Here is a 72,089-nt window from a genome sequence, read left to right as displayed (position 1 = left end):
AGCAGAAGGTGAGGGCAATACCGGTGGCCATTTTCATGCACGCTGGCCTGTGATAGATGGATTCGATCCCAGTTCCACATCGAGGGAACCCATCCCGCACTGCAAAAGGCCAGCCCTCGTTCGCCGCGTGGCGATAGCCCTGTCTCGGACACGGAGTCACTCCACCACCGTCCCGTGGCTCGGTGCGCTCTCGAGGAGTGCGTGGAGCGGCCACCAGAGGCGCTGCTGCACGGCCCTTGGTCGATAGGCCGGCGGTGGGCGCTGCTCTTCCGCGGACCGCTTGAATTATACATGCGCCGGGCTGCACTCTGCTGAATAAGCCCGCCCCGGTCGTAAAGATTCCGCAGCAGTCCCTCTGCAGACACGCCAACTACTTTATAAGCATACATCACGCGCACGCCTCATTCTGAACTCTTTATTAAACATTAGGCGCTCATTCGGTGCCCGCGACTTGTTTGCACGCGTCACTCCAGCTGTTGCCTCCCAGAACGGCTTCCACCCGCTTTCTGCTCCTCTCGGTGGCATCTTGTCATGACAAATGGCATTCTAATTCTGTTACTACGGACGTAAACGTTATCCATCTTTCTAAGGCCAGCAGATATTTACATGGAAATATCGTTACTCAGCCACATCTATAAAAGATAACGGCAATTTACATATAACAGATCTCGTATGAATAGATGTTCTTGTACCATTAAAACCTCTTTTTCTTGTAGCAATATATAGAGACATCTGACAGGATGAAAGTCGCCTCAAGCTTTCAATTCCAAGTCAAGTCCGATAGGGTCTACCATTATTAATATCCAAAACTGATGAGGTATGCGATAATAGAGACCGGAACATTTCAGTAAATATGCGTTTGCAAACTAGCCGTTTGTAAGATAACCGTAAGTGTGTGGTTACGAAGCACCACTGACGTCTATTCAACTAATATTGTAAATGCGGAAATGTGTTACCTTCCCACGGCTGATTCACTGATCTAATCTTGATGAAAATTAGTACAAAGATAACTTGAGGCGTGAGGAAAGACATAGGCTACATTATAAAGTGTGTAGTACAAGTTACTTATTGATTTGAAGAACACTACGTGAATGGGGGAAAATGTTTACTGTTTGAAAACGCTATCTACTCTTAGACCTTAGAACGTTACCATGTGAAAAAGCTTTTGTTGGTTAATATGTAATGTGATTCAACGTAATTAATATGACTCTTCCACAATCCTCATTGTATTTAATCCATGTTTACATTTTAATATTATTAAATGCGAAAGAGACTCAGTCCGATACATTTGCACGACTAAACCGCTGAACAGATATTGGTGGAATTTCGTCTGGAGATTGCTTAAACCCATAGAAAGAACACACGCTACTTTCGAAAGTTTCAAGGAAAAAAAAGAAATAAAAATCGATCACTAAGATGGTGAAGTAGGGAATAGAACAACTGTTTCTTTACTACATCAGTGAACATAAACTACACTAAAAATTGTTGAATTTGTTGCATAATTTACATTTTTATGACGAATACTTTTAATAGCATTATCGATACATTTGCGCTTCTGCCTACAACCCTCTGCACGTACCACTCACCAATGATATTGTGCGTTGCGCTACTGTGTCGTGTGCATTGTTGTGATGGAAGGGAGGAAAGGAGGGTGGAGTCTGAACTCACGAGGAGTAGTTACTGGAACAGGCAGACACGTGAGGGCAGCTGACATTATTGCACAATAGGTTCCTTACCATTACTCGTCAGAACAAAACTACTGATCTGCAATTGCAACACATACCGTTGAAATGTAAATTTTTCCAGTTACACACCATCTAATTCAGCTAACTTTTCTCCCATGTCCCACGGTTGTGGAACGTGATGGATACACAATGCAGTGATTGGCTTTTTTTTCCCCTCCTGATGTGCAAGGACGCTGTACATGACAAGAAGGGTAGGTTAGCCCGTACCTATGCCACCACAATTATCGAATCACAAGCCTATGGATTTATGTAACTGGCATGATCTCAAAATTGAAATGTACAACTCTTCCGTTGGTATGGTTCAAGCAATGTAGTACCGAACTGAAATTGTTGTCTGAAGATTTACGAGACGATCCGCAAGCTTTTTGGAAGAATTCCTAACTCGCTGTGCGTGCTACTGCAGTTTTGCTTCTAATACTGTACAGATCACCTGTGTCAGTTTTCACTATTACCGAAGACATACCCCGTACATTCGAGCACGCTAATATCTCATTGACTGGAGGAGAACTGTTTTCAGTGATGAGTCCAGTTTCCAAAGGAGCCTCGATGACTGGCGCAGACTTGCCTGGAGGCATCCTGTAGAGTCGTAAGACACCAACCTGACTTTCACTCTGAATTCGGCTCGACAACGAGGAGTGATTGTCTGGTATGTCATTTCATTTCATAGCAGGACCCCTTTGGTGGTCATCCGCGACACCCTTATAGCACAGCGGTTCGTCGACGATATTTGACGACCCGTATAGTTGCGCCTCGTGGCAAGCCATCCTGAGCTTACAATTCTGTAAGGCAGTGCCAGCCTGCACACTGTTTGTATTCCAGCTCGCCAAACCCTACCCTGGCTAGACAGCAAGGTCGCTGCTGGATCCCCCCTCCCAGTTGAGAATGTTTGGAGCGTTATGACAGAGCCTTCCAATCAGCTCTTGTTATTGACGATCTAACTCTCCAACCAGGCAGAATTTTGCACGATATCTCTCAGGAGAACATCTAACAACTGTGCCAATCAATACCAAGCCGAATAAGTGCTTGAGTAAGGACCAGAGGTGGACTAACGCGTGATCGATTTGTTCAATTTGTGAGGTACTCTTCCTTTGATTTTTTTTTGAAATCGTACTTATTTGTTTGTTTGAACATCTACTTTACATTTAGCAATTTCCGTGCCATTGGGATAATTGCTTTAATCCCTTCTTGCTGCGTCGTTTTTCTTTTCTTTCTGAGAGTGTATTACTCGGGGCGATTAACAAGCAGTCATTTTGAATCAGTTCACGAGCGCTTTTCTTTTATGCTATCAAACTTTATATATTTTACACCACCGCTGGATCACGACCAATTTTATTAATCAGTCTTTCTAATTTTCTCATGAAACAATATCATTTCTACCATATTTCTAAATACCAGTATAAGTAATTTATATATTTATACTTCGGGCTCGTCTTCCTATGCTTTCATTCCTGAATTATGACGTTCTGGTTAAATTTGCCAATGGCATATGTTTTATTTCTTGTGTCGTGACTGAACCACTTGTTGAAACACCGAGGCATTTTGGTCAGATGTATCTGTTGAAAGTAGCTATCGTTTGACACAATGTATATCCTTGCAGCTATACGGATATAAGGATGATAATAATTTGATTCATAAATGTAATAACGCATTTTGTTTATTTTCCACAGCTTTGACAATATTCAGCGATAGAAACGCTTGTCGTCAACGAGCTCATGTTATCGTTACGAATACAAAAGTGTGCTCTTTTTTGCTGTAACGTTAATTGAGGGGCTGAGACAGCTAGTGGTACATTTCACAAGAAAAGGACCTAAATGCACATTTGGACAGCTAAAGTGTGGATCCCTGATGAGAAATGGGAATAAAAGCATTTCCCTTCATTGTGCCTCAGAGATGATAAAGTTTAAGCTCTAAGCCAGCGTTTGGACTGTAATTAGAATACAACTAGTATAAGTGAAATGGCGTACGCAAAGACAATTGCTGCTGTCGCTAAGGTCCAAGTATGTATTCACTTGAAAGTACAGAATATACTTTTAAGAATAGTTATAGTAATATTCAATGCATGTTTCAGTAAGCCACATTCTGAAACACTGCTTCTAAATCTGGACTCAAAATCACCATATTGACACAGTAGATCAGGAGGTCATGGAACCTAGCCCTACAACTGTGGAATGTGATAAGGATTTATGTCTCCCTGAAAAGGAAAAGAAACACTTCAAAATGTGTTTATTCCCCTAAACAAGGTGGAAACAGTGAAACAGGTCAGCTGAATCTTCTCTGTAGTCGAAAAATGAAAACAGAAAACTTTCTTTTAATTAATATCATGAATGCCATACAAAAGGATAAAGTTGCTGAAGAGACAGACGGAAACAAAACATAACGGCGGAATGTCAATTGAATCTGAATCACCAAGGAAAATCCTCTGACAATGTAGTTCAAGAACGCACTAAACCGTCATCTTGAGTGTACAGAAGCGGATTTTACGAGGCCCATTATTGGTCCCTCAACTGTAGAATTTGCATCAAGATGTACTAGAAATTAAATTTTAGAAATGGGAAAATCTTCAGGAGTTGAACTACTTCCCTCAACTTTATCCTGATTTCGATGACAACATATCAAATTTCAAGACACAGGGCCTCTTTAAGGAAATTTGTGATCCTGTGCGAATTGTGAGTTTCTAGCTCCCACTCCTTCTCTGGAATGCAGTTTTGTCTACGCTTTTTATGATTTTCGTGATTATATAAGTTTATCGTGAATGTGTGGCGTATGTGGGGAGAGAGAGAGAGAGATAGAGATAGAGAGGAGTTTGCAACTCAGACGATGAAATTTACAGATTGAGGATCCTTTGAAACTATGTGCAATGGAACCACAGTTTAGTAAGCACTACGTTACCGGTGACTTCACTTGTTAAGCCCATGCCAAGTCAGGGGTAAGCTCGTACTTGTTGGTAAAAACATATTCAGTATTTTTTATATGGGGTGTAGAGTGTTAATCTCGAGCTGTAAGAATACTAGATAGCACATTTCACATTAGCACTGTTCTTTTCTTTTAATTGTAAACAGACATTGCTGTTGCCCCGACTAGGTCGCCAGTAGGTCTTGCGGTGTTAAATGTAAGCCCTTAAGCATTAAAATATGGGCAAAAATACCCGAAATCACTAAAACAAGGAAAATATTCACCTAAAATATATCCGTATGAACTTAAAGTAAACAACCCTACTCCTAAAAGCCACACCAAATAGAAATGGAGAAACAGGAATAGGAATCTAAACATTTGTTACAATATTGCAATAATGCTGAACCAAATATGAACTGATTTTAGTTGTGTTTGTTATAGTAAATTGCTAAATGTTTTCCCCTTATCTTTCACTAAGGTCATCCTTATATCTGTCAAAAAAGTTTTAACATTTGCCAAAATCCTCTCTGCATTTTATTACTGTACGAATGAGAGCTTCATTGTCGCAGTGTCGCTTACAAAACAGTTCTCGAAAAATACGTCCAACGCCACATATAATTTAACTGCAAGTGAGTACATGGCGCTTTTGTAATTTACTAAAATACTTACAGTATTTCGCATAAATTGTGGGAATACAAGGTTTTTTACAGACATTGCAGCGCCTGTAACGACTGAGCGTTTCATCGTAATTTTTATTTTTTGGGAAACAATAGCAGCTGGTTCTACGCTGGGTGTTCAGATTGATCTGTTTTTGCATTCCAGGCAAGCAGCACATAAGAGCTTTCGTAGAAATAAACTCTACTTTTATGTATTCTTAAATTTTGATTTTATAACCATTGTCACTGATGACCACGCCTTAATAATAGTTCACAATAATTGAGAGCAAATCCTGTTTGACTTGGTAGTAATAACTTTTATATGCACTGCTATGACCATGCAGAATTTGCGTAATAGATTCTGCCTAACGATAAATAAAACTGGGAAAAGTCTACTAAACTGTAAAAAAACATTATTTCAAAAATTAATCGGCTAAATCTTCAGGAGTTACTCCATGTCGAGTGAATACGCAGCCTGTCTTTCCACTGCTATCACGGTAAGACCATAGCCGCTCGTTCATTAAAGATTTGAGATTTTTAATGATTTTTAACTTTGAAGAGCTATGTCCAGCATAATCTGCAGACTTACAAATATTCTTAACGCAAATGTTACATTTTGGAAAACGTTAAGCAAGTTCATTTCGAAGATGTACTGGAGTATTTCTAAACATGTAATCGCAGTTAATGAAGTACCGGTGACAATAGTTCCAATTCGTATGCAATATCCTGGGAATTTCTCTCTGCTGAATGCATTATGTGGTCTCTAAAAGATTTTGGAAGATTTATAATTTTCTGCTGAGATCGTATTTGTTGCGAAGTGTTTAATGTCAAAAATTACACTGGGCTTCTCACAGTAGTTACTGAGCAGCTGAAACCTTTTATTCAAAGACGTGATAGCGGTGTCTGCCACAACATAAGTCATTTACCCTTAAGCTGTTCTCTTCATGTGAAAACTACCAATTAGTAGTTGCAGCTCTGGAATCTGTCAACTCAGCAATACTTGCTAAGGACGTAATCAATTTCTCTGCTTCTTTCTTAGCCTTTCCAAAACCGGTGGCACTATATTCTTCAGTAACACTGAGTGTTGATTTCATTAATTTTACTGTAGTGTCTAACACCTTCTTGCATACCTTCTTGCTGCACTGCTTTATTGACTCTGTTGATGTGGCAAAGGGCCTTATGCTATACCACAGCATACAAAGAAAATTTTAATTCTGAGATTTCTTTCAGGAGACTAGAAACTTCACTGAAACACACTGGATTATTTTTGCATGTGATCTGTAACAGATAATACACAATGCTGGTGACTACTTTGAAGGCCAATAAAACTTTGAAACACGTATCTATTTTGTACGAGCTGTAAATAAATAGTTGCCACTATTAAAGTTCCAACCCTCGTACAAGCCACGTTTGCTTCACTATTTCATAATTTTAAAGATGACAGAAGCAATGAAAAACAGTAAAACATCTTCTTGTTTCGCTGTCCACAGAAAATGTGGTATTTTTTTCTCTAATGCCCTGAGGCCTTCCTTAATTGATCTTACCCTAAAATTATTATTTATAATATCTGGACAGGTTTCTGAATAGAAAACTTGAAAGACGTTATCTTTCGTAGGTGATTTTCTTTTGTCTTGAAGATTTTGGCTTGTTCCAGTTTAATCCACAGTAACATTTTATTAGCAAATTCTAGTGGAACAATTTTATCAGGCACTAGTTCTTGCTTGCACGAAACGTACAATTTTTCAGCATAATCAAATGATAACTCTTTAAGTATGAAGAATTTTTTCTTTTAACTGACAACCTGACCTTATTAAGTAAGAAGAAATATTTACAGGGACCTTCTCCCCCCCCGTCCCCCCGCAATTTTGGTGGTCTTAAACCGATCCTACCAAGACAGTACTTACCCCGCGTGTAAGAAGAGGGAATGGAGAAATAAGGTAACGAGGTCAAAGAGGGGACAAAGGAGACTGAAAAAGGTGCAACACAGTGGCAAAGTATCACGAGTGTAGCCTTAGGAAGGACATTCTTCAAGAGATACCACAGAAGGCAATGATTAAGATTCTATAGACACTATCGGGGCATAGGACGGCAAGTAAAATTTTGCCATTGTTCACTAATTTATAAGGTGAAATGTTTGGTATCCTTGTGCGATTTTCAATATCACAGCCTTTTACAACGGCTTGAAAGCTATTTGGGCGAACAGCCAGAAAGCGATGGAGAACTGTCCTTAGTCTTCTATCTAAAGGTCCCTTTCTCTGCTCACCTAAATTGAAATTGCATGTTCTAACTCCACGAATAACACAATATAATTAGGAACTACCACCATAAATAACAGTCTACGGTCGTTTAACTAAACAGTGTGTTATGATCAATGTTCATACGCGCAAGAATAAGCATGAAAACCATTACACCTTTTCCTACTGTCTCAGCACTCGAAAAAGGTCACAGACGATTTGTTTCCATTTACTAGAAGTTAGCTGCTCGCCTTAAATGAGGAGATTAATCTCAGGCACTTGCCATGCGGTCTTTCTATAGCACACTGTGGCACACAAAACAAAAAAAGGATTCGAAACATGCGCTTCTCAGATAAATGCTTAATCCAAGTGAGCTCGCTTTTACACGGTTTTACTATCCATATGCAATATATCATTCGACCGAAACACAACGTCAGCCATTTAATGCCATCCGAGGCTTAAGCAGGTGGGAAACAGATTCACAGCAGAGTGTAGCACATTCCCGTAAGACTGAGGACGATCGACCAGCCTCTCGGGTGCAGACACCTTGTTATTTATGCATGCTCAGCGCAGACGTTGAAGAGAACACTTGCTCCAAAAGTGCTTCTAGCGTTGGCACCAGTGCACAGACAGCACCACTTCTGAATTTAAAGTTATTTATGTCGTTGTTAACTGAAGACTAACAATCACTTTCTATAAGTAGAAGTTTCTAGCTTTCACGTCGCACACCTCTGAAGAGTTTTACAAAAGTGGATTTTTGACGTAACTAACGAGTGACTCATGTTGAGATTCACAATTTTTAATACTGCCATACTCTTACATAATCTAACAAAGTATTGAAACTATAGTTAAACATTTAAGGTTTACGTAAGTATATATCTCTTTGTTACATGGAGTCTAACAACGAGCCCAATTCTTCTGTAACAATATCTGACTTCATTTATGTTCTACAAATTTTTGAGCCCAATAGCTCTTCTATTTCGAACTGATCAATTTTCGAAACGAAAACGACAGTAGAAGGCAGCTTCTGACTTGCCTCTGTTTTTTTGTATTCTGTACCATGTAACAGTTACCTTATTCAAACTTCGTAAATCTTTATTGATGCATATCTCAAGTACAGTACAGTCTTTTTACCTTTGTAGTTTACTGAATCTACCTCTGTTTACAAACCTTAAGTAAAAAACTTTGTTTCTTCTTAAATACTCAAAGAATTGATGAAGGACCTTCCTCGAAATTTCTACCACGTATTTTTATGAGAAATTGAACCTCACTCTATTATCTGAACGCTGCAACTTTAATATTATGCGCTTCCTTGTTTCGAAAGAAGTGGAGTAGTTCAAAAAGCAAAAGAGGTAGCTTGCTGTAAACTTCTGCCATGGGTTTCTGTGATAAACTGCATCTGACTGCAAAAGTAGAAGTTTCTAGCTTTCATACTGCACGCCTCTGAATAATTTTAGAAAAGTGGATTTTGGAAGTAGCCAATAAGTGAGTCATGTTCAGATTCACAATTTTTAACATTTTTATAGACTTTCAAATATGACACAGTTTAAAACTATAGTTAAACATTTAAGTTCTGCATAATTATAAATCTCTTTGTTAGCGGCTCATAGCATATGCTCTGCGGCTCTATTGGACTGGCTTTGACCAATGACTGGGAAGAAATCGATACTTACCGCAGTAGCATGGGATTCCTTCCATTCACGGGAATTACAGAAAGTAACTGTGAATTAACCGTCGTAAGTGTTGGAACCACACGAATATACATTCGTTTTGGTATTTCAGTTTTATTTGTCATTTACCTGTTTTTTACAGCGCGTTTTATTAATTTGCCTATAATTATTCAAATATTATTGTTTTATAGCGGACACGTATTTTAGTATGTATATCACGTATGTTTTGCCAAAAAATCTTCAAAATATAATGTTGTTGTTGTGGTCTTCAGTCCTGAGACTGTTTTGATGCAGCTCTCCATGCTACTCTATCCTGTGGAAGCTTCTTCATCTCCCAATACCTACTCCAACCTACATCCTTCTGAATCTGCTTAGTGTATTCATCTCTTGGTCTCCCTCTACGATTTGTACCCTCCACACTGCCCTCCAATACTAAATTGGTGATCCCTTGATGCATCAGAACATGTACTACCAACCGATCTCTTCTTCTGTTCAAGTTGTGCCACACACTTCTCTTCTCGCCAATCCTATTCAATACTTCCTCATTAGTTATGTGATCTACCCATCTAATCTTCAGCATTCTTCTGTAGCACCACATTTCGAAAGCTTCTATTCTCTTCTTGTCCAAACTATTTATCGTCCATGTTTCAGTTCCATACATGGCTACACTCCATAAAAATACTTTCAGAAATGACTTCCTGACACTTAAATCTATACTCGATGTTAACAAATTTCACTTTTTCAGAAACGCTTTCCTTGCCATTGCCGGTCTACATTTTATATCCTCTCTACTTCGACCATCATCAGTAATTTTGCTCCCCAAATAGCAAAACTCCTTTACTGCTTTAAGTGTCTCATTTCCTAATCTACTTCCCTCAGCAGCAAACGACTTAATTCGACTACATTCCATTATAATGGTTTTGCATTTGCTGATGTTCATCTTATATCCTCCTTTCAAGACTCTGTCCATTCCGTTCAATTGATCATCCTAGTCCCTTGCTGTCTCTGACAGAATTACAATGTCAACGGCGAACCTCAAAGTTTTTATTTCTTCTCCACGGATTTTAATACCTACCCCGAATTTTTATTTTGTTTCCCTTATTGATTGCTCAATATACAGATTGAATAACATCGGGGAGAGGCTACAACCCTGTCATACTCCCTTCCCAACAACTACTTCCCTTTCATGTCCCTCGACTCTTATAACTGCCTCTGGTTTCTGTACAAATTGTAAATAGCCTTTCGCTCCCTGTATTTTACCCATGCCACCTTCAAAGTTTGAAAGAGAGTATTCCAGTCAACATTGTCAAAAGCTTTCTCTAAATCTGCAAATGCTAGAAACGTAGGTTTGGCTTCCTTAATCTAGCTTCTAAGATACGTCGTATGGTCAGTAGTGCCTCACGTGTTCCCACATTTCTACAGAATCCAAACAGATCCACCCCGAGGTCGGCTTCTACCAGTTCTTCCATTCGTCTGTTAAGAATTCGCGTTAGTAATTTGCAGCTGTTACTTATTAAACTGATAGTTCGTAATTTTCACATCTGTCAACACCTGCTATCTTTGGGATTGGAATTACTGTATTCTTCTTGAAGTCTGAGGGCATTTCGCCTGTCTCATACATCTTGTTCACCAGATGGTAGAGTTTTGTCAGGACTGGCTCTCCCAAGGCCGTCAGTAGTTCCAATGGAATGTTGTCTACTCCGGGGGCCTTGTTTCGACTGAGGTCTTTCAGTGCTCTGGCAAACTCTTCACGCAGTATCGTATCTTCCATTTCATCTTCATCCACATCGTTTTCCATTTCCATAATATTGCCCTCAAGTACATCGCCCTTGTGTATACCCTCTATATACTCCTTCCACCTTTCTGCTTTCCCTTCTTTGCTTAGAACTGTGTTTCCATCTGAGCTCTTGATATTCATACAATGAGTTCTCTTATCTCCAAAGGTCTCTTTAATTTTCCAGTAGGCAGTATCTATCTTACCCTTAGTGAGATAAGCCTCTACATCCTTACATTTGTCCTCTAGCCATCCCTGCTTAGCCATTTTGCACTTCCTGTCGATCTCATTTTTGAGACGTTTGTATTCCTTTTTGGCTGCTTCATTTACTGCATTTTTATATTTTCTCCTTTCATCAAATAAATTCAATATTTCTTCTGTTACCCAAGGATTTCTAGCAGCCCTCGTCTTTTTACCTACTTTATCCTCTGCTGCCTTCACTACTTCATCCCTCAGAGCTACCCATTCTTCTTCTACTGTATTTCTTTCCCCTATTCCTGTCAATTGTTCCCTTATGCTCTCCCTGAAACTCTGTACAACCTCTGGTTCTTTCAGTTTATCCAGGTCCCATCTCCTTAATTTCCCACATTTTTGCAGTTTCTTCAGTTTTAATCTACAGGTCATAACCAATAGATTGTGGTCAGAGTCCACATCTGCCCCTGGAAATGTCTTACCTACTTAAAACCTGGTTCCTAAATCTCTGTCTTACCATTATATAATCTATCTGATACCTTTTAGTATCTCCAGGTTTCCTCCAAGTATACAACCTTTTTCATCATTCTTAAACCAAGTGTTAGCTATGATTAAGTTGTGCTCTGTGCAAAATTCTACTAGGCGGCTTCCCCTTTCATTTCTCAGCCCCAATCCATATTCACCTACTATGTTTCCTTCTCTCCCTTTTCCCACACTCGAATTCCAGTCACCCATTACTATTAAATTTTCGTCTCCCTTGTGAAGATGACGATACAGAAATCAACGGAGTCAAAAGCCTTGGGGAAGTTAGTGTTGAAGACACTCATCGATTAATCCAGTTTCTACGTTACAATGTTTTTTGAAACGTGATCTATATGCATTTTTCAAAAGCATTCATGGTTTTAAGGTAGCAGTCGTCAACAACATATTCCAAGGTTTTATACATTGCAGGACAGAATACTGATCGGCCTGTGATCGAATTATTCTGACGATAACTCAAAATGAAAACGAAATTCCTTTTAAAGAAACTTTTTTATTGGTAAACGAAGTACCATGTTTACATAATCTCATCCACTGTGACAGCTATCACCACACTGCAGCTGCATTCTATGAAATATTCCCGTACCTTTTTCTTGGTACTCACCAACATTATAATTATCTGGTACTGTACGGAATTGAGTTTTGAAACGAATATTTGGAGAAAGATGGTCCAATTGAGCTTTGAAATAAATACTCGAAGAAAGACTGAATCTAAGTGTTGGAACGTGTTCCAGCTGACCGAGCGAGGTGCCATGCGCTCGCGTTCCGGTGGACGACGGTTCAGATCCCCGTCCGGCCATCCAGACTTAGGTTTCTCGCGATTTCCATAAATCGCTTATGGAAAACGCTGGGATTGTTCCTTCGAGGGGGCACATCTGATTCCCTTCACAATCATTTCCTGATTTGGGCTTGTGCTTGTCTCATTAGACTCTAATCTACCTGTTCGCCCTTGTGCCAAAGTAATAAACTGCCACTCTTCTAAGACAGTCACCTACTACATCACTCCCGGCAAGAACAGTGACACAACTCAAAAAAGTAATGCTTAGGAAAAATCGACTTAAAAAATTCTATAGGCGCTGAAACTTGTACTGAAATAGTATAAGCGTTCTTTAAATTTCAAATAAGTAATTTTGCAGTAAATTCCATTACAACATATACAGCAGTAACATTGACATGTAGTTCTATACTGTTGTGATTCTTGAAGTTTTCCCGGCGTACTGAGTATTCGATGAGATTTCGGGAAGATTAGTGCGAAGATTAGTGCCCTTCTCGGTTCGGTAAAGGACGATCTGGGTCTGCGGAAGGCCGGAATCTATAAAATTCCTTGCCAGTGTGGCAAAGCTTACATCGGTCAGACGACGCGCACAGTACATGAAAGGTGCGTTGAACACGAACGCCACACTCGCCTTTTGCAGCCCAGTAAGTCGGCCGTAGCTGAGCATTGTATTACCACAGGACACGCTATGGAATTTTCGGCCACGAAAATCTTGGCCCCAGCGAAAACTTTTTGGGATTCCGTTATTAAAGAATCTGTTGAGATACGCCTAGCGCAAAATCTTATAAATCGTGACGGCGGTTTTCAACTGGACAAGGCTTGGGACCCGGTGATCTCTCTAATTTCCTCTGAGAGAAGACGGTTTATTCTAAATGACACGTCTAGCGACATCTGACGTCTGTTTTTAGCGACGCGGGCGCGCATTCCGACAGAGGGCGGACATGTAGTTTTCACCTTTACGCATGTGCCTGCGCTCCAAAGATAGAACAGTAGCTCCAGAGGGTGCGGACTTCGACAGAGGACGCTCCTGTGACGGTGGCCAATGCGCATGCGTTTTCGCGCCAATTTTTTGCTATAAAGCTGACTCCCGGAACTTGCAGTCTCCAGTGACGCACACTCACCTGAAGATGGCTGGACGATTGCCAGCCGAAATATCGTGGCAAGAAGTCAACGTGATCCGGCTGCAATCCCGAAATCTCATCGAATAGTTCTATACTCGTTGAATGTGTGGAGTTAGCAGGTAATAGTTAATTAATTGGTTCAAATGGCTCTGAGCACTAGGCGACTTAACTTCTGAAGTCATCAGTCACCTAGAACTTAGAACTAATTAAACCTAACTAACCTAAGGACATCACACACATCCATGCCCGAGGCAGGATTCGAACCTGCGACCGTAGCGGTCGCTCGGTTCAAGACTGTAGCGCCTAGAACCGCACGGCCACTCCGGCCGGCCAGTTAATTAATTCTTTGAGTTGTGTTAGGTTTCTTTATTTTCTAAAAACCCTTTTGTTTCTATTATGACCTTTCATGTAAAGCTTATGTCGCTTTTCCAGCCCAAATAGACAAACAAATATAATCAGGTAAAATTAGTAATTTAGGTAAAATAAGAAGTGAGAAATAAGCGAAACTGTTATATCAGTTACGTAAAATTTAAAGAACACAATTTACGAAAACGTAGAATAATAAATAGGCTTATATTACATTCGAATATTTTCACCGGAAAAACAGATTTAGTGTGAACTTTCTTTACAGCAGTAATTCCCCCTTCTTTTTCTTTTATGAGAGAGAGAGAGGTGACGTTTCTCGTGCACGGTGGGGCAATTGACACTTAATTTTCAGTGACAAATTTAAACTTTGACATTTTTTTGACTTGTGACTTTCTTCTTCCTGGGATGCGGTATAGCTAAAATTATTGTCATCGGCTTTGAGAGTAGATCAGTTGCCACTTGTTAAACAGATTTGACTGGTATAGGTACCGTGCAACGATAAGTGTGAGTTGGGTGGTGTAGAAGCGTCGTGGCTTGCTTTTGCACAGAAATCTCGGCAACTGAGAGTGTCTTTTGCCCGAGCACACAGACAGAGTGCGCACGTGGTTCTCTCCTGCCAGACGCCGTGTTGTGTTGACAGAGGCAACACGAGCTCCATGTAGCCCTGTCTGCAGCGCAGCGGTAGGCGACCCACATCCAGGTTCTACCATGATAATGTTGAGTATGTAGATGTCAAAGCTAGCCTCAAGACGGCACATCACCTGTCATGCGATCGTCAGTCGTTTCTTTTTAAAGTAACATAATGACGCTCTGTTAACGGCATAATTTATGCTGCTAGAAATGTGTTTTCTGACTAATCACCGTTTTACGTGGCTGGTTTCAACAGGTTCAAATGCTTATCTTCTGATCAATGGAAAGCATTGTGGTCTTTTGACGGAGTTGAAACTAGTCACGTAAATATATCAATGAAACTGTTAATACTTTTACTAACAAACGTAACAGTCATAGGCTCTGTACACTTTTTAATCTATTCCTGTACAAGGGTGACTTGATAAATCTCTTAAACAAGTGCGATAAAATGTTTGTTTCGTAAACAACTAACCTTACGTCTCGACATAGTCTTCTTTGAGAGAGCCTCCAGCACTTTCATGCCATCGGAAAAAGAGTTTCTGTCAAACTCTGCAAGTGTCTGTAAGGATCATTCTTTCGTAATCCCAAAAAACAATAGTAATCATCGTACCAGCCACTATAATGGTCTTTTCCTTCTGCGGTTCACTTTCACCAGCCATTGTCGTTTCCAATCTGATATATAATGATGGATGAACGTTTTATCAACACATGCATTCACTCCTATAGTCTCCCGATCCACCTCTGAATCATCTGTGGGCTTAAATCACCCGCAGAAGCTTTCGTTTCATTATCTTCGTAAGCATCTGAATACCGATATTCTCACTATTAACCACCCAAATTAAAAAATATTCAGATTTTACCACAGTTAACTCTGTTAATGTTAGCCGATAACACATTAGCTTTTACAGTTAAAACATTCATTACATGTAAATCACCACCACTAAATCCTTCAACTTCCGTCTATATGCCATATAAAGTGCCGCTTCTACATCGTACCTCATTAGAATTCGCAGTATACATGAATTCCGCCAAGCATGTATCTTACCCTTTCTCCTTTGCATTTTCTTCCCTGACACCTTGGATTTCTAACACTTTATTTTTACATTCATCCTTCCGTATCTACCCATAATTCACGTTTTCATCAAGACCCATCGGTTCACTTTCATCAACAGAAACAAATGCACAGATTCCTTCCTCCGAGATATCTCGATGAGTAGCATCAACATTCGGAACTTCAGCATATAAAACATAATCTTTACTTCCTTTTAACAGTAAATGACCCACTTCCGCCGTTACATAGCATAATTCATCTCCAGGTGACGAGACTTCTGCTCGCCGCCTTCATTGGTAGCTTCACATGCCTTCAAGTTCATCTTCATTACTTTTACCTACATTACGCACAGAGCATAACTTAATCATAGCTAACACTTGGTTCAAGAATCATAAAAGAAGGTTGTATACATGGAAGAATCCTGGAGATGATAGAAGTTATCAGATAGATTATATAATGGTAAGACAGATATTTAGGACCCAGGTTTTAAATTGTAAGACATATCCAGGGGCACATGTTGACTCTGACCACAATCTATTGGTTATGAACTGTACATTTAAACTGAAGAAACTGCAAAAAGGTCAGAATTTAAGGACATGGGACCTGGACAAACTGTCTAAACCAGAGGTTGTACAGAGGGAAAAAAAATACAATAGAAGAAGAATGGGTAGCTCTGAGGGATGAAGTAGTGAAGGCAGCAGAGGATAAAGTAGGTAAAAAGACGAGGGCTGCTAGAAATCCTTGGGTAACAGAAGAAATATTAAACTCAATTGATGAAAGGAGAAAATATAAAAATGCAGTAAATGAAGCGGGCAAAAAGGAATACAAACATCTCAAAAATGAGATCGACAGGAAGTGCAAAATGGCAGGGATGGCTAGAGGACAAATGTAAGGATGTAGAGGCTTATCTCACTAGGAGTAAGATAGATACTGCCTACAGGAAAATTAAAGAGACCTTTGGAGAAAAGAGAACCACTTGTACGTATATCAAGAGCCCAGATGGAGACCCCGTTCTTAGCAAAGAACGGAAAGCAGAAAGGTGGAAGGAGTATATAGAAGGTCTATACAAGAGCGAGGTTCTTACGGACAATATTATGGAAATGGAAGAGGAGATAGAAGAAGATGAAAAGGGAAATACTGCGTGAGCTTGAAACAGCACTGAAAGACCTGAGTCGAAACAAGTCCCCAGGAGTAGACAACATTCCATCAGAACTACTGACCGCCTTGGGAGAGTCAGTCCTGAGAAGACTCTACTATCTGGTGAGCAAGATATATGAGACAAGCGAAATACCCTAAGACTTCAAGAAGAATATAATAATTCCAATCCCAAATAAAGCAGGTGTTGACAGATGTGAAAATTACCGAACTATCAATATAGTAAGTTCCAGTGGCAAAATACTAACATGCACTCTTTACAGTCGAATGAAAAATCTAGTAGAAGCCGACCTCGGGGAAGATCAGTTTGGATTCCGTAGAAATATTGAAACACGTGAGGCAATACTGACCGTACGACTTATCTTAGAATACGTTTCTAGCATTTGTAGACTTAGAGAAAGCTTTTGACATTGTTGACTGGAATACTCTCTTTCAAGTTCTAAAGGTTGCAGGGATAAAATACAGGGACCAAAAGGCTATTTACAATTTGTACAGAAACCAGATGGCAGTTATAAGAGTCGAGAAGCGTGAAAGGGAAGCAGTGGTTGGGAAGGGAATGAGACAGGTTGTAGCCTCTCCCTGATGTTATTCAATCTGTATACTGAGCAAGCAGTAAAGGAAACAAAAGAAAAATTCGGGGTAGGTATTAAAATCCATGGAGAGGAAATAAAAATTTGAGGTTCGCCGATGACATTGTAATTCTGTCAGAGACAGCAAGGGAGTAGGAAGATCAATTGAACGGAATGGATAGAGTCTTGAAAGGAGGATATCAGATGAACATCAACAAAAGCAAAGCCAGTATAATGGAATGTAGTCGAATTAATCGGGTGATGCTGAGGGAATTAGATTAGGAAAAGAGACAAAGTAGTAAAGTAGTTTTGCTATTTTGGAATAAAATATCTGATGATAGTCGAAGTAGAGAGGATATAAAATAAAGACTGGCAATGGCAACGAAAGCGTTTCTGAAGAAAAGAAATTTGTTAACATCGAGTATAGATTTAAGTGTCAAGAAGATGTTTCTGAAAGTATTTGTATGGAGTGTAGTCATGTATGGAAGTGAAACATAGATGATGATTAGTTTAGACAAGAAGAGAATAGATGCTTTCGAAATGTGGTGATACAGAAGAATGCTGAAGATTAGATGGGTAGATCACATAACTAACGAGGCAGTACTGAATAGAAATGGGGAGAAGAGAAATTTGTGGCACAACTTGACTAGCAGTAGGGATCAATTGGTAGTACACATTCTGAGGCATCAAGGAATCCCCAATTCAATATTGGTGGGCTGCGCGGAGCGTAAAAATCGTAGAGGGAGATCAAGGGGTGAATCCACTAAGCAGATTCAGAAGGATGTAGGTTGTAGTAAGTACTGGAAGATGAAACTTGCACAGGATAGGGTAGCATGGAGAGCTGCATCAAACCAGTCTCAGAACTGAAGACCACAACAATAACAACGACACCTACATGACTCTGATTGCTTCTACTGACAAGTACTTCAGTAGTATTCGTCATAGATTCCATTGCCACCAGTTTCTGATTCACCTTTTGATCACAGAATCTTTCAACAAACATGCAATATTCCATCATTCACTTCCGTTTCACCAAACAAATTGTCCAGCCCTATACCATCATTATCGAATCTCTCAACAATTTTACAATAGTTCTTCCGTCGTCTTTACTGTTGCACTGCTTACTCGTACTATGGCGTTGTATTGCTTGAGGCTCCTACACCTCACGTCTTCGTACCCGGTATTGATTTCCGTTATGAAAGTTCCAATTTTCTTTCACCTTTCAAAATTATTATTAAAGTGATAATTATTTCTGTTATTGTGGATAATACTATTGTTTCTTCCCTGTTATTTTGTTCCCATTATGTGGCTTGAATTTCAACGCCCCTTCAAGTCTGTCAATAAAAACTAAAATTTCATCGACGGAATTTGTCAGACTGTGGACAACCTCCCATTGCAAAACTGCAACCCTCTCTTGTTCATAGCAATCTGCAACACTCCCAGCGGACGATTTACGTGCGTCAATTTATCCAATTCACCCACACAAAAATCCCGCATGGACCTACTTCTGTGTCTGAAACTTGATCCGTTTAGTACCTAACTCTGAAGACGCGTTTGCATCGCTTCACTCCAGAATTTTTTTAGGAAACAACTTTCAAACACGACAAGATGGTAAATGAGACACTTAATAAATTTGCCCATGAGTGTGCATTGTCTTCAGGATGTCTTTTAGCGAACTTAATGTTTGCCTTTTCCAACATTCCTCTCACAAACACATTTCTACACGAAGTCAGAAAAACGACTCGATGGTATTTTCCATAATTTGCAATACACATTCTCTTTACTGAATTAACCCACTGAACACCTATCACAGCAGTGGCCTGATTTGCTGCTAAAGCATTTAATTCTGACATGTCTGTACACGGCTGTTGATGCTGCGCAGCTTCTTTAGTTTGTTTTGATTCAAAATGTTTTCCATTTAAGATCACCTCCTTCTCACATTCTGCTACCCTACCTGGTAAATTTTTAACAGACTTATTGGTCATATCCTCGAGCGCATTGACCTCTGCATACAAATTGTCACTCTTTCACCCAGCTCGTTATTACCTTCTGTAACTTATCGCAAAATCATTTTCTACAGTTTCAATTCTGGTGTTAAAGAGGCCAACTTCCTCAGAAATGTTGCCCATATCTGCCGTCATAGCTTCTTATTTTTAAATCAATCTTCTCTTCTATTTCAGATTTAATTTTCTTCTCCTGTTTCTGCTACAATTGTCTCTGCTGATCCTATCTCTGTCATTACTGAACTTATCTCTGAACCCAATACCCCCATTTTAGAGTTCAAATTGGTCAGAATTTCCTTTCAACATGCCATTGATCATTCGAAATAACATATCCTGTCTCTGATTTCGGACTATCTGCCCCACTAATATCGTCTTTATCAACAGTACCACGTTCAGATTTAGGACTAACTGGCCCACTCATATCAGAACCACACGTGCTGGGTGGTGTAATGCCACTTCCTCGGACGAGAAACGAAAATCAAAAATTACCTCCAAAATTTCCAAAGATTTCCTCAAAACAAGTTCCAAATTCCATTAAAAATGAAGAAGCAAACAAATTTCCAGTTAACACTATTACTTGGATATTACCCAGTAATTGAATCAGGAATCTAATACTTAATAATTTATTAACATACGAAAGAAAGATAGGATTCCAGTAAAATCAAACTTAAAATTCAAAATCATTAGAATTAAAATTCGCAAAGTAGAACCAACGTTCCCAAAGAATACTCCGTATGAGTACTCTTTGAGATTCGTGAGTAATGGCTAAGGATAATTCAATCCATTGTCACTGCGTTACGAGAGTTAGCCGAAGCAGGTCATACTTTTGAATGCTCGTATATGTAGGCGCAATAAGATCGTTTTTTCAGAATTGATTATTGAGATCTACTATGACGCAGTGAAATGATTCTTTGACTTTAAATACTACGTTATTTAGAATTCAGATAGAGGACTTGCATATATTAGAAAGAAGTAACTTTTAATTAGATATCCTGAAGTTAACACTATTTAGGAAGTGAACACAGATGGACAATCTCATTCGTAATAACTAATGGACTATGGAACTTGGCGATAGTTACGAAGCATATAATTTATAATTCCCCCAACAAATGGGAAAGCTTCTTCCTCACGGCTCTGTTAGGAAGTGACTAATATTGTGTAATAAATCTGCATATCGTGTCAATTCACGAATTTATCATTCAAGTTTTACAATAGTATTTATAGAGGTAACGTGCTGCGATATTATTTGACTGAAGCTCTCGGCGCCTATATAGAAACTCCTTGACGTTAGGAATTGATACCACCATTACGACTGATTATAGATTTGACATTACAACCTGTCTATAGGGAATTTGGTGTCACTGGAACTAATTTGAACTCATCATTAATTTTTAAATAGCAACTGATAAGCCATCGATTATAAACGATTTAATTACGACATTTGGTGAAGTAAATATCTCGCACAAGTCGCGATTCAGTTCATCAATGTTCTTTTTGTAACGTCGATACCGATACATAAGAAATAACAATCTCATTGCTGTACCGCTGAATGTTAGGCAAGACCGAAGATCCGAAGGACATTACAGTGGTTGCTTAACCATTGGGAGCTCCATTACTGATGGTTATTCTGCTGGTTCACACACATTAAGGCTATCGGCAGCCGTACTTATTTTATCTATCATGTACACTGCTTGTACTATACTGCTGGTGCCCGAAGTAACGACGCTAATTAACTCGCAGTTGCCCCCCAGTGTACCGCGTTGCAATGGGCGTTATTGATGCTATACCGCCGGGGAGGTCTTTGATGCTGCTGGCTGCTGCAACTCGAACACACCACGCCTCTGCGCAGCCGTGTTGTTCTCTCTTCAAGTTCCTCTCGATTTTCTCCACACCTTGCTTTTGCTGCCAACTCACACGATTGCAACTGCTGCAAAATTTTATGCTTTGAGCCAACACACAAACTGCCTATCATGCAATAGACTTGGGCTCTGGAACACTAAGTGTTACAATTGTAGTCGTATCCCGGACGAGCGTCCAGTTGCCACCATACATAATGGTCTGTTGAGTACGCTCACGTTCAGAAAAAAGCAGAACATCTTGAACGATTGGAGATAGGACGTTCCCATTCGCAGGAGATGTGCATCAGTATCCTATACAGAAATATTAGCATTTCAAATCACGTCGTTGCAGTATGCGTCCTTTTGCCTAGTAGGCACGGGATCAGCTATGGGCCCTGATAACTTGTTCCATTCGTGATGGATCGACAGGTACAATGCGCGAACGACGTCCTGTAGTGTAGCTATCCACATTGCACTCACCTGGTTCGTCAATTCATCTGTGGTGGTTGGCACAGTGTCACAGCGCTGCAACCATCATTTCACCACGTCCACACATTTTCGATTGGCGACAAGTCTGGTCATCTGACAGTCCAGGGTAAAAGGCTGACATCCTATGACATCAAGAAGGCTCGTGTTCTTGCAGCAACTTGTTATGGTGCATTGTCTTGTTGGAAAATAGCGTCTGTGATTGTGTGCAGAAAGGGTGAGGCTACGGGACGTAGGATGTCATTGACATATGTCACACTGGTCACAGTGCTCTGGGCAGGTATCAACAGTGATTTACGGTTGTACCCAATAGCACCCCTTATCATAAGGCCTTGAGTTGGCACTGTATGTCTTGTGCGAATGCAGTAACAGTAATGCTGCTCCCCGTATCTGCAGCGAATCAACATGTGGCGATGTTTCTCGAACAGACAGAACATGCATTCGTCTGAAAAGACTGTCTGATGCGATACCTGTCCTCAGTAACATAGTTCCATTCACCACTGCAGTCTAGTCTGCTTCTGCACATTCGTCAAAGGTAGGCGGAGAACTGGAAAACGCGCACGTAACTCATGACGCAATAAACGGCTACGGACTGTCGCCCCAGATAGGGTTCGATGTGTTCCACTGTTCCACTGTTGTGCCAGGGCAGAGGAGGACGCAGATCTGTCCTGCAGTGTCATTCTGATGACGTGTCTATCTTTTTCGGAGGTGGTCTTTGTGGTGCGACCTGACCCATCTCGACGTGTCCTACGGCTCCCGTGAACCATTCTGCCCACACCCATTGCACTGTCGAAATACTTGGTCCCTCACGAGCAGCCATTTCCCGTATGAAAGTACCACATTCTCTCACGTCAATAATACACCCCTTTCAAATTCACTGATTTGATGACACGGGTCGCTCATACGTCTGCGAGACATACTGCACGTCTGCTCAAGTCACACTGATCCCTTACCCTCTGTTTATAGCGACAAAGACAGTGGCAGGCCCTTTTCGCTGGTACGTGGTCTTCCTCCGCGATGTCAGTGTTGACCTTGAACCCGGAGGTGGAAATGGTTCAAACGCTAATCGTTTCGGGCTGAACATACTAATGTACAATTCGTGTGAATATGAAAGTCCTATGTCTTCTCTTTCAGGGCGTTCTGTTCTTTCTGAACATTGCTCTTCCAAAAAGCAGTCCGTACGAGCAAACCAATTGCGGTTTTACCTGTGGTTACTCGTGTTTTAAGTGCTGAGGCTATGCGCCACTCTGTCTGAAAAGAGTGACATAATATAGTCATAGGGTTGAGCCGGAATTTTCTGCTTTCATTTTCCACATCTAATTCGCTGAAATAATAACCTGTACCTGTGATCCTGCAGTCAAATAATCTACGCATTGGCTAGCATCGCGAGGTAATAAAATACACAGAAATAAAAGTTAGATGAATAATTTAATAACAAGTGTTCTGTCCCAACGTCTGTAATTGATGTAGACGACAGAGAATTATGTTGAATAATATTTATTCGAGAAAGGACTTTGAAATGGTTACGTTAAAGGATTCGGTTACGATAGCGGACGGGGCCGTAATCAGTTACTGGTAGCCTTTTACAGTTACACACACTTATTTTAAAAACAGTAATTCCAGTTTCAACTATAAATAAATAAATACCACACGTTATTAATGAAGAAATATACAACTGTGTAAATAATAGTGTTTTCAGTGCAAATTACCATACAATACAGATATGGACAATGTTTAAAAAAGCAAACCACTGTGATCACGGCTGAAGGCCTTACACGCCAGGGACGACAATTAAAATTTTAGAAACCTGCTCTAAAACAGCAAATACCAACAAAGGCTGATTAAAAGAAACAAGCAACTGACCACAAAACGGGTGAGATAAGATGATGATAACCTTGTAACACAACCCTTACACAGCTAGATTTATTCCAGAAGGCGTCTGGAACTATTAAATAGTCATACATAACCTTTAATGTGGGCATTACAAGGTATGGTAATAAATAACTCAATAATAAATGACAAGGATCAGTAACAGACGGTGCTCCAGGAATCGACCTCTGAGAAGGTCTGGCAACAAACACTTTCGTGTGCGGTGAGGTAGGGAGCCAAGAGTTGCATTCACTTCACAAGATGGTAACTCAGACTAGTGGCAGTCTAAGGAATGACTAAGGATAATCTTGCTGAAACGAAATGCAAGAATGGAACAACACGCCAAAGCTGGAACCGTCGGACTGCTCTAAGCTCCCAGGATACTGTGCTTAGAGTACCCAGAACGAGATAGGAATCACTAGCACCATAGTAGAAGAATCACAAACGGCTTACAATCAAGAAAGCTGTCAAAACTACACGCCTTACCGGACAGTAGAGGCAAGGCGAGGAAATGTACATTGCCTTTACATATACTAACCCCCATGGCACGTAACTGGGGCGTTAGCGGCCACCAGGCAGAGTAAATACCGGTGGTTGAACTTAACAAATTGTGCAAGTTGAACGCAGTAAATAGTAATAAGAAGCCGAGGAAAGCTAATCAGGCCCGCCTTCCCCAAGCACTCCACTCGCTGCTCTTCGCCTTAGCGACACTACGAGCAGCAACACGAACCCAACTCACTGGAGAATCGCGAGATATCACAATGGTGGAGGTTTCTCTACTTGCATTGAAATGCACTCATCTTAAAGCTTGCTGGCTCCGGTTTACGATGAGGTCGTGCACCCTCGTGACCACAGCCCTTCCAACCGGCAGTCCATGTGTGTCGCCAGCAGTTCCGGCGTGTTTCGCACTGCGCAGTCCTGGCTCCACCTGAGTCCCCAACCGAACTGCCACACTCACACAATACTGAAAAACCACGACGTCGCTCCAAAGATAGGGCAACAGGTACTACATATCGATAATCACCGCTGCTGCCACTACCGGACAGGCAACGCTTGCGAAACGAGTGGTGCCAGTCAAGACGAGAGGAAGACAAACAACCGCAACCATGCAACTAAACGATACGATCTGGCCTCCAACAGAAGACGAAAACCTACAGACAGCAGCAACGCGAGCTGGAGCACGGCTCAGACTTCTCTAATAAACTGGAAGTGGTCCTACAGTATGCAGTTAAAATAAAGACAGAAAATACCCTTATCAAATGCAAAAAAGTTAAATTGAAAGCATTACCAAAATAGTAGAAAAATTCCCAAACAGTCATCGAAGCTACCGAAAAACTAAGACCATTTCTGCTCAAAACACACAAAACATTCAGCAGCTCAAAACAGTTTAGAATTCAACAAGATGATTCATAAACTATCACATGCGATACAATGAATGGTAACTCGTATGAGGTCTATCCTTAGTTCTGGAATGAAAGCGGAATAAGTCAGAGTCCTACTTGGAGCACATTCAGACCTCTCGAAATATAAAGTTCCCTCAAAAGTTAAAGTATTGTACCGGCCGTTCACAGCCCAGAAACAGTCATCCATTTGAGCTAATTGCACACGTTACTCTAGGGAACTCTGGCTTCTTCCAGAAATCGCCAAAAAATGTCCCGAATCGCTCCCTTCAGTTCTTCACTTGAAAAGGTCCCAGTCTGTATTGAGCCTCTTCGCGTTCAACTGCTGTCTTGTTTTCTATTGGGTGACGGCCATCCCCATCAATACGGCATGGTCCTTACGCCCTACGCACATGATTGTATCCAAGCTGACCAACTACCATACTAATCTAACATATTAGAAGTATATTTAAACCAAGAAATCTCATAAACATTCAGTTACACTCAAATCATTTAAAATATATATATAACTAATAGTTGGTTCATAAATAAATAAGCTAGCATTCTTGTGCAAGTGTGGTCACGATAAATGACAACAGATTGTCTTAAAGCATTTTTTTAAAGAGTTACTTATGCCTTCTTCACAGAAACAAGTTTTGGTTTTCTTTTCAATTGTGGTGTCAACTAACAAATGTAATTGACAACTCATAAATTGGCACTGTTGTTAATAGCACTTGCAATTAACATTTAAATAAAGTTACTGGCAAAATAGTAAACTAGTCATTATATAACCACAGAAGAATGAGAATATGAAGTATTGATGTAGTGATTCTTGAGTTTCTCCCGGCGTATTTGATAATCAAAATATCTACGGGTGTACTGCCGGTCTATAGTGTCCAACGGGCACAATATTTCGGCGATCAAACATGTCGCCATCATCAGGTGAACTGACGGACTGAGCTCCTGTGAACGCGCCGGCACGGAGATACGTACGCTATGGCTGCTCAGGGGGAACTGGGTTCGGTCGCGGCGGCGGCCGATTTAAATACCCTCCGCCCGCGGCGCGCTTCCTCCGCCGCGGGGCGCGGACGGCGGAGGGAGCACGCCGCGGGCGGAGGGTATTTAAATCGGCCGCCGCCGCGACTGAACCCAGTTCCCCCTGAGCAGCCACAGCGTACGGATCTCCGTGCCGGCGCGTTCACAGGAACTCAGTCCGTCAGTTCACCTGATGATGGCGCATGTTTGATCGCCGAAATATTGTGCCCGTTGGACACTATAGACCGGCAGTACACCCGTGGATATTTTGATTATTGATATAGTGTTCATTTACTATGATTTGTGGCACATACGATGTTCTTGACAAACATTTCCATAGTGACACAGGCACGAAAGACGTTCTAACTCAATAAATAAATTGATACAGATATTTAGCTGTCAGAGACTTAGCCATCTTAAAGATTGTCTGACATTCCGCCAATTCCTGGAGCATTCTCTGTTGCAAAAAGGCCACGAGACCGTGAGCCATCCACATTCCCAGAGTTGAGATTTACCGATTTGTGATGACGCTGCTCATCTATACACGTGGTTGAGTGGAAAATGTGAACTAGCCAGGTTGGCCTCGGTGCGCCCTGTGCCCTAGGCCCGCTGGCGGTCATCGATGCAGCAAAATCATCTCGCCCTAATACCCAGCCTAGGTGGACGAATGACTCGGCCCACATACTCGTAAAGTTGCAACATGCTCGAATATCTCCTGAGGAAAGAGAGGCAGTATGCACAACAGAGAGATATACACACATTAAAGGAATAATTGGAAAATTTAATTTATTACTTGTCCCACATATGTCTCACGAAATACTCACGAAGGAAAAACAGAGAAATCAGATGTCAAAAGAAGTGTTACCGATATTCATTTTTCGCATGAATAATTTGGAAATGGAAAAGGTAAATCTGGAAAACTGTTATACCAAAAACAGCCTTTTCTACGGTTGAGGATACGTGGAGCGAACAGTCTGGTCGAGGTAGCCCCACAGATTCTTGATAAGATTCAGTCCGCCGAGATCGGTGGCCAGAGGTCCCAATGCTTTCCGAACCACACACGTACACTGTGAGCTGTGTCACATATCGCATGTCCTGCTGGTAGACGCAGTTGCGCCGAAAAAGCAAAAATTATATGTGTGGGTGGACGTGGTTCCCAAGGGTAGATGCAGACGTATGTTGACCCATTATACCTTCCATAACTACGAGATCACCCCATACCATAACGCTCGTTCCTGGTTGCACGGTCTCTGTTTTCAGACATTTCATCCCGTAGATGCCAACGGCCATCTGTCTGACGGAACGTAAAAGGAAATTCATCAGGAAAGGCCACTAAATAGACATCCAGTTGCGGTGTTTGCGGGCAAGTTCCAGGCTTCGACGCCGATGAACAGCAGTAGAAATGGTGGTGTGAAGCAGTCGCCTGTTGCTGAGGACAATTTCTGAATTGCTGTTGAGCATGCACTGTTGATGGTCTATTGGTTCGTCTGGGCCGTCAGTTACCCAACAGTTGCGCGTATATTCGCCCATGTACATCTCCGCAACCGTTATTCACCCCTATAATTTATGGCCTATCGTGTACCACATTTGCCTCGGCGCTGTTTAAAGTTTGCTCCTCCAGGAATGGAGCTGTTGTGTATTCACTGAAGCTTTGTACACCGATTTTACGAAGAGTGTTTTATTTTCAATTGTGAACCTTTGAAATACTACACAATGTAGTGCAAGTGAGATTCTTTCATGTTATGCTTTTGCAATGTTATATTGTGGTTACAATAAGTTATATTGTGGTTAGAATAAGGGATTTACCTCCCGATCTTTGCTATTGCTAGTGATATACTCGCATTTAAAGGTATTCTTGTTTATTGAATCTTGAAGTGTTATATGATTACACAGACAGTGGTTTTTTATGCTATATGACAGTTTCTGTCCTTTACTGAAGGAAGATATTCCATTGCACAGTGGTATTATCAGAAACATGGAGTTGCATTAATTCAGTTAATTTTGGTGTTTTTAATTTAAATACTTTTCAGTTTTCATTTATTTTTATAGGAAGTGGTTTCATTGGTTATCTGTGCAAAAAGGTGGGAATTTAAGGAGATGGGACCTGGATACACTAAAAGAACCAGAGGGTGTACAGAGTATCAGGGGGAGCATAAGGGGACAATTGACAGGAATGGGAGAAAGAAGTACAGTCGAAGAAGAATGGATAGCTTTCAGGAATGAAATAGTGATGGCAGTAGAAAACCTAGTAGGTAAAAAGACGAGGGCTAGTAGAAATCCTTTAGTAACAGAAGAGATACTGAATTTAATTGATGAAAGGAGAAAATACAAAAATGCAGTAAGTGAATCAGGTAAAATGGAATACAAACGTCTCAAAAATGAAATCGACAGGAAGTGCAAAATTGCTACGCTGGGAAGGCTAGAGGACAAATATAAGGATGTAGAGGCTTATCTCACGAGGGGTAAGATAGACACTGCCTACAGCAAATTTAAAGAGACCTTTGGAGAAAAGAGAACCACTTGTATGAATATCAAGAGCTCAGATGGAAATCCACTTCTAAGCAAAGAAGGGAAAGCAGAAAGGTGGAAAGAGTATATAGAGGGTCTATACAGGGGCGATGTTCTTGAGGACAATAATATGAAACTGGAAGAGGATGTAGATGAAGATGAAATGAGAGATATGATACTGGTTGAAAAGTTTGACAGAGCACTGAAAGACCTGAGTCGAAACGAGGCCCTGGGAGTAGACAACATTCCATTAGACCTACTGACAGCCTTGAGAGAGTCAGGCCTAACAAAACTCTACAATCAGGAGAGCAAGATGTATGAGACAGGCGAAATCCCTTCAGACTTCAAGAAGAATATAGTAATTCCAATCCCAAAGAAAGCAGGTGTTCCCAGATTAGAAAATTACCCAACTATCAGTTTAATAAGTCACAGCTGCAAAATACTGACGCGAATTATTTACTGAAGAATGGAAGAACTGGTAGAAGCCAACCTCGGGGAAGATTGGTTTGGATTCCGTAGAAATGTTGGAACACGTGAGGCAATACTGACCTTACGTCATATCTTAGAAGAAAGATTAAGGAAAGGCAAACCTACGTTTCTAACATTTACAGAAAGCATTGGACAATGTTGACTGGAATACTCTCTTTCAAACTTTGAAGGTGGCAGGGGTAAAATACAGGGAGCGAAAGGCTATTTACAATTTGTACAGAAACCAGAGGCAGTTATAAGAGTCGAGGGACATGAAAGGGAAGCAGTTGTTGGGAAGGGAGTAAGACAGGGTTGTAGCCTCTCCCCGATGTTATTCAATCTGTATATTGAGCAATCAATAAGGGAAACAAAATAAAAATTCGGGGTAGGTATTAAAATCCATGGAGAAGAAATAAAAACTTTGAGGTTCGCCGATAACATTGTAATTCTGTCAGAGACAGCAAGGGACTAGGAAGATCAATTGAACGGAATGGACAGAGTCTTGAAAGGAGGATATAAGATGAACATCAGCAAAAGCAAAACCATTATAATGGAATGTAGTCGAATTAAGTCGTTTGCTGCTGAGGGAAGTAGATTAGGAAATGAGACACTTAAAGTAGTAAAGGAGTTTTGCTATTTGGGGAGCAAAATTACTGATGATGGTCGAAGTAGAGAGGATAAAAAATGTAGACTGGCAATGGCAAAGAAAGCGTTTCTGAAAAAGTGAAATTTGTTAACATCGAGTATAGATTTAAGTGTCAGGAAGTCATTTCTGAAAGTATTTTTATGGAGTGTAGCCATGTATGGAACTGAAACATGGACGATAAATAGTTTGGACAAGAAGAGAATAGAAGCTTTCGAAATGTGGTGCTACAGAAGAATGCTGAAGATTAGATGGGTAGATCACATAACTAATGAGGAAGTATTGAATAGGATTGGCGAGAAGAGAAGTCTGTGGCACAACTTGACCAGAAGAAGAGATCGGTTGGTAGTATATGTTCTGAGGCATCAAGGGATCACCAATTTAGTATTGGAGGGCAGCGTGGAGGTTAAAAATCGTAGAGGGAGACCAAGAGATGAATACACTAAGCAGATTCATAAGGATGTAGGCTGCAGTAGGTACTGCGAGATGAAACTTGCACAGCATAGGGTAGCATGGAGAGCTGCATCAAACTAGTCTCAGGACTGAAGACCACAACAACAACATAGTGTAGATCCTTTGTGTGTGAGAGATTTATTTTTTGTTTGCTGCTTAACCACAATTACGTTAAAATATAAAGAGCTCCCAGAGCTAGGTAAAATGTTACAGGTGTAGCTGATGCATCTTATGATGATTATGTCGACAGAGAAGGGACAAGTGAACAGGGATCCTTTCACCATACTGACTTTACTGAGACAAATAGGATAACGCATGACCAGAATCGTCTCGGTGATTTTTCAGAGTCATACATGGCAGTTCAGAATTCTGCACTGGAAACTGAGTTTGTAGGATGTAATTTGTCATAACAGTCTTGTTCTGTAGTTAAAGATTCATGTTTTTCAACCACAGTTGTTGACAAAACAGAGCCATTATCTACCCCTTTTATGTAATAATTTGACGAGGGGAACAATGATTTTTTTGCGAAGTATTCTGAAGGTATTATCAGAACACAATAAAAAACAGCGTAGAAAATCTGCATAACGTGACAGAAGACTGGACGAGATGTTAGGGGATATTACCAGCAGTCTGGAAGAGAATAATAAAAAAGTTAGAGAGGAACTTTTGGCGAATTTAAATGAGAAAACTGAACAGGTTAAGTAAGATGTATACATGAGGAGTTCAGCACTGTAATAAATAATGTAAAGTCAAGAGTTTCATAGTTACAATACAATAACAGTCAGTTTTAAACTGAGACACAAGATCTTAAAGCGCAATAGGCATCATTTAAGTGTAAAGAAACAGTTACTGCAGAAAAGCTAAATATAGTTACCAAACTAGCACTGTACTCAAAAACACCGATTTTGTGGATGTAGACTGAAGTTCCGAGTGAAAATTTGTACCAAGGCCAGGTATCAAATGCGGGTCTCTTGCTTACAGCAGGTGCATTAGTCACTAAGCCACCTTAGCACAGCAGTTCACACCACTGCATGAATTACCTGGCTTGCCTTCCGCCTCAATCCTAACTCTCAGTATTTAATGGTATGACTGAATGTTTCAATGTGATAGGAAAACCAAAGGCGGTACTATCGTATAATGGGCCTCAGTTTACTTAAAAAATATGGAAGGAAGGGATAGAAAACAACGACATTCAATTTGTTTCGGCATACCATCCTGCAAGTAATCCAGTGGAGCGTTATATGTGTGAACCAGGCAGATTGTATCGAACTTATTGCCACCACAGTCATAAGGCATGGGACACGTTTATTGCATACTTTGGAATTGTAATGAATACCCTCCACCATGAAACTACAGGATTTACACCCAAGGAAATTGTACTTCACCATAAGAGCAAAAGTATAGTTGAAGGAACCTTAGAATTTCCACACTATGTAAAACTAGATCTGAGGGAGAAAGAAAGACTTACTAAGAAGACAAATGAAAGAAAAAGTAGAAGCCAGATCGCAAAAGCACGATAAGTGCTTTAAAGTGACCAAATTCTAAATTGTAGATTTTGTTCCTGTAAAAACTCACGAGAAATCTAGTGAAATAAACCAGAAAATTTCAATGTTTAGATGTGTTTATAATGGTCCTTTTGAAGTGCAAGGAACTCCGCACTCTAACGCCTATTATCTTGTTTATCCTAAGTCAAAGAAGCCATTAGGTGCTCGCAACACTGTAGGTTTAAACCCTTTCATCTACAGAAATGAGTAATAACCGGCAAAATTAATCATAGTTAATCCAATAGTGTTGTACTCTGTATGTTGTTGTTCATGATGTTGTGTTGTCACGTGCTGTTATGTTGGAAAAACTTTCTTGTTATGAGACTACTGATACACGTCTATAGGTTTCAGATTCGATGTGGCATAATTGGCTATACATTACATGTAAACTCCTGGCTATGACTTACATAAGGACTGCATTGACTGAATACAGCAGCATGATCAGGACTGCCAAATGTGTCAACAGGCAGACAAGTGTTGACGTGGAAAATAATGGAGGACTGCCAAATATGTCTATAGACAGACACCAGATGAAAAGTTTATGTAGTGTACTGAGTATTGCGTTTTCTTAATGAACTGCATGAATACTGAAAGCACACAAAACATAGTTTCTTAATGGTCATACAATAACAAATAGATGTGAACTAACCATGTGTTATGAAAGCTGCGTATGTAAGCAATATGTAAATTCCTATATATTTATTTTCTTACAAGATGGATTCAAATATAGAATAGCATATATTTTCTTAATGCAACACAAATTCATGGTTTTTTTTATTTTTGAATGCTTATATAAACAATTATGAGAAGTGTTTGTTGCGTAATATATTTGGAAAAATTCCTTTTTATCGAACAACACTGTTTTGAAGTGTTACTGATTTTTCATTGATGTGTCATATAAAGTTGATGCTCGGTAAAGCAGATGCCAGACTGAGATTCATCGGTAGAATCCTAAGGAAATGCAATCCAAAAACAAAGGAAGTAGGTTACAGTACACTTGTTCGCTCACTGCTTGAATATTGCTCACCATTGTGGGATCCGTGCCAGATAGTGTTGATAGAAGAGATAGAGAAGATCCAATGGAGAGCAGCACGTTATCTGCAGGAGAGACGCTCAGTAGCTCGGTACGGGATTTTGTTGAAGTTTCGAGAACATACTTTCACCGAGGTCATGCAGTATATTGCTCCCACCTACGTATACCTCGCGAGGAGCCACGAGGATAAAATCAGAGAGATTAGAGCCCATACAGAGGCTTACCGAAAGTTTTTCTTCCCACGAACAATATGAGACAGGAACAGAGGGAGAACCGATAGAGCTACTCCTAGTACCCTCCGCCACACAATCACATGGCTTGCGGAGTATGGATTTACATGTATATGTAGATGTACCGCTGTCGGAAAACCTCAATGGAACATGAGGCATGTGTAACGCTTATGTAGATTAGAAGTAGGTTTATACTCTATAACTGTGTATCTGCAATTATAGAGTGTGTATTCTGTGTTAGCTAAAGTCATCGATTTGTGACAGTAAATTTTGTGTTTTCTAAGGTATTATGATAAAAGCAAAATGATTTGTTACAATAATAATTTTTTTATAATATGTGTATGTTTATAAGAAAGACAATGTTTATTTGAAGCTAGTTCACACTTAGGGCACTTGTATTTTTTGTACATAAAGTATTTAGTGAAGTCCCTCTGTAACGGAAGAGGAATGGTGCAATGCAAAAGGTGGTTTTGGCGGTCGAACTTAGCGGCTCTTTTGTGTGAACGTTACGCAGTATGTGGTTAGCCATAGCACGGTGCACTTCGACGGTGCCAAGTGAGGCAATTGGAAGCTGCTTTGCAAAGGATTTTTGCCTCAGATGTGGATCTGGCTATTATTTGGTATTCTCGGCAAAAAGAAAGGCTCTAATAGGTTGAAAATCCCACGCCAAGAAGAATTTTTTATAGAGCGTTCGAACATTAAGAGCCGTGAGTACAGTCTGCTATCACGTTTCTTGCCCACAAAACTTCACCACTGCTTTACTAACTTCGTATATGCAGCTATCTATAAGGGAATGGACCAGATAATTTGTGTGTGTGGTTTTAATAACAGTCCATATGCTATAAATCTGTGTCCGGACCATATCTTCTATCATCATAATGAACTTAAACAGGGCTCTCTCCTAAGTGCTACTACAACGGAGTATCCTGATTTAAATGAACAATTCTTGCATTCAAGTGTTTCAAAATGGTTTTCGTTTGTTTGTCAAATGTAGACGCAGTAGCAAAAGTTAAGGTTAAAACTAGAAAATTGAAGTTACATAGGAGTTTGCTCAATTACTTTTAGTTTATTGCAAAGTACAGTTTTGCAGGGAGTACAGTGCCAGATTGTGTGAATGTTAGTGTTTAAAATACGTGCGTCACAAGTGGTAAAAGAGACAAATGAGTACAGATCTTTTTTAAAAACAGCGGTGTTTCGATTTCTATCATGAATGGTTAACTTTTTGAAGTTAATTAAGGTCAGAGATAAATTTTTTTGTCATGAAAAGTGAATTATTAACTACTCCGAGTGATGTGAGGGATTAGCTTTGTCCGAATTAATCTTTTCTACTGAGATAATCATAAGGCTTGACTGATGACGCTATACTAGTTTCGGGTCCCCATTATGTCCTCCACATATTAGCAAGATAACTGGATTATGACTGTTGCTAAGGAAAACTGATATATGTAGAAGAGTATAAACAGTGTATTTATGGTATTATTTACCTTTATTTGTGTTTTTTTTTATGTCAGTTAAGATAGAAGATCCTCATGTCCAGATGCAGTTCTGCACTTCATGCAATAACATTTCAGTATTGGTTTAAATAATGATCTTGAGTGAAGTTGTCGTTAGTATGAGCTTGGTGCAAATATGCTTTCCATAATTACTAGTGTGTGCGTTACTGATAACTGCTGCTATACACAGCTCATAGTGTCCTTTGTCAGTTTGTATCCTGTGCGCTATACACAGGGAAATATCAACGAAAGTAATTTTAATAACCAATGTTCAATTTCTTAAACATATATTTTAAAATGAATGTGCCTAATTGGGCTGGCGACCATTAATTTTTTTCATTCACGTATGATTTTTACCACTTTCATTATTTCCCATGGTTAAAGTCCGTTTAGTTTTTCTGTTAATTTCACCTTATTCAAAATTATAGCCCGATACCTTTATCCATTATATATACATGCAGTCAAAATTCTATATCCTCTCAGAGGGTAACATTAGCTTGTTTCACAGAGAGGTAGGATTATACGTATCTTTTCCCATAACTGGATTTAAGATCCGTTAGTTAGGGAAGAGTGACGTAAGGACAGGCTAATGTTATAAGTCAAAATTTTTATCAAAGGAATTGATATTTATCACTTCCATAAAGGTGTATTTATGTCATCAACTTTATTAAGAGTTCAAGGTCTACCACATTAGGCCTACACATCTGCAGTCTTTTGTGCAGGAACATCTGAACAGACAATGGATTATTTGGACGAACCGCCTGGAATCTTCTGAATTTGTACAGATATTTGACCATTGATTTGACACAAGGGAAAAATATCGACTGCCGTAAACCACGTCAGTGGGTAGACCATGAAGTAACACATATGCCCCGTCTGGTGGCAACGAAAGAGCTGGCTGAGTTCAAAGCTAGCCACAAGCCATAAGCGAGCAGCTAGACGTGTACTCATCGTGCACAAGCTATTTAGGTTTTATCTAATTCAAGTGGTGCTTCCTCTAGTACAGCTAGTAGCACATCATAAATCTGTCTGTTAAGGTCTTATAAAATCGTAAGAGGCAGTCACCATCAAGTTTCTTAGACACAAAGTTGACACTACACCACCACTGATGTTCAGTGCACCTCAGCCAATGTGGATTTCCAGCAATATAATAACACATACATGAAATACACTCCTGGAAATTGAAATAAGAACACCGTGAATTCATTGTCCCAGGAAGGGGAAACTTTATTGACACATTCCTGGGGTCAGATACATCACATGATCACACTGACAGAACCACAGGCACATAGACACAGGCAACAGAGCATGCACAATGTCGGCACTAGTACAGTGTATATCCACCTTTCGCAGCAATGCAGGCTGCTATTCTCCCATGGAGACGACCGTAGAGATACTGGATGTAGCCCTGTGGAACGGCTTGCCATGCCATTTCCACTTGGCGCCTCAGTTGGACCAGCGTTCGTGCTGGACGTGCAGACCGCGTGAGACGACGCTTCATCCAGTCCCAAACATGCTCAATGGAGGACAGATCCGGAGATCTTGCTGGCCAGGGTAGTTGACTTACACCTTATAGAGCACGTTAGGTGGCACGGGATACATGCGGACGTTCATTGTACTGTTGGAACAGCAAGTTCCCTTGCCGGTCTAGGAATGGTAGAACGATGGGTTCGATGACGGTTTCGATGTACCGTGCACTATTCAGTGTCCCCTCGACGATCACCAGAGGTGTACGGCCAGTGTAGGAGATCGCTACCCACACCATGATGCCGGGTGTTGGCCCTGTGTGCCTCGGTCGTATGCAGTACTGATTGTGGCGCTCACCTGCACGGCGCCAAACACGCATACGACCATCATTGGCACCAAGGCAGAAGCGACTCTCATCGCTGAAGACGACACGTCTCCATTCGTCCCTCCATTCACGCCTGTCGCGACACCACTGGAGGCGGGCTGCACGATGTTGGGGCGTGAGCGTAAGACGGCCTAACGGTGTGCGGGACCGTAGCCCAGCTTCATGGAGACGGTTGCGAATGGTCCTCGCCGATACCCCAGGAGCAACAGTGTCCCTAATATGCTGGGAAGTGGCGGTGCGGTCCCCTACGGCACTGCGTAGGATCCTACGGTCTTGGCGTGCATCCGTGCGTCGCTGCGGTTCGGTCCCAGGTCGACGGGCACGTGCACCTTCCGCCGACCACTGGCGACAACATCGATGTACCGTGGAGACCTCACGCCCCACGTGTTGAGCAATTCGGCGGTACGTCCACCCGGCCTCCCACATGCCCACTATACGCCCTCCCTCAAAGTCCGTCAACTGCACATACGGTTCACGTCCACGCTGTCGCGGCATGCTACCAGTGTTAAAGACTGCGATGGAGCTCCGTATGCCACGGCAAACTGGCTGGCACTGACGGCTGCGGTGCACAAATGCTGCGCAGCTAGCGCCATTCGACGGCCAACACCGCGGTTCCTGGTGTGTCCGCTGTGCCGTGCGTGTGATCATTGCTTGTACAGCCCTCTCGCAGTGTCCGGAGCAAGTATGGTGGGTCTGACACACCGGTGTCAATGTGTTCTTTTTTTCCATTTCCAGGAGTGTATATTTGCAGTTTCGAATACAAACATCCATCAGCTGTAGAACAGGATAACGAGAAAGAAAATTTGTATTGTACCGGGACTCGAAACCGTATTTCCCGCTTCTAGCGAGTTGTCGCCTTACCATTAGCCTATCCGAGCATGTCACACGGCCAGACCCAACATTTCATACTTCGACAACTATATGTCTACAATCTGTACTCGTACATCCATTATGTATATTACTGTACAGGGGAGGCGTTGTAATTGATAATTGCTTACCCGATGTCGGCGACTTCAATTAAAATATCTTCCACGTATGAAATTATGCATATGAGGCGTGCTCAGATAGCCCTACGGAAAGGTGACTGCTCGCGATAAATAGGAAATCTTGATTCGAATCCCAGTCTGTCACAAATATTCATTGTCTTTATTCTATTACACAGATCGTGGTTGTTCATATCCGCAACTGCGAATACATCTTGTGAATTTCAGAACGGCTGTACCGCTTCAGTGCCTTTCCTTCGGAGATACATATATGCCCAAAGGCCATTACCTATGAAAAGCACAGGAACCGCAATATTGAAATAACGCGTATTCCTTATATTCACATTTCAATTATATGTGATGCCTCATATATGAAAAAAAATCATTGAAGGACGAACGTATAGAACGTTTTCTGGTTTCCTTCCTACAATAATATATCCATATTCGTAAAATCATCATGTACGTTGAACACCCTCTTTATAGATACGTTTGTTCAAGCGTCAACATTTCTCTTCGCGTTCATTCAGCATTCTCGGTACACAACTGTCACATCTATATTATCTTCCTTTGTGGAACAGTTTTTCTTCACAAACATACCATTACATAACATAGCTGTACAGCAGTGTCAGAACACGGAGCTGCATTTTATCTTTACCCCTTTTTACTAGTATCGCGGCGTGAACACTGTGTTTCCTCATTAACTAAAGCCACGTATTTGGGTGTGATATAGGAGACTTCAGCATGGGAAAGCAGTGAATTTGAAGTAGAAAATATACAGGACGGTCCATTGTTAGTGACCGGGAAAAACGTCTCACGAAATAAGCATCAAACGAAAAAACTACAAAGTACATAACGCGTCTAGCTTGAAGGGGGAAACCAGATGGCGCTATGGTTGGCCCGCTAGATGGAGCTGCCATAGGTCAAAAGAATATCAACTGCTTTTCTTAAAATAGGAACCCCCATTTTTATTACATATTCGTGTAGTACGTAAAGAAATACGAATGCTTTAGCTGGACCACTTTTTCGCTTTGTGATAGATGGCGCTGTAATAGTCACAAACGTATAAGTACGTGGTATCACGTAACATTCCGCCAGTGCGGACGGTATTTGCTTCGTGATACATTACCCGAGTTAAAATAGACCGTTTACCAACTGCGGAAAAGATCGATATCGTGTTGATGTATGGCTACTGTGATCAAAATTCCCAACTAGCGTGTGCTACGTATGCTTCTCTGTATCCTCGACATCATTTAAGTGTCCGGACCGTTCACCGGATAGTTACGTTATTTAAGGAAACAGGAAGTGTTCAGCCACGTGTGAAACGTCAACCACGACCTGCAACAAATGATGATGCCCAAGTAGGTGTTTTAGCTGCTCTCACGGCTAGTCCGCACTTCAGTAGGAGACAAACTACTCGAGAATAGGGAATCTCAAAAACGTCGGTGTTGAGAATGCTACATCAATATCGATTGCACCCGTGCCATATTTCTATGCACCAGGAATTGCATGGCGACAACTTTGAACGTCATGTACAGTCCTGCCACTGGGCACAAGAGAAATTACGGGATTATGACAGATTTTTTGCAAGCATTATATTTAGCGACGAAGCGTCATTCACCAACAGCGGTAACGTAAACCGTCGTAACACGCACTATTGGGCAACGGAAAATCCACGATGGCCGTGACAAGCGGAACATCAGCGACCTTGGCGGGTTAATGTATGGTGAAGCATTATGCGAGGAAGAATTATTGGTCGTTATTTTATCGATCGCAATCTAAATGGTGCAATGTATGCTGGTTTCCTACTTGATGTTCTACCGATATTACTACAAGATGTTTCACTGCGTGACACAATGACGATGTACTTCCAGCATGATTGATGTCCGGCACTTAGCTCCCATGTGATTGAAGCGGTATTGAATAGCATATTTCATGACAGGTGGATTGGTCGTCGAAGCACTATACCATGGCCCACACGTTCACCGGATCTGATGTCCCCGTATTTATTTCTGTGGGGAAAGTTGTAGGATATTTGCCATCGTGATCCACTGACAACGCCTGACAATATGCGTCAGCGCATCGTCAATGCATGTGCGAACATTACGGAAGGCGAACTACTCGCTGTCGAGAGGAATGTCGTTACAGTTATAACCAAATGCATTGAGGTTGACGGGCATCATTTTGAACATTTATTGCATTAATGTAGTATTTACAGGTAATCACGCTGTAACAGCATGCCCCGTGTGCAGTTGCTAGTCTCCCATCGGGCGCCTCCCCAGGTGGCGGATAGGGAAACGCTCACCAGATATGGTGCGTCCTGTGGTTATAAAATACCCATGGTGGACCAAAACTAGCAAGCCTCCGCCCCTTTAACAAGCGAAGAGGGTTGGTGGCAGGAAGGGCATCCGGCTGTAAAAACATTACCATAACAAGAGGAATGATGGATGTTTTTCAAGATAAATGTTCCGGAGTAAAAGCTTCCCATTCGTATCTCCGGGGGAAGTGTTTTGCGACGGATCCAAAGGTGATCAAGATTAAAAAAAAATGATTCAAATGGCTTCGAGCACTATGGGACTTAACATCTATGGTCATCAGTCCCCTAGAACTTAGAACTACTTAAACCTAACTAACCTAAGGACAACACACACACCCAGCCATCACGAGGCAGAGAAAATCCCTGACCCCGCCGGGAATCGAACCCGGGAACCCGGGTGCTGGATTCAAGATCAGAGTGGGAAATCTAAACTTGGGAACCATGACCGGAAAGAGAAGAGAGATAGGAGACATGATGCAGAGGAAGAAGATAAAGGCTTTGTGTGTGCAAGAGACAATGTGGAAGGGCAATAAGGCAAAGATCTTAGCTGAAGGCTATAAGCTACTTTGTTGTAGTGCACGCCCGGAATCAAGAAATGCAGTTGGAGTTATTTCCCACAGAGAGCTTCAGGAAGAGGTATGTGAAGTCAGCAGAGTAAATGATAGGATCATGTGTGTTAACATGATGTTAGGCGGAGAAATTCTATCAGCGCTGACCGCCTATGCACCCCAAGCGGGATGTTCGGAGGACGAGAAAGAAAACATATGGAGAGATTTGAATGGAGTAATGGTCAGAGTACCAGAGAGTGAATGTGCGATTGTAGGAGGGGATCTAAATGGTCATGTTGGCGGAAGGAAAGGTGGGGAAGAAAGTTGGCATGGAGGATGGAGATATGGCGTGGGAAATGAGGGAGGAAAAAAGATAGTGGAGTTTGCAAAGCCTTTTGATCTAGTGATTACGAATACCTACTTCCAAAGAAAAAGGGAAAAACTAATAACATACAGGAGTGGCGAAAATAAAAGCCAAATTGATTACATATTATGTAGAAGTAAAAAAAAAGTGCGGAGGTGCGAAATACGATGGTCATATGAGGTGAAGGAATAGCAACATAACCTAAGTTGATTGTAGCGGATTGTGAGATGAAAGTATGTAAAAGACAGAGGCACATAAATCAATGTGAAACGAAAATTAAGTGGTGGAGATTAAAGGACAAAGTCTGAGAGAGGAGTTTGGTGAAAAAGTACTGGGAAAGGTAAAATTGGCAGAGAGTGTGCACGAGTGGTGGAAAATAAATAGTGCTGTTATAAGGCAGACCGGGGAGGAAGTGATTGGGCTAACATCTGGGAGAGGGGTACCAAAAGATAAGGAAGCATGGTGGTGGAATGAAGAGGTGCAATAGGTTGTGAAGGAAAAGAAAGACGCTAAGAGGACGTGGGATATGTCAGGACGTGCTGAGGATGGGCAAGCATACAAAAGTGCCAAAAGGGTGCAAAACGATCCGTGGCTAAAAGTAAAGCTAAATCAGTAAGGGACGCATACGAACAACTACAGAAAAATCAAGATATGAGACAACTAATACGGATAGGCATATCAAGAGATAAAGCTTCTAAGGATCTAAGAACAATAAGACAAATGAAAGATGAAACAGGAATAATTCTACATGACCATGGAAAAAAAATCCCAAGGTGGTTGAATTATTTTGAGAAATTGCTCAATGAGGAAAATTAAAGAGTGAAAACTGAGGAAGGAGGGGCAAACGAAGGATTAATGATGGATATAAGCAGAGATGAAGTCCAAAGGCAGTTGAAAAGATGAAAAATGGGAAGGCAGTTGACCCAGACCAGATCCCCGTTGAGATATGGAAGTGTCTCGGTAAAAAGGAAATTGAGCTCCTTTGGGATTTAATGAAGAAGATTTGCCGACAGGAGGAGATGCCAGAAGAGTGCAGAACTAGTGCACTGATCCCAATATTTAAGGGGAAAGGTGATGTGCAGCACTGCAGTAACTATAGAGGTCTTAAACTGATGGCACATACAATGAAAATTTAGGGAAGGGTTACAGAAGCAAGATTACTCAAGGAGACTGTGGTGTGTGAAGAACACTTTGGGTTCATGCCTGGAAGAGGAACGACTGATGCAATACACGCTTTAAGGCGGATAGTGGAGAGATACGGGGGGCTACAAGCTGATGTACATATGGCTTTCATTGATTTGGAGAAAGCATATGACAGAGTCCCATGGGACGAAATATGGAGAAGCATAAGAGAGTAGTGCGTGCCAGAGAAGTATGTAAGGTTAGTGAAGGAAATGTACAGAGGAGCAATGACACAGGTGAGAAGCAGTAGGGGCATGACAAAGGAAGTTTCATGACAAAGGCGTTTACAGTAAAAGTAGGGTTACATCAAGGGTCTGCACTTAGTCCCTACTTCTTTGACCTGATTATGGAATGTGCTGGTGAAAGATGTGAAGAAGGAAGCGCCGTGGAATTTGAAGTTTGCGGATGATGTGGTACTTTGTGAGCAGAGCATCGACAAACTTGCGGAACAGCTGGAGGACTGGAGGAAGGCACTAGAAGAAAGAGGGATGAAAATTAGCAGGACAGAGTCAGAATATTTAGCACTGAAGGATGTGCGGATGAGTTCTTGCAAGATCCTGAATGATGAGCTGAAGTCGCTCTGCAAATTGAAATACCTGGGGTCGTACATAGAGAGGGACGGAGGACTGGAAAGCGAGATACAACACCGAATAAAATGCGGTTGGAACAACTGGAGGAAAATGAGTGTTGTGTGACAAGAAGGTGAGCATTGGATTGAAAGGGAAAGTGTATAAGTCGGTAGTAAGGCCTGCTATAATATACGGGGCAGAGACATGGCCAATCACAGTAACCCAGGAGAGGAAGATGGAAGTGGCGGAAATGAGGATGCTGAGGTGGATGTGTGGGATAACAAGGAAGGACAGGATTAGAAATCAATTTCTTAGAGGAGCTGTAAAAGTGGGACCCATGGGGAAAAAGATACAAGAGAGCAGACTACGGTGGTACGAACACTTACAGAGAAAAGGGGAAGAGTATATCGGAAACAGAGTTGAAGGTATAAAGATTGAAGGAGCGAGAAGGAGAGGAAAACCGAAGATGAGATGGAAGGATAAGATATCCGGAATCCTAAGGGAGAAAGGATGGAAGAAGGAAGAGGCAATGGACAGAGAACTATGGAGGAGAAGGATCCAGAAGAGCAACACCGACCCTAAGTGATGTGGGAAAAGGCGACAATAAAGAAGAAGACGCTGTAACAGCATGCGTTCTCAGAAATGATAGGTTCACATAGGTACATGTATCTCACTGGAACTACCGAAATAAAATGTTCAAACGTAGCTACGTTCTGTATTTTAATTTATAAAACCTACCTCTTATCAGCTGTTTGTCTAAAACTGTGAGCCATATGTTTGTGACATCGATGGTTCACGAGAGCGCATGCACAGATTTATCGCAAACTGACAATGAGTGAGGTGCAACGCGAGAACTGCGAAAGTGCGTTCAAAACTTATTGTATGAACTTCTTGATTATAAATGTTAGGTAAGGTACTGTGAAGATGACGCGCAGTAGTTTGCACCGCAGTGATATAATTATTTGGGAAGACTTCCAAGCGTAATGTGTAGCGGAGTATATTTAATTCTACTCGAAAAGAGAGGAACTGCCTTTTACCTAATAATGAGTGTCTTCAGATCATTATTTCCCACCTACAGCAGCTACACCTCAAAGTAAGACTGCACCATCTCAGAAGTTTAGAAATGTGAATGATTAGCCAGCTTAACTCATTCATTTTATTGAACATTGCAATTTTTCGTCAACTTTAATTCTGACCCAGTGTCAATTATTTTCCTAAGTCATCAGTATCAACAATATGATCTTGTTACTATCATTATAATAACCGAGAGTCATATTAATCAGAAGGACTAGCATACTAAATTCATAGAAAGGCCCGAAAATAAATCTTAAATTTTACCGCTTCAAAGGAAAGATAAGTTTCTAAAAGTAATTGAACGTGTTATTTGATATATTGTAACCTTGACTACATTCGTTATTACTGTGAGAAAGTTCTGAGCAAGAAGTAAAATTAACTGTTCTAACAAGACAAAGTTCAAAATGAATATTGACAGTATTATAAAAATTGTATGTATCTATTTAGGGGTTGTGTGATTCTTTGTTTTCGCAGTTCCGGCGTTGCCTATGTTCTTTGTTACTGTGGCGCATTCAGTGTTCAGTTTTTGTGTCTCTGTTAATGTGTTGTGTTTTTTAAAAAGAAACAGTCAGTGCAACAAAAACACAGTAAATATTATATGAAGTAAAGTGTCTCAGTTATCATCACTTCGCTTATTTCAAGTAGTAAATTAGTTTTGGTAGTGAATTGTTACGTAGTAGAACACCCTGCTGCACGTAGCATCCTACAGAATTTTCAGTAACTGTTATGTAAATTCACATTTTTATTCACCATAATCAGTTCTTCGCACATGCCTTTCATGAATATTACAGAACATCAAATACATGTGTCATTAATATACCGGAGGGGTGGATAGATTACAAATCAAACATCTTTAAACGAATACTACAAATAACGACATTTACAAAGACGTTAACATCATTTTTCCTAAGAATTTTCTGCAGATCTCTTTTAAGCAATTTCGCCTAAAAATTGGTTTTGCGTCTTTGAATTGAGGCATACAGTTGTCATTAGATCGTGATTTTGTTATTCCATGATTGACTATAGGGTGAATCAGAGTGACAAAGTGTGTTGATGAAATGGAATCACGGTGACTGGTAGTAGGGAGCTCTATGTAATTTCCATTTCGTTCCTTTCCTAACTCTGTGACGTGCAAACATATATTGTTCCAGTAAGATAGCGGTAGTTAAATTCAGATTCATGCGAATTCTCCACTTTAAGATGAATGACAAGGGCCATGGTTTATCAATTTAATTTCCCGCCCTATTGAAATTAGAGGAGCAGGGATTAAAGAAGTAGTCTGCCCATAATTTCTTCTGAAGTCTTGTGAAGATATAATAACCTCGGAGTTTTGCGTGCTGTTAGAGAAGTATTAATTACATATATATCAGTATTGATTTGGTCTTGCCGAAGAGAACTTCCATAATTTCTGTCTCAAGTATTGTAAATTTGGAAGACGCTTATTCATCGCCATTTTTCCCTATAAAATGCTTGCCAGCCTATTACAAAAATTCTACATCAAGGGCAATAACGAAAAGGCTTGCCAAGCCCTATTACAAAATTTCGACTTCAATGGCAGTAACGAAACCTTTGGTTTAGCGGCGAATGCTACTATTCAATACGGCAATGAAATCGGTCTTATCTGGAGACAATTGGCATTGGAAGAGATTCTAATTATTGTAGGCTTTAATTTAATGATCAGAACCATTATATCTGACAACTGTAGCAAGTTCTTATCAAAATAACAATTAGTCTAAATAGCGACTATTAAACTCTATCCTTCCAGATAAGATCACAAAATTGCACATGTGATTTAATTTAGACACCTTTTTCAGATGTTGCTCTTTTTCCTCTCTTAGATAAATAAATAATTCACACGTATTTTTAATAGCAACTGTCCATGGCTTTATTCTAAGTAAACTTACATCTTCTTTGAACACAGTCCGCATAGCTACGTATTAAATTAAACTTCTGACTTGAAATAATTCTCACTATATAAATTATCTGATCAATTCAGTAAGCTATGACGCTCAAGTAACGCCTATTTACAAAATGGCGGCTAAGCCTTTTATGGTATATTCAGCGAACAGAACTGAAATGACTAGAGCTATGTCTGAAATGAAAACGTCTCTCGACCAACAGCCAAAGATATGGAGGTCGCAAAAAAATGATTCACCATAATATGAAAAATTATATCCCTTCGGGATATGATAAACAGTTCACGAAAAATTACTATTCTTAGTGCATAGGATGACACTGATCATGACCGGGCGAAATATCTCACCAAATAAGCGTCAAACGAAAAAACTACAAAGAACGAAACTTATCCAGCTTGAAGGGGGAAATCACATGGCGCTATGGTAGGCCCGTTAGATGGCGCTGCCGTAGGTCAAACGGATGTCAACTGCGTTTTTTAAAATAGGCACACCCATTTTTTATTACATATTCGTGTAGTACGTAAAGAAATATGAATGATTTAGTTGGACCACATTGTTCGCTTTATTGTTTTTGAATAAATTGTAACAAATTTGAGTTACAATATATCAAATAATAGCTATTGAAAAAAAATTACAAAATATCTATTAACGAACTGAATGAAGGTGAAAAATAGGATGTCCTGTGATGTACTGTTATAGATTCTAGTACTAGAATATGAATGCTGCGGTCTCGAAACTAGCGTAAACTACTGGACAACCTTGCGTGTTGATTCTTTTGCGCTAGTGAGGCTCTTACTGCCAGCAGTTATTTTATGCGTGGCGTAGAACGTAACCAATGATGTACAGTAGACTATACTGAAGTGATGAAAGTCATAAGATAGTGATGTGCACATATACATAAGGTGATTCATATGAAAAGGTTTTAGACGTGATTATGGCCGCATGGCAGCAATTACCTGACTTTGAACGCGACTTGCAGTCGAAAATCATTAGGGAACACGACATTCGGAGATCCACAATGTCAAGAGTGTGTCGAGAAAACCAAATTTCGGCATTACTGCTCACCACCCGGGGCCTTCACGATAAAACCGAGAGTAGCAGCGTTTACGTAGAGTTTTTAGTGTTAATAGACAAGCAGCAATGTGTGGAGCCTTACACGCTTCCATTAAGAGAGTGCCGAGACATTTGGCGTCAATGTGCTCTGGCAGCAGACGTCCGAAGGGCGCGAGTGCCTTTGCTAACAATATATCGCTTGTAGCACCTCTCCGTGTCACGTGACTATATCGGTTAATTTGACACGGCCAAGCAAAAAGTAACAACAGTCTTAGAAACAAGGCCAAGGGAACGTAAAACAGCTACGCAAGGTTGAGTAAAAACATCTTTCACACTTTAGTTTACACATCTTATTCAAACAAGACACAAAATTTTTCAATAAGAAAATATTTCCGGTATTTTAAGCAAGGTTTAAAGATCTTAAATTAAAAAAAAATATCGCAAACTAAAGGCATACTCAAGTGGTTGAGAAACGTTTACAACTGCTCAATTTTTAAAATGAGTGTCAACAACTTAACAGAAAAAAAACAATTTAAGAGACTCTCCTCAAATGTGTTTTCAAACCTTTTAAAACTCCCAATTGACCCAGAGTGTTTAGTAATAAAAAAGCGGCACGATTTTTTTACAAAGAAGGTATTAACCGTTTAAGAAAACCGACCATTTAAGGGATACCCCAAAGTGTTTTCGAAGTAAGCTTCCGATTACGTATGACTGCTTTAAAATATTAATATCCCAGTGATTCCAGCATAGTTAATAAAATCTAACAATTTCTTTCAGTTACACAAACAACAGGAAAATTCTTAACGTACTAACCATTTATGAAAGAAACAACCATTCGAGAGACAATTTTCAAAATGTGTATAAACTTCTGTTTGCAGAGCCGTTGTCCCTCGGTTGCTCCAGGTCCGAGCGTTCTTTCGCCCTGTCAGACAGGCGTCGTCTTCTGCAAGCACCGTCTTCAGGTCAGCAAAACTCATAAAACACTGTAAGGTGCGTGTTAATGATCTGTTCCATACCATTTTACAGAAGTAGTTTTAATAAAAACACACGAGAGGGGAATATGAGTCCAGTGCGAAATGGCACAGTGTCTTTGTGAAAGCACAGTTCATATGGAGGCACCAACCTACCAGGGGCTCAAAAGGCTATTGGCAGAAACCAAGGCCGGCAACCCGCACGCGGCCCTATCGAACCAAAACACAAAATCCAGGACGACTCAAGAGGTGGCCAACAAAGGTTAAAGCTAGGTGCAGCCAAACTTAGGTCCGCTCCAGAGAAGACAGCAGTTTACACAGTCCAGGGGTAGAGTTCGGACACACGCGTAACTTAGAAGATGTCAGGTAATATCTAGAATAGAACACCGGGTGGGCCTTCAGATTAATTGGATCAATATGAAACAACTACAATCAGGATGACACTGTCCAGGCTCATTCTTTCGGGAATTCAGCTAAGCCATCAGCTGACAATTTTGTAACTAGGATCAATATTCGTGCCCGGGATGACAGCACTACAGCCACTCCAGCGAATATCAGAAGTTGAAGACGGTCACAAAGTAGTGGAGAAAACGACCGGGGTGGGATAAATTCCCTTCGACCAAACACAAACACGTGTGGCCTACTCATTCTGAAAACCGATGGGGCCTCCTCCTGCCCATTCTGGCTGCACCTCCATCCCGGCGCAACCACTCCACCAGTCTGCCTCGCATCCATTACTCTGTCCGCCGAACTGCCTTTCGCGCCCTCTCACGTCCACCGTCACGAAATCGAGCTGCCGCCATAAGGCCAGCACCTCCACCAGAACGAGAACATCTAAGAATCGAACAAACAAAGGACAGATAGACCTCGAAAATTTGAAGAAAGCTCAGCCGCATGGCTCAGCCTCCCACACTAAACCCACACAAACCACCTCCCGTGTTTGATATGTGGAATGTTCAGGGAGGAGGCTAAGTCTCCTTAACCTGGGAGATGTGAACTCTGAATAGCTTACCCAACCAGGCCCAATACTCGGACGATCTCAAACGAACCCAAGAACTTTGGTACCAACTTACTAGGATAGCCCTTTTCCCCTTTCTGATTGACACTGGATTTACCCACAAAAGCTTTTATCATCTACCTTACCGCTAAATTCTCAACGCCCCTGATTATAATGCTCGGCCAACCGCTATTGGTCACGCTGAATATTTCTATATGCCTTTCTCCAGTTCCCCTCCAGAACCTTAGCGTTAATACGCTCCAGGAGAGAACTGTCAATTGACCACCAAGTTGGCCAGAGGTGAAGTAAATTGACAGACCAACACAATGGACACAGGGGCAGTTTTCAATGACTCATGTTGTGCCATATTAAACACAAAAGTAAGCCAGCCCACAGAGCGATCCCAGGTACTCTGAATTTGTATGGAAGACAATAAGAGACTCCCTACTAATTTCGGTTAACACGTTCCACAAAAGATGGTTGAGGATGATAGGGGGTAGTTGCGACGTGACAGACAGCCTGGTCAAAACAAGTCTCATGAAGCCCTTAGATTTCGAAGTCGGGGCGTTATCGCTGATCAAAAACCTCGGCGGGGGAAAGATGGAAATTATCCCCGAGAAATGTTGAGTGGTTATAGTAGCCGTAATCCTACGACTAAGAATTAACCAACAGGGACATGCGAAGGCATCCACCCCACGAGTACATACTGGTTACCGTCACTGCTGCACACCAGAGGACCAACATAAGTAATGAACCACTTATTTTTGATATTAGTTTCCCTAGTGGATTGCAGAAGACCTTTACTGCGGCTGGAATTTGGTTTAGCTCGTTTGCAGACAGCACACTCACTCACCATCTGCCTGACATCCTTGTATAAAGAATGCCAAGACACATGGCGCTTACTATTAGCGATAGTTTTGTGGACACCTAGATGCCCTCCAACCACAGTATGATGAAAGTACCGGAACACAGGCTGGACAAGCTGACTGGACAGACGGATCAGAGAACCACCTCATCCCTCCCCACGACAACAAACCAATCCTTTATGCATGAGATGACCAGCCACCCGTTTCCTTTCCAATAGCTTATTCTTCAAAGCCTTATTCCTTGCATCACTGTCCTGTCTTTGCCTGAGGTCCCCGAAAAGTTCTGGGTCTTAGGATAGTATCCCGCCTACAAAATCCTCTGGACCGGAATACTTGTCCGACTGCTTAATTCCAACCTCAAACATCCGACCTGATTGTCGATGCCGTGGACATGCTTCACCTTGAATTGAAAAGCCGAAATTCGAACGTCCCAGCGACCTATACGACTCATATTTCGGGGGTGCGACAACACCCAACTAAGGGCGTCATCAACAGTTTGAAGTAAAAATACGCGGTATTCACGGTAAAACCTAAGCTTTTCTCAAGCTAAAAGCACCATTACAGCCTCCCATTCGTAGACAGAATACTGAAGCTCTGCCGGCTAGACGCATAGGCCACCGGTGTACCTTCTCCTTTCTGCTCTTGGAGGGAGATTGTCGGGACCCCACAAGTCGAGGCGTCGTTTGGACCAGACAGGGCAACTCGAAGTTTGTAACGGCCAGGACGGGCTGGTTAATAAAATCGTTTCCGATGTTTTAAGAAATATAGTAATACGATTATCATCTTGATGTTCAAGGTCTTTTGTTTGTGTTTGCTTTAACAATAACATGCGTTTTTCAGTGGGGTCCGCCCTTAGAAAAAACAATTTTGTTTTTGTCCCAGACATGTTTCACTGCAGTAGCAGCATCATCAGTGTTTTTTTTATATATTTTGGCTGTTATACATAAGGAATGTTCTTTACTGTTTAAATAGATATAAATACTAGTTTCTAAAACGTAATTACAGGTTCTTGAATAACACATCAAATTGATTATTCATACCTTCGTACCACATGGTGTGGTTTTACTACAGTATTACGTTTTTACAGTGACTGTTTTTCTTTACAGTTTGTCACCTGCAACTACATACAACTTAATATAGGCTAAACATTTACGCAAAAAATTACGATTTCTAAACTGTTGTGGCTATGGCTGAGATTAACAATTCATGTGAAAGATTGTGTTATGTTATGTTAAAGGCGGACCCCTCTCAAAAAGATACATTATAACAAACAGGTTTGAATAATTTGAATAAAAACATGTACCGTAAACTATAGGCATACTCCAGCACTGGAGAGAGGTTTTCAGTTGTCCACGTCTTAAAGTAAGTGTTAACCACTCAAGAGAAGAAACAATGTAAGAGACTCCAAAAAATGTGTTATTAAAATCCTTTAAAACTACCAATCGGTCCAGAACGCTTAGCTACAAAGAAGCAACAGGATTTTTTTTTACGGAAAGGTATTAAGCATTTAAGAAAAACGACAATTTAAGGAACACCCCCCAACGTGCTTTCAAGGCAAACTAACGACTACGTAGAATTACTTCAAAATATAATAGTTTCATTGAGTCCACCATACATACAGTCTCTTTAAGTTAAACAATCAACAGGGAAATTTTTAAAGCATTAACCATTAAAAAAACACATTGAGAGACACTGCCAAAATGTGTTTTCAAGACAAGCTTTCAGTTATGCGTAATAGTTTTAAAATATTAAATCTCTGTGAATCAATGATATTTAATTAATTCTTGCAGTTTGTTTGAATTAAATAAACAACAGGAAAATTCGTAACGTATTAACCATTTACGAAAGAAAGAACCATTTAAGAGGCAATTATGAAAATGTATATAAAATGTTTTATGTAACTCTTGATTCAGTGAGCCTTTTGCAGAGCCGTCGTTCCTCGCCTGTCGCAGGTGCGTGCGCCCTTCCACCCCGCCAGACCAGCGTCGTCTTCTGCAAGGCACAGCCCTCACACTGACAAAACTAGAACATGCTATGGCGCCTGCTAATGGTCAGTTCCACACCACTTGCACAGAAGTGGTTTTAATAAACACGGACTGGAGGGGAATATATATCCAGTGCGAAACAGAACATTGTCTTTGCGAAAGCACAGCCAATATGGAGGCACCTAGCTACCAGCGGTTCAAAAGGCAATGGCCAGAAACCAAGGCCTGCAGCCCATACATGGAGGTGTCGAACCAAGAGAAACGCTATAGAGACCCAGGAAAACTGGCCGACAGACGCAGAGGTTAAACCAAACAACCTCCAAGATTAAGTCAACTCCAGAGAAGACAGTAACTTCACAGTTCAAGGGCGGAGTTCAAGGATACACTCCCATTACCTCGAAGATGTCAGGAAATATGTAGAACAGAACATCGGGTGAGCCTTTAGATTAACTGAATAAATACGAAACAACTACCACCAAGACGACACTATCTAGGCTCATTCTTTCGGAAATTCATCTCAGCCATCAGTCAGAATTTTGTAACTAGGATCAAAATACCTGCCCGGGGTCACAGCACTATAACCAGTCCACCTGATACCAGAAGTTGAAGAAGGTCACTAAGTAGTAGAAGAAAAGATCAGGGTGGACAATGATCCCCTTCGAACGAACGCAAGGACGCGTGGGCCTCCCGTTCTGAAGTCGAAGTGGTCTCCTGTCCATTCTGGCAGTTGCGTGCTAACTCCGACTGTCACTTCTGTCCATTCAGAGAGCTCCAACCGACTGCCTTGCACCTGTTACTCTGCCTCCCTCCCCCCCCCCCCTCCCTCTGCCGAGCGCAGCCTCTCACGGCTACCGTCACTGGAATCGAGCTGCCACTACGATGCAAGCGTCTCCACCAGAACGAGAAGCGAACAAACAAATGACAGACAAGAAACTTCCTGGCAGATTAAAACTGTGTGCCGGACCGGGACTCGAACTCTGGACCTTTCCCTTTCGCGGGCAAGAGCTCTACCAACTGAGCTACCCAAGCACGATTCACGCCCCGTCCTCACACCTTTACTTATGCCAGTACCTGTGAGGACGGGACGTGATTCGTGCTTGGGTACCTCAGTTGGCAGAGCACTTGCCCGCGAAGGCAAAGGTCCAGAGTTCGAGACGTGAGTCGTGCTTGGGTAGCTCAGTTGGTAGAGCACTTGCCCGTGAATGTCAAAGGTCCTGAGTTCGAGTCTCGGTCGGGCACACAGTTTTAATATGCCATGGAATTTCATATCGACGTAAACTCCGGTGCAGAGTGAAAATCTCATTCTGAAATGACAGACAGACGCTCAGCACGGCTCATGACTTTAGACGACTCGAAAATCGTGGCCAGGTCAGATGAGTCCCGATTTCAGCTGGTAAGACCTGTTCGTAGGTTTGAATTATGGGCAGATCCGACCAACCAAGGACACAAATGGACAATAAGGCACTGTTCAAGCTGGTGCTGTCTCCATAATGTTGCGGTCTGTACTCATTTTACTAAGGTTTGAGGTTGCTCTTGATGTTCTTCCGTGTTTGCGATTCTAAATTGTGTTGTTTCGAGAATCATCCCTATACAAAAACTATATGTTTACTTTTGTATTTACCCAGACATATTTAGATACCTACGTGTCAACTACTGTGGGTCGGATTTTTATTTCCGTGAAGCACAATATGAAATTTACAGTAATTTAACTGTTTTAGCCCTAATAATTACAGTATGTGAAATTACTTTGTTTCGTTCAGATGCTGACCATAACATAGCTAAATTACCTGCATTATTACACAACGGTTTTTTGTGCTCAGCTCAGCTCAGCAGGATGCATCACAAATGGAGGTGGAAGGGGTGCTAGCAAATGATATAATACCTTTTAGTATGAACCCGTATAATTTCCCAATCCTCGCATTACCAAAGAAACTAGATACCTAAAGTTGCAGGTAGACAAATGCGAATTTCTGCGAAAGGAAGTCGCTTTTCTGGGTCACGTTCTAACTGCATCCGGACTACAGCCAGATCTCGGCAAGACAGAGGCCTTCACAAAGTGCCCTCAACCTAAGACCACTCAGTTGAAATAATATCTCGGTCTGGTCGGGTACTACCGACATTTTATCAGTAATTGTAGTAAAATAGCCAAACCGTTGTATGATTTGTTAAAGAAAGGAATTCCCTATGAATGCGGATCGAGCCAAGAACTGGCATTCCAGAAAGTAAAGGAAAAACTGATCAGTCCACCACTATTAAAATAACCGAACTTCGAAAAGGAATCCATAGTGACCACGGTCGCTGGGAGTTATTCGGTTGGGTCCTATTTCAGGCAGGAACCAATTGGATGGATTAACTCATAGTATTCATATCATGAGCGCTAGATAAGGCAGAACGGAATTACAGTAGCATCTAGCGAGAGGTACTCGCCTTAGTATAGATAGTAAAATATTTCAGGCCGTTTTTGTTTGGTAGAAAGTTCAAGACAGTGACCGACCAAAAGCTACTCATTTGGTTAGGAAGTAATTCTGATCCATCCTCCCGAGTAATGAAATTACGGTTTAAACTAGAAGACCGCGATAATCAGGAAGGAAAACAAAATAAAGTAGCGGACACACTATCACGTATCACAAGCATAACGAGAAGGCGAAGCAGAGTCCATACTGAAGTCTGAAGACGAGGTACCTGACGGACCGGAAACCGCAACGAGGGAGGAGCATGAGGAGGAAATAGAGGCAGGGGCGGCAGAGCAAGCAGAGACGCCACCGCCATACTGAGAGGTCGAATTGACCCAAAAAGAAAAACTGGCCATATTGACGCAGGTGCACTTGTCACCAATATGAGTGTAACAGTACCCTACTTGGCCTGGGGTGAAAGCAGATGTTGAGAAGTTGAAACGCCCTTACGGGATTGTCAAAGGAATAAAATTACGCAGACTAAAACAAAACAGCCGTTGGAGATAACGCCAACACCGGAATTCATTTTCGAAACTTGTGCCTTTGATTTAGTAGGTGCCCTTCCGCCATCGAATTCAGGAAAACGATACATCCTGACTTTCCAAGATTCGATAAGTTTGTCGTAGCCGAACCAACAAAAGGGCAATACGCAGATACAGTCGCCAGAAAGCGAGTAGAATGCGTGATATTAAAATCTGGAATGCCGGCCACACTATTGAGCGGCATGGTAACAACTTTTTGACACCATGAAGCGTGGGTGTAAACTGCTAAAGATTAACAAAATACAAACGACTGGTCATCAACCGCAGACGAATGGAGCTCTGGATTGCACACATCGCACACTAACGGAAATCTTAAGGCATTTTGTGTCGAAAGATCATACCGATTGGGACAGCTGGATACATTTTGCAACCTTCGTATTTAATACGACACCGCATAGTACCACTAGGTATACTCCATTCGAGTTATTTTTTGGGTGAAAATGTAACGCTGCAGCAATACTACAAAAGAAACCAGAGAACGTAATCTGTAACTACAGCGACCACGCAACAGACATTCGACAAAAGATGCAGATACTACAACGGTAGCAAGGCCTTACCTCACAGGAACGTGAGGAGCGGACCATGGAACACTATGATAGAGCCCAGAACCCAATGGTTTCCCGAAAGCATAATAGAGTACTGTCGTTTGACTAGATTGTACAAGAGGATGATCGAGAAAATTGGACAGTCAGTGGAGAGGACCATTCACAGTTGTACACGTAAAAGGACCAAATGTAGTGATTAGACTAAAAGGATAGAAGTGTATGAAGGTTCACGCTAACCGACTAAAAGAATTATTTTAATTACAGATGACTGGAGCGAATGTGATGTGGAGAATAATACTGATCGGAAACCTTGCGGGGGCCAGTTTTGCAGAGATCAAGTCACCTCCCCAAGACGTGTAAGTACATCGATTCCAGCCAGCTCCAGTTACATACTACGATAAAGTTGATAATCAAGGAACTGTGCCTATACAGCACTACGTGGCGCATCGTAAGTTATTTTAATCTACAAGTATGGTGTAACAATTATGAGTACACCAATCAGGCAGCGACGAGGGCAGTGTCAAGTTGCGGCATATGGAAGTTAAGCGCACACATAGAGGACCTTGAAAATAGCACGAACAAGAAAATACAATATTCGCAGATTTTATTGACAATCACGAAGCAATTATTCAACTAATGTGTGTATATAGCTCCAGAGAAAGAATTACTTATAACTGACGAAGCAAAACTAAGTACGCGCAACTCGCCGGATACCAACTAGTTTGTAAGACTGTAACTGTTAAACACCATGTCTGTATGCACAACTTCGTACTAATGTTGACATACGACCATGAGAGGCGTGAAGCCCGAATGCTTCAGCCAGTAGGAGAAATACCGAATGATTGCAGTCTAAAGTCCGTAACACTAAACGAAATTGTCTGGAGACAGATACGGAGGAACGAATGCTTGTTCGTAGCTCCAAACGACGAAGGACTAACCATCTTGTACGAGGGTCACTCCAAAAGAAATGCACACTATTTTTGTAAAAATACAGTTTTCATTCTGCATGTGTGAAAGTTTTACAGTGTGCAGATACATCCTTCCCGCTTGTTTTAAAACTTAGTTCAACCTGTTCCCGTGAGAGGTAACGTCACAGCTTGTCTTCAAGATGGCTGCTACACTTGACGTTCGTCAGAAGCAACGTGCTGTCATTGAATTCTTTGTGCTGTGATAACGAGACAGTGGGAAACATCCACAAGAGGCTGAAACAGGTGTATGGAGATGCTGCTGTAGATCACACTACAGTTAGATGGGCAAGCAGGTTACGTGATGAAAGCGGGCTTGGCAATATTGAGGATTGTCCTCGCAGTGGCAGGCCTCGTACTGCACACACTCCAGACAATGTACAGAGAGTTAACAAATTGGTGACTGCTGACAGCTGCATCACAGTGAACGAATTGTTACGCTACGTTGGGACAGGGGAAGGAAATGTTTGCAGAATACTGAAAGTTTTGGCGTTACAAAAGATTTGTGCCAGGTGGGTCCCGAGGATTTTCACAGTGGCTCACAAAGAAACAAGAGAAACGGTATGTAACGAACTTTTGTTGCAGTACGAGAGTGGTGGAGATGAATTTCATGGAATATTTGTGACAGTTGATGAAACATGGCTCCATCATTTTTCACCAGAGACTAAGAAGCAATCAATGGAGTGGCATCATGCAAATTCACCGAAGAAAAAGAAATTCAAAACCACACCTTATGCTGGAAAATTATGGCTACGGTGTTTTTCGATTCCGAAGGACTCTTGCTTGTGGACATCGTGCCAATTGGAACCACCATAAATTCTGACGCATATGTGACGACACTGAAGAAACTTCAAGCTCGACTGAGTCGTGTTCGACCATATCGGCAAAAGCAGGACGTTTTGCTGTTGCACGACAATGAACGGGCACATGTCAGTCAAAAAACCATGGAAGCAATCATAAAAATCGGATGGACAACACTGAAACACCCGCTTTGCAGTCGTGACCTGGCTCCATGTGACTATCATCTCTTTGGGAAACTGAAAGACTCTCTTCGTGCAACAAGGTTTGAAGATGATGACTCCCTTACAGGTTGGTCCAGAATTTTACCGTGCGGGTATACAGGCGCTGGTTCGAAGATGTCGTAAGGCAGTTGAGAGGGATGGAAATTACGTGGAGAAATGAAAATATTGCTCTTACAGGATAACGGCTTGTCGATCGCCGACTTTACTATACGAGAGACGGGAAAATTAAAATTTTTGAATAATTTCAAAGGTTATGGTGCCAAGGTAATGTTACAGTCTGATCGAATAATTCGCAATAATAGTCGTAAGAAAGATTTAGTTTCCCCTTTACACATAGATGTTGACTGTTGAATAGTGGATGAAGAAAATCAGAAAGTTTCTGAAATCCTGCTCCTGGAACATATAATACGACACTTAGATGACTTGAAAGCGACAGGACATAACATTGATAACTTGCAGGACGAAAGTGTTCATCAACAGCATACCACCTTCCGAGGATGGTCGATAAACACGTATTCCACATGGGGATATACTGGATCCGTAACATTAGTTGTAATTACTTTATCTGTTGTTTATGCATGTATTGTAAATTTTGCAGAGATGTGGGAGACACATGTGTGACACAGGTGGAGGATGCTGTGCACGAATTTGTGTGACAAACCATGTTGTAACCAAGACTCAACTCGGAAAATTGTTAGGTGCACTCATGTGCACACCTGATAACGAGGAGGACTTAAAGTCTATCAGATTTTCACCCACTCCGACGAATGTAAAGTGGAGGGAGCGCAGTCAGTCACCAAATCCTTCCACGGAATTAAGAGCTACAACCCCCATGGTGGCGTTTCCCCGATTTCGTACTGATAAGAGATAACTAAAATTGTAAGGTAATTTCGAAGGATAAACAATAATTGTAAAATTAAAACCATATAAACTATGTACACATTTTGTAACGATCAAAGATATGAAAAATGTCAGTATATTTTTGTAAAGAGTGTTTTGTGAAACTGAATGAACTTTATGTGCAATATGTCAAAAGTATTTATAAATGTTGTACTGACGTATGAATGAACTCTATGGGCCACATGTCAAAGGTTTTCATAAATAGTGTAGGAAATTTGAAATAACATACTTCATGTGCTATAAATATGAGCCCGATGAATGAATCTCGTTTAAACTGTGTCAAAGGTATATTAACCTGATGTACTCCATGCATCCAACATATGTGATTAATGACCTGACATTGTATGCGTGAAACGTCCCCTTATAAAAATTAATTAATCACTGTGCTGATAAACCTCTTACATTATTTGATTTTCAAACAGCTGAGCAGAACTGAACGCACTCAGACATTTCGCTCTTTACCTATTCTGACCAACACTAAACTGACACACAATATTTTTAGCGCAACGAAATCTGACTTTCAAAAACCGTACAGAAGAATGGCCCTGACTAACATTAACTTATACCTTTCAGAAATCACTTACCTTACCAAAAATCTACTTACTCGAACTACTGCAATACAGCAAGCGCCACTACTGCTAGCTAAATAAATGATTCAAACTACTGAAGGCACTAGCTACTGATAGACATAGTTAGCAAATTTACAGATTTTGATAAAGAACCAACAATGTATTTACCTTAATAGTGTTCAGAAGTCATAATATATATAGCAATTCATGACATCCAGTCTTACAATTTTCAAAACTCCGCCATTTCTCTCCCCACATCCACCACTGGTGGCGGCTCACCTCCTACTGCAAAGTGCTACGCGCTGTTAACAGCCTACTGCCCAGTACTATAAAGGCCAACAACAATGCAAACCAGCCACAGACTGCACACAGCACAGCCAGTGATTTTCATACAGAGCGCCACGTGGCATTACCAATAAGAGAACCTAAACAGCTTACTTACATGTGTTGGCAAATTATCTTGGAATATAATAAAAAAGAAGGACAGTTGAAGTGGCAGTAGGTAATAGGTCCCTCTACGGACTGAGCCTGCAAAATTTCCCCTGGGGATGGCAGGTATTGCGAATCTCAATCCTGCAAATCTTATGAATTAGACCGCTTAAGAATTATTCCGCTGGAGCAGTGGTGAGCCAGCCTCGGGGAGGAAGCATTGCCTCAATATTTGAGAAGCGATAATGGCCAACGCCGACCAAGGGCGGCGGCGAACAACCAGTGCCTGGCTACGCCAGGGGAAATTACCCCACCTCACATTAATACGGAAATGGAAGTATACTAAATACGTGACTAGCCTCGCCTAGTGCATCAAAGAATGTTCTAAAAGAAACCCTGTGACGCCTACGAGCAGTATAAATAAGGACTTATGAGGGCCCAGTAGGTTGTTCCAGATCTGCGGTGTACAGCCACACACTCTCTTTGTCGTTCTGTTCCAGACACTTGACTTAGATCTATTCCCTAGCCTCGGCTAAGTAGTAGTCATGCAGATAGATTCAGTAGACGGGTATTTGACTGATAGTGGGAATAAGTGGCAGTGCCGTAAGAGTCTTCATTTTTCAGATGAGAGGGAACTTATGATTTATATCCTGCCTGCTTCCCTAACCGATCCTCACCGAGTTCTATATTCTGCACCATCTCATAACTTGATTCTTCGAGCTGTTGGAGTTTCGGAAACCGCCCAGGCCTACTTCCCTCATCGAGAAGATCGACAGAGGTAAGACCACTGAGTTGTAGCGACGTGTCTATCTCACTCCCTCTCGGGACACGACACTCTCTGGCTGTATAAGCCACACGAATTTACTTGTAGGGGCCTGGAGTTGAACGGAAACACAAGAGTTTTTCAATGCAGAGAGACACAGAAGACCGCCACGATCTCTCCCAAACTTCTCTATTGGCTACTAAAAGATTGTGTCTTCATACTAACTTTGCACTGTCCTTTGGTCCACCAATCCAGCACTCATGCTAGAACAGCTGGACGCAGAATGCCAAAATTTGTGGATGAACGTAAAAATGACGAATAACAGCTAGGTTTCCTCTTTGAGACTGAAAATTTGTTTTCCACTTTCTATGACCTGCATGAAATCCATGCATGTCTGTTCCGTAGTTCACGGTTTTTGGCACTTCCATTGCGTTCTTTTCGATATTACTGCTTCGTCCATCATCTGGTCGATCATCATCCTTACGAGAACAATAACCACCTAGTCGGCGTTTTGAAGCCACCATCCAGTCCAAGGTGCTCTGTAATACTGAACTGTGATTGCTTAGTCTTTATAGAAAACTGACTAATGTCTTGACTAGACCCAATGGCGCTCTCCAATGCACGTTAGTGCATTTCGGCAGTATCTCGACTAAAGAAATGATTGCTTCTTTAGCGTTTAATATGGAAATAGCGTTCTTCTTTGTGGAGCATTTTACAACATAAATTGCAGCTGTCAGAAAAATTGTCATTTTAAGAGAAATTTCCTAAGGATATGGTGCACATGACCTTCAGTATTGTCACACAGCCACTTGGCAACGTCTAATATCGTGGTGTGGTTAAAAAAATTGTTCAAATGGTTCGGAGCACTATGCGACTTCTGAGGTCACCTAGAACTTAGAACTAATGAAACCTAAGTAACCTAAGGACATCACACACATCCATGCCCGCGGCAGGATTCAAACCTGCGACCGTAGCGCTCGCTCGGCTCCAGACTGTAGCGCCTAGAACCGCACGGCCACAGAGGTCGGCGGTGTGGCTATAAGAACGAGGGATATATCATTAACCTGAACGAATAGCCTATAAGTAATAGATTCCGTATAGTGTCTTTGAAAAACTTCTAAAAATATATAATAAAAGTATACAATCTTAAAATTTGATAACTGAGTTCAGTTTTTCGTACAACTACCTGCAAATGAATCATGGTAAAGTATTATGTCAGCATACAGAATACGAATAGACAGCATCGATTGTGTAACTTGGCGTATGTGCATATCAGAAATAATTACAGTTAAATGTTAGCTTTGAAAATAGATACAATGTAAGTATGCTATGCTCGACATGACTGTGACCTATTCGGAGCTATAACAAGACTAACTGCAGTGTCATCTTGTTATTGCTACGAATACATCATAGTCACGCTTGACCAGAATGGTACAGTTACATTTTATCTGCTTGGTTTGGACAGGTTACGTTTTGTAATTTTATTAATCATGGTTTAGGATCAGAGTGGTACAGCACTTTATTGAAGTTGTCTTTCACATGTGCATGTACAAAGTTGTATAGACAATATTGTTCACGCATGTTCTGTATTCTTTATGCTTCTTTATCATGACCGAAATTAGTTATCCGATTTTTAGAGTTTGTATTATTTCCGATCTAGACCACCTGTAAGATCGCTCTTCTCCTTACCTCATAATGTCGTCCATGCAGTATGTTTCTCACTAATGCCTTCCATTTCCGTGGCATTCACCCGACAGCAGTTCGTAGTCATAAACTTGTTCTTTACACTAACCAGTGACCCGAACTTACCCATCGCGATCTTCTCGTTATTCACGGAAGTGTGAAGTTTCTCGGAACGCTCCATGTGTAATTAGCTAACGCTAAAGGATAGCGGGAATAAGGGACGCTATGCTATCAGCGCTCGTTGGCAGAGCTTAACTGCCCCTCCGTCCAACAACAGCCCCGTGATTAGCGGGCCGGGGCACGCTGCCGAGCGACTTCCGGCGGCCGCGGCAAGTTGCCGGTCCCCCGCCGAGCTTATGACTCGGCAGCGGGCGCAAACTCGCCGCCATTACGGGCGGACGGCCCATCTGCAGGCGGCGGCGGCGCCGCCAACTTGCCTCAAGTTGCCGCCAAGTAATCACGGCCGCGCCCTTCATCTGGCGGCACGGGGCGGCTGACCGGCCGCAGGTGAAACGCCGCGCCCTAAGTTGGCAGGCCTGACTTCCTGACGACCTGTTGGCCCGGCCGCTCCTCTTCATCACTCAGCTGCTCGGAGCGGGCCTCGCCCCTCGCACCGGAGCACCGGAGTAAAATGGCCAACTTACAAACGGGCGCCTCTCTTATGATTGGTATCTACTCTCAGGCTTAGCTCTAGGGTTCGGTTCCGGTGGTAAGGGTCGCCGTTTGTTACTGTCTTCTCTACACCCGTTGTAGTGTATCAGAGATAAAACGATTTTAATAACAAAGGCATAAAGTAAAAATGTCAGATGAAAAAACACCCCCCGCCGTCTATTTTTCCTATTTTATGTTATTTTTGCTGTATTATGTAATCTTCAGGCCCCCCTGACTGACGTGTAAGAAGAATCACCAGCATACAGTCACCTGTATCCACAGACTTCTTTTCACCAACGTGATCTCTTCGACATCACTTGCAGTCTCCAAGAGGTTGCGTTGTAAAAACGAACCCCATGGATACCAGTGAGTGTAGGCCTATGCTGGGGATTGTACTAGAGGTGAGATTTACCACACACGTCAGTAAGGAGACCTGAAGATGGCGTTGTGTAACGCTGAAACCAGTGGCGAAAATATGATAAAATTGAAAATATTTGTGGCTGAACGTGTATTTGATTTGACATTTTATGTTGAACACCTGAGGTCCAGCATTTGTCTTGGACCTACAAGGAATATGCTGTACAAAAGTTTGATATAGTCGTAATACGAGTAATTTGTCAATAAATATAAAGCACGTGAAAGTTTTAATACATCGATAATGATACAGGAGAAGATGTGAATTTGAACACCTTTTCTATTTCTTTTTTGCTTTAAGATACTTTCTGTAGTGTCACCGCCAGACACCGCACTTACTAGGTGGTAGCCTTTAAATCGGCCGCGGTCCGTTAGCATACGTCGTACCCGCGTGTCGCCACTATCAGTGATTGCAGACCAAGCGCCGCCACACGGCAGGTCTAGTCTAGAGAGACTCCCTAGCACTCGCCAAGTTGTACAGTCGACTTTGCTAGTGATGGTTCACTGTCTACATACGCTCTCATTTGCAGAGACGACAGTTTAGCATAGCCTTCAGCTACGTCATTTGCTAGGACCAAGCAAGGCGCCATATTCAGTTACTAGAATGTATTCCGAACAGATATTATTGTGAATCACGTATCGTCAAGAGCGACGTTCATCATTAATGGATTAAAGTTAAGTATCAAACTAATTAGTCCACTTACTGAATTCTAATTCCTTGTCATGTTCCAGACCTCACGTCAGTATAGTTCTTCCCTCCTCACGCCAGCCTGCGTTACATAAAACGCGTGCATTTTGGCCTCCACTAGTAACACGGTGTTGGCTCTTCTGCCTACGCAACACTTTCTTTGGGAAAAACTATGGATATTTTATCTACATTAACAAATATAACAAATTTTCTAAACGATAGGGTGAAAACGCTAATTAATGTAAATTATTTCCATTCTAAAAGGAAGATTTGCAGAGGTTCGTAAAATATCACTAAACATGGGGTACAAGTACGTGCTCTCCGCAAAAGTGTCACAAAATTCTTTTAAAATATTTTTCTTAAGCTGGATGAAACGACACAAAATAGTAGGCTGTTCCACGCAGAGCATTTTGAATGGACATCAAACCAAAAATTGTTTACAGATATCGCAGATGTAAACGGCTCTTTCAACCCCGGCGCAATCTAAGTGAGGTCATACGTAGGTCATAGAACACATTCAAGTCTTATAGGTATATTGATTCAATTTTTCGTCACGCCGGCCACGGTGGTCTCGCGGTTCTAGGCGCGCAGTCCGGAACCGTGCGACTGCTACGGTCGCAGGTTCGAATCCTTCCTCGGGCATGGATGTGTGTGATGTCCTTAGGTTAGTTAGGTTTAAGTAGTTCTAAGTTCTAGGGGACTGAGTCCCATAGTGCTCAGAGCCATTTTTTTCGTCACAAAAAATGCAATTGGCATCGCTCCAGTCTGATGTATCCCGACCGTTGAAATACAGGTCTTTACTCGCTGTTTACAGTGACATGGCCGCGGGAGGCTCATTCGTCTGATGAAGTTTTGCATACTTCAGTGCGTGGTATTTTCTTTTTCTGAAGCCCTTTTGTGTTGCCAACCATGACCGGAATAACGTGTTAAGTTATCTCTTCTTCACAGCACTTCTGCCAAGCTATTTGATAAAATGATTGTTGTACGACGTTCCAGTGTGAAGAGGCTGCCGTTTTATGCTCTGTGCCCCTGAGTCGTACTTGGAGACAGGGCATATGTCGAACAGAGAACTGCATCTGAAGTACCCATGGAATACTACGGAGATTAAATAGAGGCGCATTTTTATAGCAACCCACGTAAGTATGATGGCAACTGTTAAATGTAGATTTAGGACGTTAGTGACAAGAGACGTGTTTCTAAAAGTAACTTAGGATTCTCGTTTGCTGATGTCACTATAAAATTGCTTCAGACTAACAGTAAGTACAGAAAAACGATTTCACGTACACGTCAGAGGTTTGCAGCCAAAACAAAGAGCAAATCGCGCAATTACCTACCTACCATCCACTGTAATTGAAAGAAAGGTTCCACATGTTCACTGCTATCTTCTGGCAACAACCAGCACCGTTTACAGTCCTGGCCTCCAGTGTGTAGCACACCCCATACCACGCTGAAGTAGGCTGTCCAAATTTACACAAGTTCCCTTTTTTTACACATTATCCTCTAATAATTTGTTTACGCAAGTGTTAGTACATTGATTCAGCATCACTTCCAATACATCACGATTCTTAGAAATACTGTATTACTTATAAGTACCCCTGAGGTTTCAGAAAAAGGTTGCACGAAACCTAGAGGATATATAGAGAGACATGATCCGTAATCAAAGGACTGTGTCGCCTGGCCATCAAGAGCAGGACGATTTGATTCACGCATCCAGTTATTTGGCTCCTACCTTGTACAGTGATTTTACTACTTTGACGAGTGGGGCCTGAATATGGAATGAATGGAATGACGAAACTGGTAGTACATAGAAGTTCATAAAATAAAATAAATTTCTACAATACATACGGCTGTTGGTAAATTATTGCATCAAGAAGTCACTGTGTTTTTGTTTACTGCTAGGTCTCCGTAGACATTGTGCAAGCGGCTATGAGTATCTAAGATGCGCTAGTTTTCCACCAAAAGAAACTCAAAGAGAGCTCCATGCTTGGAATGCACTTTCGTTACAGACGCCATTTTCAAGGCTATGTACAGTGCCGCCACATTCCAGAACTTCATGAATCTATATGGGCTTTAAAGGAAATATTTCATGATGTTCCATAAGAATTTCCATATTTTTTAACTGAAATTGGCCCAAAAAATGTGTTGCATTACTTATTGAACTCCCCTCTAATACAAGTACATGAAATGGAAATCCACATTCTTGTTGCAAAAGTAACCACGGGCTGCCTGACAGTAAACTCTCCGTAACATTTTAATTTTCTTCTCAGTGGTATTGGAGGAGCAGTTGACTTTTTTCCCAAACTGTTACAACTAGATCCCTCATCATTTCATCTTAATTGCTGACATTAAGTAGCTTCACTACACCCACACATGCATCAAATTTATTCCTTAAATCAACATTTAGGCTTTCCTCTTAAAATCAGAGTTTTTAAGAAAGTGTTGTAACTGTATAAATTTCTTGTGCTATGCCTGAAATAATGTTAAAGATATGCGCACACGCATACTTCCCTAGCCATACGGCTGTGTGAACAACATCTGTTTTGCATGTGAACTTCTAAGTCTGATTAGAACGAGTTGTTTCTTAATATAGAGATTGTGCTACGTGGTTTCAAAACCAGTCAATGTGGTTCTGTGCCAGCACTGCTTTTTCAACTAACCTTGGTATTTTTCGTGTAAGGTTTTCAGTAGGTGAAAATATTTTTATTGTTTTCCTCGCACAGTAACTATCATAGACCTGCAGGTACACGCTTCCGTCCCCACAAATTTGACGAATGCGAATTTTGCATTATATTGAAGCAAGTTCTCTAGTACGTTTTTCATTGCTACTGTGTCTCAGCAAGATAGGATCATACCTTGACGAATACTGTTTTCTTTTTCTGATAGTTTCCACATCAGGGCGAAACGCTTCCATTAAATTATTGTTTCCACTTTAACCAAGAATGTTTTTGTAACTAAGACATATGTGCTGTGCACAAATTTTGTATATGTCGGTCGGTTACCAAGTTAGCAGTATCCTACTGTCTCTCGCTCCTCACAGTAACAGGCGACTTATGATCCTGTACTACAGAAATATACGGCGCATTCAACGATGCATGAGAAACAGATGTCAACAAGTTGTAAACATAGTGATCGGTGACATTTCCTCCATGTTGGTTTGTATGTGCTGTTGACCTGTGGGGTTGGTTCAGAATGTTTGTCTAGATTAAGGTGAACGTTAAGTCCATTTCATGAAGCTACATGGATTCCTTACACTATCCAGTTTAGAAACTATGACTAACATTAATTGCACATATGAATTGTAATCGATAGATTACGTGTAGTGCTATCAATCACTGTAAACAGAAAGATTACGTATATTAACTGCAAGAATATATAATTAAAGCTCATCACAATTGCTTTCATTCACAAAAAATTTATTTATTTTTGGATAAAGGTCAGATGTATGGTAGGAACCCTTTACGAAATTATTTAGTAAATTACTCTAAGAGTATGGACCAACATAGCTAACACATTTTTGTCATAACCTAAAATAATTACTAGGTGCCCATTCTACTGCCGATAGTCTCAGAATCAGCAAATTTTTACTTGGGTATGTATATGCATTACAATGCGAATAATTGAATGGCTGATGTGAGAAGTCAAGTGACTGCAGGTGATCATACTACGAGCGTGAAACTGAAGCCTATCCAAACACTGGTTGTGGCTCATATATGGTAAAAGTCTTGAGAGACCTTCCCTCACGCAACGAAGACACTTATAACATATGTAGAAGTAAAGTGTAGCCCCTGTGGGAATATAATTCTGCTCTCCCCCTACCTTCCTGCAAACGTATCACAATGTGTTCCTTTTCATGACCCAGCTCCAATTTTTTGACGCTTCATTGAAATTATTTGTTAACGACTTTCATTGCTCTGCTCCAAACACTAAAACAGTAGTATTAACTCAAAACACCGATAAAAACGCCCCACAGTAATGCACAATTCCTTTATATCTCTCCCTGAGTGTCCTCTCTCATCGTGTTACACAAAGAAATTTATTGTCTCATTTTTTTGTATTTGTTTATAAGAAATGTGCCTTACCACTGTACCGAGTATTAGAAAATGAGGAACCTACTTCGAAGATAATGTTAGTATAAGAGTCTTACAAATGAACTAGGAACACATCAGAACATCTTGGTTAGAAATGCAATTAAGAAGAAGAGCAAACAGGATAAATTCGAATCTATGAGAGAAATACGGAAAGATATTGAGAAAGATTGTAGGAAAAATCGACATAGCATACAGAAGAATTATACATTGCTTCAGAGAAATAAAATGTAAAGATATTAACCAACGAGTTACAGACGGGATATCTCTTAGATGTAGAAGAAATGGCAGTTACATGGCAACAGAACATCGGAGGCCTTTGTAATGGAGAGGATTGTTCTGATAGATAGGAGGAAGAAGTTGATATGCAAGAAATAAGTGCTCCAACTGGTAAGAATTTAATATGGTACTAAATGAACTTATAACAAATCTTAGGGGTAACTGAAAGCAGGGGAATATGTAGGAATTGGTGGCAATATTCAATGAAGCGTGTTACGTTTCATTAGACTTCCAGAAAAACGCTATTGACACTTTATCAAAGAATATCCTTGGAGACAACGGTGAAAATTACTGTATAATTCATGACGTGTCATGCTAGGAAGCTGCTGGCCGGAATAACTGAAGGAAAAATTGAAGATATGTTGGACGAAGAGGACAGATGCTGGACCAGAAGAGTAATGGTAAGCAGACTAGTGTTTAGGACACTTTCCTAGAGTTTTTAGATCCAGATAAAACCTTGATCACAGCAATGTAGAGTAAAATGTTTACAAACCTTGGAAGACTGTTGCTAAACAGACAGGCGGGAATTCCACATGTACAAACCTCCAGTGGAATTAATAAATCAGAAATGTCCAATAATACAGTCATATTACGAAGGCTTGAAGCCTGTCACCACCGTTATACAACTTGAACGTCGAAGCAGCAGTAAATGAAGTGTGAGAAAATATTCCAAAGAGATATAAAACATGAGGAGGAAAATATGCTAATGCCAGTGTCCACGGAAGTCATTGTATGTTTTAGGCTCGGCATAAGAAACATTCAAATTTTTTGAGGGGAATGGATAACACACATGGAACATAATATAGCTGCATAATAAAATGAACAAAGACGAACGTTAGGTAGTACAGTAGAACGGAGAGTATCGACTCACCAAACATTAAACATGGAATCAAAACAGTGCTACCTAGAAAGCAATATTACACATAGTAGACGAAGCGATGAATATATCAGAAGTAGACTAGCACTGACAAAGAACGATTTTCCCAACAAAGAGGTCTACTGATAATGAACTGAGTAAAACGTTCATGAAAGTGTTCCTATGGACCGCCGGATCTACGAAGAAGAGCCTGTAAGCACTGGAAATGTGCTATGGGACACTATAAAATGTTACGTGGTCAGAGAAAGTGCGAAACTTGAGAAGTACTAAGAAGAACAGACGACGAAAGAGGTTATTGGAGCATTTATACCAGAAGAAGGGACAGGATCACGGGGCATTTGCTAAGACATCCAAGAGCAGTTAATCTGACGCATGAAGAGATTGTCTAGTTGGAAAACAGAAGCACCAGACCGACTCTAGGCTATGCAAAAGAAATCACACAGATTTTGGGTGCAATGCTTTCATACAGATGAAAGTGTTATCACAGGGCAATTTCTCATACTGGTACATTTTGTTCCTTAGAAATTATGTACCAACCGTCTCCGTTTAAGTGAGTCAAAACAAGTCATATTATCCCATTCGCTCTACTGAATACCATAGAGAATGAATACTCTCATTTACCTCTATTACACGTCATGTGACTGCATATAGCGATTTCGTAGAATCTAAAGATTACTCAGCGAAAGATTTCCTGTGGGAGAGGGAAAGAAAAGCTACACAAGTCATGAGTATGGTGCTAAAACTTATGTTAGTAATTTATTCTTTTCTGCAGTTGATGGTAATAATGGATAGTTTTGTAGGGTGGCTTTGGAATACATGTATTTAAGTATAACTTCTTTATGGTCTAATACCGCTATCAGGAACTACACACTTGATCATGAATTAAGGATAATGCTGATACATGGTGAAACAACGATCTGGTGGGCGGTTTGCGGGTTTCAATCACCTCGGAGTATGAACATGCGATCTATCCGACCTGCGGCCGTTGCACGTTGGCGCTGGCAGCAGTCCATATATGCAGAGGTGTGTTGGTGCATGTCAGAGTACGTTGCGGCGAGTAAGTCTGCAGACGTTTTCAGACCTGCTAATGGTGACTGTGTGTTGAAAATGGCTCAAAGAACATATATTGATGACGTTATGTGGGGTAGAATACTAGGGCGACTGGAGGCTGGCCAACACAGCAAGTCGTAGCACGTGCCCTCTGTGTGCCACAAAGTGTGATCTCAAGATTATGGCAACGATTCCAGCAGACACGAAACGTGTCCAGGCGCTACATTAACGGACGTCCTCAGTGTACAACACCAGAAGAAGACCGATATCTGGCCATCAGTGCCCACAGACGGCACTGAATACTGCAGGTAGCCTTGCTCGGGACTTTACCGCAGCCACTGGAACAGTTGTCTCCAGACACACAGTCTACAGACGATTGAACATACACGGTTTCTTTGCCCAGGGACCTGCAAGGTGCATTCCACTGACCCCTGTTCACAGAAGAGCCCGTAACGCCTGGTGTCAAGAACACAGTACATGGTCATTGGAATGGTGGTCCCAGGTTATGTTCACGGGCGAGTCCAGGTATAGTCTGAAAAGTGATTCTCACCAGATTTTCATCTGGCGTAAAACAGGAACCAGATACCAAACCCTTAATGTCCTAGAAAGGGACCTGTATGGAGGTCATGGTTTGATGGTGTGGGGTGGGATTATGATTGATGCACGTACACCCCTGCATGTCATTGAGAGAGGAACTGTAACAGGTCAGATGTATCGGGACGTCATTTTGCACCAGTATGTCCGCACGGCCCCACTTAGCTGCCATAGTGGAGGAGTACCTTGAAACAGAAGATATCAGGCTAATGGAGTTCCCTGCCTGTTCTCCAGACCTAAACTCCATCGAGCACATCTGGGAGGCTCTCACTCGACGTATCGCTGCACGTCTTCAAACCACTAAGACACTTCAGGATCTCCGACAGGCACTGGTGCAAGAATGGGAGGCTATACTCCAGCAGCTGCTCGACCACCTGACCCAGAGTATGCCAACCCCTTGTGTGGCCTGTGTACGTGCGCATGGTGATCATATCCCATATGATGTCAGGGTACATGCGCCGGAAACAGTTGGGTTTTGTAGCACAGGTGTTTCTGGAAGGTTTTCTCAACTTATCACCAACACCGTGGACCTACAGATATGTGTCGTGTGTGTTCCCTATTTGCCTATGCTATTAGCACCACGTTTTGTGTAGTACCACGTGGTATGGTACCACATTCCACAATTATCTTTAATTTATGAGCATGAGTGTACATCATGTGAGTTAGGTGCTTGCGTACGTTATGTAACTGCCGCAGGTACGTAAGAATTTATTGTATACGTTACCCTCGAAGACAACTTTTTTCTTCGTTTCTTAAGAAGACATGGTGATGTTTTTAGTCTGATGACTCAAGATTAAAACCGAAACTGATAACAATAACAAAGAGTTTAAATAGAATCTGATAGTGCTCAATATGCTTTCGACTAATTCTATACGAAAACGGAATTGTCTATCCGTGGCGTACTCGCAATGTTCCAGGAAGGAATTCGTAGCTACCAACACGAGAGCGAATCGTTCTGGCTCAACGCGTTGCGGAGAGTCGGCACTTGTCCTGCTGTCTCCTGCATTATTCACAGCTTCGGTAGTCCGGCTGCTATGTCACTGTTGCTACCTGCCACGTAGTGGGGAAGAAGACTGTGACGCAACAGATGCACAGCTACAGCATAGTGGACGCTACAAATGGAGTGACCTCTTATGGATTAGGGATTGCTATACAAAAAGTTACAGGAACAACCTACAATATTTCTTGAGACAGTTTCTGACACTCCACTCCTTTTTACATTCGTCAGATTATAGAAAAACACTCTATGAGTGCGTTAGCATCACGATGATAGGTTAATGGGGTAGTAGTGGACCCTTATTCTACGACAGAGCACATCGTGCTTCAGCTGTACAAAAATGATTTATTTACTGCATTACTGTCAATGAAGAACACTGGTTTACATAGAGTATGACATGACAATATCAGGACAAGACAACCTGATTAGCAGAAATAACACTGAACACAACAATATCAAATATAAATAGAAGTATTGTCTTGCATCTAGACAGTGAAGCAATGTCTGAGTTGGCCAACATTACGTCAAATCATCCGATTCCAGGTTCTAAGTTCGGTACTATTTAGGATGACAATCAAGTCGACGGAGGATGGTTAGTTTTTGTGACAAGATATGCAAAATATTACTCAAGGTTACTCGTGTTCAAAGTGGACGCAAGCTGGTGATCCAATATTTTTATGCCTCTGCCAGAGGCATTTACCTTTAGTTGCGACATGTTGTCAGCTGTATCGCTGCCCTCGCCCTCTGAAAATCTTATAAAATGCTAATCAAAAACTGCTCTATTTTTCTTGTTAGGCGAGAAATTATGGTGATATACACGTGCATAGAAGGAGCAGCATGTGTAGTTCAACCCCCTCTCAGTTCTCACAAGAACTGCGTGGCTGTTTTGTTTCTCCACTATTGGAGCTCAGTGACTCTTCAGCTAATTTCTAGCTGAATGTCAGCCAAAGTGACCAGAATGTTCACACAAAATTCCTCTTTTTGCGTCGCGCACGGCGTGAGGCACCCTCTTCTACACTTGACGCTGGTTCAGAGGAGAGTCCCCTAAGTTTTTGGTATTCTGTCTTCGTAGCAAACTGTTCCCCACCTGCATCCTTTTCTGCTTCGTGTCACGGCTTCTTAGACCAATGGGAGCGTTCCTTTCACCTTCTGGAAACTACCCCAGTAATCGCAAAGGCCACACCTTCAAACTACGCCATAATCTAGTCACTTCTACTCCCTCCAATCGAAAATTTTGTGCCCTCTCCTAATGACTAAATGTAGCATGCATTCATCACGAGACCAACATGAACCCTTCACATGATCAGAAAAGGTGACTCACTATTACACTACTGGCCATTACAATTGCTACACCACGAAGATGACGTGCTACACACGGAAATTTAACCGACAGGAAGAAGATGCTGTGATATGCAACTGATTAGCTTTTCAGAGCATTCAAACAAGGTTGGTGCCGGTGCCGACACCTACAACTTTCTCACATGAGGAAACTTTTCAAGCGATTTCTCATACACAAACAGCAGTTGACCGGCGCTGCTGGAGAAACGTTGTTGTGTT

This window comes from Schistocerca gregaria, chromosome 2 (genome assembly GCF_023897955.1).
Source record: "Schistocerca gregaria isolate iqSchGreg1 chromosome 2, iqSchGreg1.2, whole genome shotgun sequence".
Taxonomy (NCBI): Eukaryota; Metazoa; Arthropoda; class Insecta; order Orthoptera; family Acrididae; genus Schistocerca; species Schistocerca gregaria.
This window is presented reverse-complemented; position numbering follows the sequence as displayed.